This window comes from Saccostrea cucullata, unplaced genomic scaffold (genome assembly GCF_032062105.1).
Source record: "Saccostrea cucullata isolate Sc308-1 unplaced genomic scaffold, CSIRO_AGI_Scuc_v1 ctg1194, whole genome shotgun sequence".
NCBI classification, from domain to species: Eukaryota; Metazoa; Mollusca; class Bivalvia; order Ostreida; family Ostreidae; genus Saccostrea; species Saccostrea cuccullata.
Genome location: NW_026928585.1, coordinates 125,154 through 197,242, shown reverse-complemented (window position 1 = coordinate 197,242; position 72,089 = coordinate 125,154). Strand labels below are relative to the sequence as shown.

Sequence of the window (72,089 nt, the reverse complement as noted above, 5' to 3'; positions counted from 1 at the left end):
TTCTCATCTAAGCTGATCTATAGCTATGTCAGAAATGGTGAAAATTGATTAATTTATGTTTTCTCCCAAAACCAGTGATGGCAAACCTAGAGTGACTGGAACATCTAAAGTTCTACAAAATATTGTCCCAAAGTTGTGTGAATTTTTTGCTGCCACATAAATTAATCAATTGTATCTAAACAAGTTGGTCTGTATTATGGATCCTCTACAAAGTGTAACACATACCTTATGAGATTACTGTCGGAGTCCTTATAGTATCTACATTTATATCACAAGTACTATTTATTGTATCATTAAAATCTTGAAATTTATTTTCTAAGTCATTCTGTATCGAATGTTCATCACTCTGCTTTGATACAATTTACTGTCGCTATAAATTTTTAACTTCAGTATTTCTGTTTAAATTTTTTTTTTATTCTTTTGTGTACATTTTTAAATTCTAGATATAATTATAAATTCGCATTTCACACTGCTCAACGCGTTATCGGCAACTCGGTTGTTATCGGACACTCGGTGCTAAAAAAGCAATGTTTAGAAAATGTGGGTAATTTTAAACTTCATATTTCAACAATAAATATGTAATTCAGCAAACAAAGTTTGTGATCTATGACAGATAATCGATTATACTTTCAGCAGCAGAAAGCACAAACCAAATCACTCTCTTTCAAAAGATCTACAACTCTTTAAAATTATATTTTACAAAAAATTCTGAATATGTCATTACATTTTAACTTCTGTAAAATTCAGAATTAGTTTATTCTATCAAACAAACTGGTCTATTTATTCTATGGACAATCAGATACCTTTAGATCAGCAAACTGAGATTAAAAATCCAAATTAAGGGCTAGTAATCAGTCTTTTAAAATGTCTCGTAAGTTGAAGACATGTTATCGTCAACACGGTTGATGTTGCCGGATACTTCGGTTTTAGATGGGTGTATGTTATCGGAAACTCAGGTTAAAAAGTTTCCTTTAGCTTCAGAAATATATTGGGAAAAGTCCATTATAATTTGCCAATCCTTGAAAATAGCAAACGTAAAAGTTTGTTTTGATATGAATGTATATAAATAAATTTAATAATTATAAATTTATAATAGAACTACTTATCTGTTCAATCATTTTTCTTATTTTTCATTCAAGATAACCTCTTGGAACCGCTTCAGGGGGTTTCAGACGTAAACATATTATGTTTAATTAATCATAACAATTTTGCTTTAGACTTCCGATATACATGTATTACGTTATCTTTAAAAAAAAAAACAAAAAAACAAAACAAAAAAAAAACAAGTTCGATTTCCCCCATGATCCCCGGGGTACTAATTTTTTGTCCAGTAAGGTCAATTTATTATCACGTCACAGTTACATATATATAGCAGGTGTGGCTTAAGTAGGGGTACCCCGTATATGAAACAAGTGCCTGTGATGTGAGGTCAGGACTTATGTTGCTCCACAGAAGAACGGTAACATATTTTAGAAGCTTCAAATAGAATCACCCAGTTTATATGACTTTTTTAAATACTTGATCATGTGATCTTGTGTCAATCAGACAGCTGTCAACATTTAAGAAAAATAATTCTTAATTCTTTTTTAATACAATGTAATTTGGATATGTAATAAATTAAAGTCACTTATATCCTTTAACAAAAAGCATGGTCTAGAAAAAATATTTAAACTAGATGTACTGTGACCAATGAGCTCACTAAATGATACCCCCGCCTCCTATATGAATAAAATGGCAGTGTCCATGTTTTGCTCTGGAAAAACCAAAATGTATGTCAGATCAAGAAGTATAATAGGAGGTGCACAATGGCAATATGTAATAAAGATTCTGTGAAAGTTTCATTAAATTTCCTTCAGTGGTATGAGAGGAGTTGCGGATAAGAGATGGGTACCCCAAACCGTAACAGACGGACGGACGGAAATACTGATAACTATATACCTTCCCGCTTTTCAAGCGGGGGGTATAAAAATATTAATAAAATTAAGGGAGCCTACTGGAATATTATTGTGTTAGAAACACTTTAATTCAAAAATATATATAACCCATTTTCCAACCGTTAAAATATTTATTAGTATTTGTGTGGAAGGGGTGCTGGTTGATTCACTTTAGTTCCTGGTATGTTTAACTTTTTCTACAAACAGTTATTTACGTTTTCAATTACAATTGGGGGAGGGTTGGTGCCAGAAATTTTCAATAGCTATGCAAAATCCATGTCAGCCCCCCCCCCTTCATCCAAGCATTAGCGCTATCTACACATTGAATTTGAGCACACTGCGGGATGTGACCGTTCATCAGGGGGTTCTTATTCCTTCTTGGTACGTTAAACAACCTCCGATATTTTAGTGATGTTTTAGATTTTGTAATATTTTAAAGTCAACCTCTTTTCTTCTCAAAATTTTGAATTCTATGTCATATATTTTGGTCTAACTACCTATTTGGAAATTCATCTAACCACCCTTGAGTTTAAATTCTTTAATTGCTTTACATGTATATACCAAACATAAATGTATTCGTGTTCGAAAGGTTGTGAGTTTGAATCTCAGCGGCGACTGACCTAAGTCGATAAAAAAGCACCTTGATTGTATGTTGTTTAACGCCCTCTTGAGAATATTCCAGTCATATGGAGATGCCATCACTTGCCGGCGGAGAGCTTCAAAATTTGTCATATACTCAGCACTCAGGGCCATTGAGCAGTGGGGGATCTTTTTCTAGCACCAACTTCGACGTCCCACTGTGGGATACGAACCCGCGACGTAAGGATCGACTCCTTGGCGACTCTAGAGCAGACACTCTAACCACTGCGCTGACGCGGGCGACCTCGGTGCCTTGAAATGAATTTAAAACTTATACCATATTTTCGAACAAGTCAAGATCATGCAGATTTCAATGAGAAATGCCAAAAAAGCACTCATTTTTTAAAAGTTACATATTCTTAAAAGAGGCAAATGATAGCCAAAAGTTAGAATTTCGTGCCAGTCACTTTAAATATTTAGGTTTCATACGGATTTCTGTCGTTTCTTTGTGTTTTCCCCAAATCTAGGACAACCTTTGTTTCCGATAACCAAAACCGAGTTATCCGATAACAAAGTGCATTATTCAACCGTATTTTCGATAACATACTGAAAGTTAAAATTGGGCAATTTTTGCTCTTTAATTACATATTCGCAAGATTCTGTGGAAGTCTTCTTGTGGACAATCATTAACACAAGGTAAATATAAGAATTTTGAAGAAAAAGGCTATTTACATTAATGCCAATCGGAGAAAAACTCGCAAAATATAACAATCTTGACTTTTAAAGCCAAAGGCTAAAAAATGCTATAGTAATACGTAGCGGGGCTTTATTTTGTATCCGTATTCGTTTCTGTTTACAAAAATCACAATAAATATTCTCTGTTTCTATTTCAAAAGAGTTTATTTAAAATAATTTACTAACCTGTCAAAAATTGTTATCAACCGAGTGTCCGATGACAACTGAGTAGCCGATAACGCATTGAACAGTGTGCATTTGCAGAACTTCAAACCATTTTCATTTATGTAAATCAATTTTGTACATTGAACTATGAGATTCATTCATAATTTTTGACTTGCAAAAAAGTAAAAAAAAAAAAGGTGTTCAAATAATTGAAGGGAAAAGTGTTTTGACTTTTCTAATGTAATTGTGTAATGTGTAATTATGTGTAATTATAAATATTTCTCTTTCAAATTGTTAATGCTCCATGGTAAAAGCATGTTGCAAATGACATTATGAACTTGAACGTTTATTTTTACAAAAAGACCATTTTGTAATTTTTTTTAATAACACTCTTACCAGTATGTTTTGTTATTTTATATTCTTTAATTTTATATAAAGATAACAATATAAAAGTAACTTTTTGTCATTATTATGGAATAAACTTCTTAGATACCAATTTATGTGATTTTCCTTAGATTTTAGTTTTCATCAAGAGTTATCTTCCTTAAATGAGTTGTTGCCTGTGATGACCCAATTTTTTAATTTGTCATGACCCATACTTTGATTTTAGAACATTAAATCATAGGGTTTCCAGGCATAAATTTTTACCCATTTGTACGAGGGTCATTCAAAAAATACGTAGACAATGCTTCTCATCGTCATATAATTATTACAAGAATATTAATCAACACATTGTCGTAAATATAAACATTTATTTTGTCGAAGTGTGAAGTTTCATTTCATTTGATTAAATAGAACTCATGTTAGCCAAAATTTAAACCAATATGTTTTGTTACCACGGAGCACGGTTAACCAATATCGTAACGTCAAAGACAACGTTGAGAAAGTTTGTCAAAATTATACTTATTTTCTTAATTTCAAACACGGTTTGTAGCGTCTTCTCCGTTCAAAAAAACATATCCATAACACTTAACACATAGTTTGCGAACAAATGTACAAATATAGCTCGAATAAGAATGTCATTGTTTTCAAATTCTTTAATTTACCATGTAACTCTATTAATTCTGCATCAGTGAAACACTCATCACGTTCAATGACGTTCCTAACTCTTTCGACAATATTTTTAACTTTAGCCTGTTTCTTTGCACGCAATCCATCGTCCGATTCAAACTCGCTACCACTAAAGAACTGTATTTTCCATTTATTACAAATACACAGATTATTTTTCATACAGATCATGGTTTATACGGAATTTTTAAGCTTGTTAAAGAAGTTTCTCGAATGTAAAGTACAATTTTATCGCTACTTGCTGCTCCGTGACGTCACCAACGTCATGGTTTTTTGCTTTTTTTAATCAAGTCCATATTTATTTAGAAACTGATATCTTTTAAATGGAGCGACATATTACATAACCTGATTTCATTTTGATTAATACAGCAATACTTTATTAAACATGTAAATTTTATTTTGTTTCAGCTCCATTTATTAAAGGTATGGCTGTAAATACTATAATGTAAAAAATAGTAATTTACTCAATTTTGACGGTGCTCCGTGACCCCATCTTTGCTGTTCTAAATCCTTAGTAATTTTATTAAATATGAAGATACATTCCAATTTTTTTACTCAAATTATTTGATTCTGTTGTTAAAATATTTGTACCAAATTTGAACAATATGACGTTAAATAAAAAATTTGCCCCCCAAAATCAAACTTTGATGGGGTAATATTTAATTAAGTCCTTAAACAAGTTGTTAGTTATATGCTGACTTCAAAGCACTGAATAATTTCATAAGTAATGACGTTATGTAGGTTTTTAAAAGATATGACAAATTTCAGTTTTTTATGAATTTTGCAAAAAAAAATGATATACATGTATATTTTAAATAAAAGTCACACAAGCCTGTGTGTTCAGGATAAATATTTTGATATAATGTGTAGAATGATAATATCAATGAAATATGTCAATATTGTTCCTGAACACACATTTTGAAACTGAAAAAAAAAAGCTTCAATTGTTGAATATGTTAATTACCATTTTGTCCTCTATGGGTTATATATGATATAAAATAGCCTGGATTTGAAAATAACAAAACTATATGCCAATCGGAGATTCAATTTAACAATTTTGCTATGAAAGTACTATCGGTCAAAGTAGAAAGATCACTGTAGGAAATGCGAACGAACCTAGAAATTAATATCCAATAAACTTAACAAATTTTTTTTTATTGAATTTCGGTTAAAAGAAAACATGCATTTGGTCCACGTATTGTAGTCCTTTTTTTAAAGGACAGCAACTTGTGTTATTCAATTGAAAGGGTACAAAGGAACAAAAGTACCTTGTTTTCAATTAATTGATGTTTTACAATTAATCGGTGTTTTCCACATTAATTCCTTTTCATTGGACGTTGAAGGCGGGGAAATGGCGGTGCTAAAAACATGAGAGAGCACTTAATCTCTAGACAAATAATAGTTGATGTATGGACCATTGAGTATCGAGCTTGGGCGGGGCCAAGGTTTGATTGGGCTAATGGAAAGAAAAATTAAGCAAATTATCGTGCCTTTTTTAAAGAGAAAAAAAATTCAATAGGAGGATATGTTAATTACTCACAATTGGCATATATGACACGGATTTGAAAATAACAAAACTTATATGCTGGATGTTGTTTTTGTTTACATAGAAACATGGTGTAAAGGTCATAGTTCACATCCAGACGACAAAACAAAGTGTTGATCATTACCTCATTAAAAGATATTACAATATAGTCAGTATTTTTCTTCTATTTAAAAAATCCCGTTTTTTACAACAATTTCAAACGTGGTCCAACGTTTTCACTAAATTTGGTACTATAGTAAACTATAGTTAAGTACAGTAAACTTTAGTTAACTATAGTTTACTATAGAAAATATGATAAACTATTTTTGAGTGTGACATGAAAATAAAGCGGATCAGGAAAACGCTAAAAAATTGACGCGATCGGTGGGTGAATGTACATTAAATCTATGCATTTCTTTACCTAAACTGCCTTCTAACCCATCGCGAGTACTTTTTATCGCGTACTGGCTCTTGAACTTTAAATTGGGAGAATAATAATCTGCAAATGGACAGTTGGTTTTTTATTTAAAATTACAATGGATTTATATGATTTAAAATTAAAGCGAATAAAATCATTTTGCGAGTAATGCTTCTTGCGAAATTACGTGGAAATTAATTCCATATAATTAGGAATCTACAGATCTCAGGGAAATGAGCAAATCAATATTTTTTTTCCTACTGATTGGTGTAATCGAATTCACAATTATAATTGAAAATACAGCAATTCCGTAAAAAAAAAGCTTGAATATGAACACCATGTAAAAATGATCTATAATTTATCAAAATTAACTCACCAACTAAACATTAGCTAAAATTTGAAAGTGTGGATACCCGTTGATTGGGTAATATTGTTTCATGTCCAAACTCTTCTTTGTAGATTGCTTTTTATCCATTACTTCAAAGAGATAGTGTTAGGCATGTCACAAAGTAACTCGAATTTCAAAGAATAATATTTCGACAAATTTTATCACATAATTATCACAGAATTGTATAAGGAAAATGGTTGAAATCCACCCGAGATTGGCGTGCCAGACTCAAGCCACTCAAGGAGATTCAATTCTTTGTTATAAGAATTTTCACAAACACATGCTTGTGCGAAGGCATCGAAGCAGATTTCTTACAAAGTTTTAAAAGAAAAAAAACTTTTTTTCTTCCATACCCTTTGCACGTAGAAGTACTATTTAATTATTTATTTAGAATTACAATGGATGTATGTGATTTAATTGGGTAAAGTTTTACAAAAGAATTATCTTGAAAATAATGTCTGCTAAAAGAATTACAATGTCATCATTAGACATATTGATATAGAAACAACAGGCAAAAAGATTCATATTTAATCAAATCAAAGGTCGGTAAGGTTGTTCAACAATAAACTATCAGAGCTGTACATAAGAATACGTAGGGAAAAAGATCGGCATCGTCATCATTTCGTTTTGCAATGGGAACCTCACTGGGTAGTAAAAATTCAAGCCAGTAACATCTTTTCAACATTGAGTTGATTTCTGCCATTTTCCAAGCCAATGTGCTCAGGTCAATGATGTGGCCAGGAAGCCCATTGTTTTGCTATGTGAAAGTTAATAATATAAGTGCTGCACAACAGCAAAATGTAATAACCATTACGTGAACGTATCGATTTTTATTGAATGGTATAGGGTGCATTGCAAATTCTCATGACAAGGAACACACGGCGGGCGTGACCGGACGGTAGTGGATGCTCACTCCTCCATGGCACCTGATCCCACCTCTTATTTTTTGGAAGTCCGTGTTTGCTCTAATTCTGATCTGTATTGTTTAATGGAATCTTGACTTTAAATATTGTTTGTTATCTTCATATGTTTCATTCTTGGTTTCCCTTTGCATCCATCTTTCTTTTTACGGAGTACCTAACAGTTCGTTTTAGAAATTATGAATTTTGTCGAAATTACTTCAATCAAACATAGATGCATTTTGAAGCATATCTGGATAAAGATCTTCTCTTTGAATTTTATAACATAGAATTTCCGTGTCTGTGACTAGCTTTTTCTCAGTAGAAAGATATGACAAAGTCCTTGTAAAACTCAAACATCGTTAGATTAGCGAGTTGAGGGTGGAGAGTGTTAGCGTTTTAAATAGCTGCAAGTTTAAACTGAAGCATACTACCGATTTACCGTTGATTTCTTTTCGTTGAATCTACGTTTACCATTGCTTAATATACATGCACTGGGTAGAAGGCATGTTGCTGTGATCATTTTTTTTTACTAAATAAATATACCTATACATATACAGTATCTAAATCGGAAACAGTGTCATTTCCAAAAATTTTTCTGATTTATTTATAGCATTCAAATGATTTCATCTCATAAAATAATAGTACAACAAACGGATGTTGGTCAAATGAATCGTACATATATAATGATTACATTTGATTTTTATAACAAAGCATATGAAATAATAATAAGATACAATTACACATTACTAATGAACATTAGTCCTTTACGGCTTACTGCATTGATACACATCTTGTAAATAATCTAAATCAAACATGTATTTTAAATATACCTTAAATAGAAAACATGGGTCTATTCTGACTTTCATTTACGAAAATTACGGAATTTTACATATTAGTTAGTTTTAATATTCAAATTGTTCCATCATTAAACATTGAATAAATATCATTATTTAAATGAAATTAGACGGTTTTCAAGTATTGGATTTAGGATTTGTGATAAACAATTGATCTGTCTCAAAACGACGTCTGTCAAAAACCATTAACATCATACTAATATCTGCCCCCTACATGAAAGCTACATTATGTTAACATGCAAAACAATTATGTCCAAGTGCAAGATAATTATGTAAACATACAAGTTACAAATCTTTTAAGAGAATCTGATTTCAATATGCATATAGTCACTTACGTTAGCCAAAATCTGACATCATAGATGCAAGATGCAACATATGTATGACAACAATCGATTTATTCATGTTGACATGCGAGAAAATTATGTACACATGCAAGATAGTTATGTTAACATGCTACTTATTTTTGTCAATATGCAACATGTTTATGTCAGCCTGCGAGTTATATTTTTAGATGCAAGATATTTATGTCAACATGCAAGATATTTTGAAGTTGCATATCAATTTACATATCTTGCATGTTAATATAATTACCTTGCATGATGACATAATTATCATGCATGTCAACATTAATTATTAGCATGTATACATAATTAGCTTGCATGTTGACATTAATAAGTCGCATGTCTACTTAATTATATTGCATCTTGCATCTAAGATGTAAGATAAAGGCGTTAGTACATGTAAGTAAATTTACCCATATGAAATTATATTTTCGTATAAGATTGATAACTTGCATGTCAACAGAATTACAGTAACCATTTACACAACCTTTAACAGAAAGCAAAAAGTGCACCCCTTTTTTTTTTACGTTGACATATACTTCTTTTTATTTATGTCTCTCATCTTAAATAATATGGCAACCGATACATTTTTGCAAAAATTGTTTAATTTAAACTATATTAAACCCCAAATTAAGTAGCGGTTTTTGAGAGCGATAAAAATTTCGGTATTTCATTACAGAGCTGTCAATCAGGATTATAGATTAACCAATCAGAGCGTCAACCAATCATAATGGCATATTGATCTGTGGGTTGGGATAAAAGATTGAACATGTTGATTTAATTCGTTTTAATCCAATCATTGTACATACAAGCAAAACGTGTAAATGTACAGTGTAAATCTATTATGATAATTAAAAAAAATATTATTTTTATTTATTTCTTTCAATTCTCTGGGTTGTATTTTATATTCATTTTACATGAATATACATCTGTCAATGTGTAATTAACGAAATCAATTACTTGATCGGTATTACAAGTTTTACTGACAAAAAAATCAAAGATTTAAGAAAAATAGTTGGTCTTTGACAATTATTGTGAAATTTCATCATCTCAAGATATTAACAGTACGAGAATGTTTACATGCCCTTTATTTAATTATTTTAATTCTATTTTCTCAGTCTGCGTATTCCTTTTAATCGTTCAAAATTCACATATTATTTTAGATCTTCTTAAATTGGGCAAGAAAAAAATTACATGTATATTCACCAGGCTCCTGTTCCTGGTATATTCACCAGGCTTTATTAGTAAATTTCCAGTCTAATGAGATTTTACAGTTACGATCTCTCTCTCTCTTTCTCTCTCTTTCTTCTTGATATTCTCTCTCTCTCTCTCTCTCTCTCTCTCTCTCTCTCTCTCTCTCTCTCTCTCTATATATATATATATATATATATATATATATATATATATATAGACAGGAAATATCAAGAAGAGAGAGAGAGATATTATACTGTAAAATCTCATTAGATTTGATATATATATATACATATTTTGCGGACCCCGAGCGAACCCGGGAGGCGAACCCGGGGTCCGCTTCGGGTTCGCTGCGGTGTTAGGTTGTGTCCGGTCGGTATTGTAAGAGCCTTTCTCTGTAACCACGAACCTGAACAGATTAAGTTCTTAAAGGAAATAAAACTTTCGTGTTATTGATCTATTCATTTCCGATTTTGACTTCCTGAACTTGTTATCTTGTAATGATACACTTCCGTAAACTATCGTATTTGCATAAAATTTGTTGGAACCTGAAATTAACTCGAAAAGACCCTCACTATACTATTAACGTTAATATGAATAAAGATTGTTTTGGGAGGCAATGCATTTGAAGGCATGTAATAAATTTACAGTGTATTTAATACCATATAAATAGCACTCGTAACATGTACTATTTACATACTGACCCTACGACCTGAAGTGGTAAAGAAATAATATTAAATAGCTATTTCTATTGTCTTCTTTAAAGTTGTCAAGTGGACGATTTATTAGCTTTTTTACCAGTCCCGAGATCATTTCCATGTACACGTTTAGGGATTTTCTTGGTTACCTTCTGGACATCGATCTACAAAGGAAATTTGCAAAAGTCATCTGCAATGAAAATGTCTAACTTCAGTATTCTTGAAATTAGGGTGTTTTTTTTTACTAAGACTAAGACTAAGCATAAATATTGAGTGAAATGTATAACCAGCAACATTTTATGTTGTTACAAACAGAGGCAATTGGTATATCGAACCCCTTGCCCCCTTCCATTTTTCTGGAGTCGAACAATCTTTTTCCTGTTTTGTAATTCTAATATGTACTATATGTTATTTAAAGTGTAACCCCTTTATCTCTTTACGCTGATTTAAATATATATATATTATTATAACAGTAACTTGATCCGAAGGGTCGTACCACGTCGAGTTGACAGGTGCAGATCATCAGATCTAACGAGACGCGAAGCGTCGAGTTTGATCTGATGATCCGCGCCTGTCAACGAGACGTGATACGGCTCTTCGGATCAAGTTACTGTTATAATGATAAATTTATTATATACCCCCTTGTAACTGGCTCAATATATTAAAATAATCCTTTGGAGACCAATGGTATAATATTAATCCAATAAACACAGCATTAAAGCAAAGGACTTTTTAACGCGCAAGAAAAATAACGTCATGTTTCTGCGTACTACGTCATCAGTTTCAGAGAGTGGTGATATGGATTCAGAAAACTACAGTGTGGTGATCCGGAAAGTCGGATCACGGCGTCACGTGATTGCATGAATTCAACAGTAAAATTGAGTGATACACGTTAGGTATATAATAAATTGTTTTCGAGGACGCAAGTGAGTTAAGGCTACATATGGAGGTTTCTATGCAAAATATTTAATTTAATTCCGTAATTGCTCTACCTACCGCATGAAAAATGTTAAGACTTGTTTTCTAATACATTCGTGGTACCCGCGACATGCGATATCCAGTACACATTTTGACGTCATATAATGACGTCATCGACCTCTACTATATAAGAAACATCAACAAAATAACTTCGGTGCAAGGGCATACCTTACTTTGTTTTGCAGAAACAATGTATAAAAAAAACGCAGGATTTTCCAAGGATTTCAGATATTGCTGCACAAAGTTTAAACAGGGTAAAAATTCACAGTCTAGTGTAAGTTTCTTTAAATTTTTATCGATTGAGAATGTGCATAAGATTTGTGCAGCAATTTTATTAATTTTAAGAATATTCTCTTTAATATTATACATTGTTTATTTCAAATAAAATAGGATATGTCCTTACGCTGACGTGATTTTGTTGATGTGATTTATTACCTTGAAGTATAGCTAATACTGTTAAAACAGTCATACAATATTAATGTATATTTTTCCTGGATCCTCGCCTATATTAATCTTGGCATCGAACGCACATTAGTAGATAATTACAACACAAACAGTGATGAAAGCATTTCGTCCTCTTAATTGTCCATTGAAATTGATCTACATATATATTAAATATATATTTTGAGGGATCATAATGTAATCAGAGCTTCAAAACTCTGATACTTTTATCCAGGTCTTCTGTTTGTACGTATAATTTTTTTTCTATATATCAAATAATTAGTTCAAAATGTTACATAAACTCAAGTTCAAGTACAATTTATTCACTCAAACTAATTAAGGGTGCATAAGATTCTATGAACAGTATATACAAATAACAATGTTCAAGATAAATAGAATTGGAGGAAAATCTTTCAAATTAGGGAGTAACAAAAATAATTATAGAGGGAAAACCTTGTTCATATGATCCATTTATGTAATTGCAAACTTTAATTTATGCTTTGGAGACAGCAGTTGACAACAAATCTAGGGATTTGAAATACAATAGTGTTTTACAATATTTGATATTTTACTGTATTTTATACTTTGAAATGTTTAACAACACTATAAACCAGGTCACATGATCTGTAATGGATGGCTGTTAATAATTTAAGTCACATGGGAACATCACCCGGATAATAAATTTTATATAAATAGATATTTACATGAATCTTTAACTCACTTCCTGATAAGCCGGAGAAACTGAAAAGGTAAAGATAATACGTGTAGTTAATTTTTAATCAGCATTTATGTCTAGTGTTATGTACCTTCAAAAACTCAATTAACTTTTGTTTTTCAAGAAGAGATGTGTTAGTCTTAAGGACCTTCTCTACACATGTGCAATTTGTTTTGGACATTGAGGAAAATATATTGTAGAAAGAGGATAATATTGAGATTGAGCTTATGTATTTGATTTTAACTGTTTGGTGCATTTACCCACGGAAAAAATGTTCAAAGGCAATTGAATAGAAATCTCTGTTAATTACTCTAGTAAAGAAAATATATACATGCAAATAACACGTTCAGTTAATTTATCTTGACCTTTTAAAATGTAAAGAATTGAAAAATAAGTTAAAATTGAATAAAATATCTTTAAATTTCCATTTTTTAGAACATGGATTTAAGGCAGATTACTCTAACTGCAGAAGAATACCTAAGAATCAAAACTCTTTAGTGTGCAGTGTAGAGAAGTTTCTTATATGTATTGAAAAAGAAAAATGTGAAAAAAAAATCAATGATTTAATAAACTTTCTCTGTATCAGTACACTGTAGCATTTTTTCATATTTGTGTTATACTTGAGTATGTTGAACTCTTCTTTCAATGTTTGTCTGTCTGTCTTTGTTCACATGATAAGGTAATAGATATATGCTCTTGATCTATAAAGCAAAGAGATATGAGAATCTCAACATCTATTTATAAATTTCTTTTGTTATATAAATCCTCTGTGTCCGTAATATGTCGAAGGTCAAAGATTGTGTCTCTTACATTAAACATCCAGACGATAGATTTTCCACGAACTTTGCAACTACAATAAAATCAATTTATGCAATATACATGATATAAAAATAGAGTTTTTCTATTATAATATTTACACTTTTACAAAAAAAAAAAACATTTGGCTTCCATAAGTCTGCTCTCAGTTTATGGTCGGGGGAGGGAGGGGTGGGGGTGTGGGTGAGGGGTCTTTCCTTAACGTTTATATGTTTTTAAATGTAGTTACATTTTGTTTAAAATTTTTCAGGATTTCTGAGAATCAATAGAAGATGAACAGTTTGTGGTTCGTGTGTTTACTGGCCGCGGTTTTGCGAGGGGCATCCGTGCAAAAAGAGAATGTCCAGTCTTTCGACATTAAGGAGACCCAGAAACACACGGAACAGTTACACATCCTTAAAACAAACGCAGGGATCAACTATCAACCCTACGAACAGGCCTGGAAGGAATTCAAAATCCTTCATGGTAAGGCCATGTAATTCTAATTCTACGATGTACACGTGTAGGGATGGTTAAACATTTACTTGAGCGCAGAAAAAATTTGGTTTTTCTCATAACTAATATAAATCTTCCAATTTCATATTTCTTCATAAGACATATTGTGAACCAATGACAAGGAAAATCTGTTCTTGTAAAAGTTTATTTCGGTTTAATCAAAGTTATAATGAAAACAATTGGTGATCATACGAGGGGTGATCAAAAAATTCGCGAACTAATTGAATAACTTCCATAAAAGAAACAATATTTGGTTTTGATGTTGATTATCATTTAAATTAATCCTCCCCGATTTTAATGCACATCAACCACCGTTCTGCGCATGCGTGAATCACGTGATATTGGCGGTCACGTGACCTCCTCCGTAGAGTTCTGTTACAAAAGTTGAAAGATTTTTTCTGAGTTTTATATTTCTTTCCATTTGAGTAAATTTTCATGACAAGAACAGTTCATTTGTCAGAAATGGTCACATCTCGGCAACAAAATGGGTGGATAAGAATATCCTTTCCAAAAATAAGTATGGCAACCATTCAAACACAAATCTTCTGTCTCGGTAGAGACCTTTATTCAAGGTGGATAGAGAATCGGTGCCTCCTTTTTATCATATCTAATATGTTTAAAATCTAAAGTAAACGATATCTTAGGTATTTAATACTTAAATTGTTGTTCAAATATTCAACTATTTTTCAAAGTGTTAATTGGACGTCTTTGATAGCAAATTGCTGAATTAAAAATACATATCTTTTCAAACTTGCTTTCACTGGGCAAGATGACAAGTTTCATTTTTAACCATCTGCCATCCTTCACTTAAACGATCAATCCAATCATTAATTGAATTTATAGGAACTTATTTATCTCAATAAACTGTGTACAAATTATTATATGATACTACAGAGGGGTTTCTAAGATATACAATAAATTGTACAGTCGTTTGTTGAACGAGTTCGACTGAGACAAACATTTTTCGTCACAAGTGACCTACATAGTGACGTCATTTTCACATTGTGACGTCACAAACAAGAAGAAAAACTTTATTCAGCATATGCTATTTAAAGACCTTGTATATGGCTATATGTGTACCGAATTTCATTCTGATCTGAATTGTGGTTTTGTAGATATAGAGATAGTGCGCGAACTTTTTGATCACCCCTCGTACAGTGGTTGAAGACAATAATCGTAAAGTGGCTCGTGATCGTATAGTGTCTCTCTCTCCTAAAGCGTTGCTCCTGCTCCGAAGAGCACCGCTCCGCGATGTGCGGCCCAGATGAGAGCAAGAGCTAGAGCGCTTGGTAAAGTTAGACTGTCATTTTATAATGTACAATGCATAATATTCATTTACATATGAAACAAACAAATCAGATTCAGGTAAACAAGTTATACAATAAATTTGGACTAAATCCTGGAACTTTATAAAATAAATAATAATTTAAACTTGAGCTTTAGTTCAGTGTCCTGGTATTGTGCAGAAGTTAATAAAATGTTAAAGTAAGATTTAGCAATGTTCCGTTACTGTTCCTGTAATGGGATTGATGTCCCAAGATAGATAAACACCCTGGTAGGTTATACTGTCTTTAATCCGATTAAATCGTTTGTTTGCTTTTACGGAAACATTTTACACTTTCATATCCCTTTTGGATTATAGGTCAGTGCACTCTATCATAAGTACATTTTAATTAGCTTATTTATTTGATTAAAATGATTGTCTCAAACCCTATAAGTTTACAATATTCTTTAAAAAGCTTATATAAAGTAACAAAAAATCTTTATGTTTCTAAATGTGTTCAAGTTGGCTCTGTAACCATGATAAACAAGGATTAAATGTTTATACTTATAAACACTGTTTCTGATTATCGAGGTAAACAATAAATGTATTGTCTTCAAGAAACTTAATAATAATTTTCTCAGCATTTTATCTTAATTTTATTTTTTTCTGGAGGACAAAAGTCCTGCATAGTATTTTATCTTTCTTTTCAACACTGTTGACTTTTTATGTTTATGTTTGATATTAATAAAGAGAATCAGGGGTTGTAGCCATTTTCAGACTTTTTTGATCTCCTTTAGAAAAAGAGCTCCATATAAATATAAACAAAAATTATCAAATTTTAAATATAAAATGTATAATTATCTGTTGGTTAAATTTTTGACTCCAGTCTTCTTACTGTGACTTTTAATGACCCTTAATGATAATGAATGTGTTGGTATAAGACAGCGAATGTAAGCCTTTATGCACGTCACATGACGTAACATTTTATACTGCAGGTAAAACTTATAAGACTGGTAAAGAGGAAATCCATCGCTTTGAGATTTTCAGAAGAAATGTCCAGAAAATTGAGGAACACAACCGATTATACCATCAGGGGAAAACATCTTATTATATGGGTGTCAACCAGTTCACAGACCTGGTATGTCGTATGTATATTTACATGCACAATTACATGTATATTACTTCCTAAACCAAACAAAATAATGTAGTTAACAATACTTTACTATATTTAACAATAGTTAACTATAGATAGCTAAATTGAACACCTTGACACAATGAAAACCTTGATCTACTATACTGACAACTTTGATTTACTATAGTAAACACATTTACACTTAGATTTACTATAGTGATGACTTTGTCATTTTGTTTGACATGTACTTTAGTTTAATATAGTAATTTTGTTATGGTTGTGCCATTTGTTCATCTTTAACATATATTTCATTTGATTTATATATATTTTTTTTTTTGGAAAACAGGTATGTTTTAACAAGTTGAAAAATTGCGAATAATTGTACAGAGATTATGATATAAGGGGCATTTAAATGTGTAGATATTATTCATATCACAGGGGGAAGACCGCAATTAGTACAAGAATTCCACATTTTATATAGTGTATATGAAACATATATTCAAATCTCGTTATATCTACGGGATCAAGAAAACACTTTTGAATATCGGAGGGTTCGAGATATTGAAATTATAATGCTTAAAGGAAAAGTGTTTGAGATTTTTAAATTACTTTGAAAATATCCATGGTATTCGGGATATCCTTTTTTGAGATACGGAAACTCATCTGTACTTCATCTAGAATCACTGTAACTAGCAGTTGGATCCTATTTCCTTGTGAAGTAATTCTTAAGTGGTTCCCTAACAACTGACCACATTATAGGATATTAATTACGATAGGTTATCAAAAAGTCCGTGAACTATCTAAGAAACCACAAGTCAAATCACAATGAAAATTTGCAATTCTTCATATCCATGTTATATAAAAACATGGGTAATGAAATGTTTGCTCCATGTTTGTGACTTTACAATGTGAAATGAAGTCCATATTTAGATCACTTGTGACAAAACATGGTTGACTCAGTCGTACTTTAGCAAGAAAAAGTTGTTAAGTTAAACGTATATTTTTAAAATTCCTTTGCACCAGTTTATGTAACAGTAATTGATGATGTCAGCCGTTGATTTCAATTGCGAAAACAAATATTGTCATTGACTAAATATAACATCACACCATACAATGTGCAGGCGTAAATATTCAAGATTTCGGCAATCTATGAGATCAAGCATGGACACGTATAAGATACCTATGAACCGACCCGTTGCTTGAGATGATGATATTTACTTTGGATACTATTTAAAAGTCTCTGTAAGCATAATTTGGTTAACTTATCGTAAACCCAATTAAAATGATATCAGGGAACTTATTTTGATAATATTTTATAAGCAGCAAACTTGTTCGTAGTTAATGCAACAGACTGAAAATAAATCATCAAAAGTTTTGTTTTCCCTGGTACAGTGAAAACTGTCTAATCCGACACCTATGTGATCCGACACACTTTGAATTCTGACATTTTCTTTTATTCCCATTTTACTGTTTTCCATGTTTATTTGCATTGTGGAATCCGGCGCCCTCTCTATTCCGACACAAAATTTCTTCTCCCAGTGCATGTCGGATTAGACATTTATCCCTGGTACATTTTTTTCGTATGTACAAAAGATTAAGTTGCTAAAGATTTTGTACTCTACAAAATAGAATATTACATGCATTATTCCTAATATCTCATTATTTTGTACCATGGAAATGTGTGTCTTTCGGCCCCCGGCATAGTGAACTTGTCATTTGAGGAGAGGGTAAAATTTGGTGTGCATTTTTTTTTTTAGAAACTTGAAGAATTTGTGAAACGCAATGGTTTGAACAGAACCTCAGTGAAGTATAAAGGGTGCTCCGCACACCTTTCAGCCAATGATCTTGTGGCTCCAGAGTCTGTTGACTGGAGAAAAGAGGGTTACGTCACTGCTGTCAAAAATCAGGTAGGTGTTTTGCAAGTACTTTTTATCGCGAACTGACTCTTTAACATCAAATCACTAAAATAATATTTCGCGAGTAGGTGGCTGGTCGACAGAATTTACATGAATTTCAACTCATTAAAAATTAGAGTGATTAATATTATTTCGCTACTGATGATTCTCGCGAGATCACGCGTAATAGTAGGAATCTACAGTACTCAGTTCTACATGTTTTTGTCAAAAAGAAGCCTGTTTACAAAAGGGTTTATGATTCTTTGATTATATCACTTTCTCTTTTTTAGGGTAATTGCCTTTCCAGTTATAGTTTTAGCACAGTGAGTTTGAATTTAAGAACGTCATTTAAAGGATGCGCTTCTTTACTCAAGCAAATTTCAAAACATAACATCAGGCTTTACTAACTTCATTTAATAATTTAAAAAACATATTTTTCATAACAAATTATATTAAAAATATTATGTATTTCCTATCATCCTTTATGATCTCTTCAGATGATTATATCTATGTACATGTGACTTTATAGACAGGTGCCGTAGAAGGGCAGACCTTTCGTAAGACAGGTAAACTTGTTTCCCTCAGTGAACAACAGCTTGTGGATTGCTCTGGGCCATTTGGAAATAACGGCTGTCATGGTGGGCTGATGGACAATGCATTCAGATATATCAAATCTGTAGGGGGTATCCAAACTGAAAAGGATTATCCATACAAAGCAATGGTATTTAAACTTAACATATTCACTTACCAAACAGATAACGTCATGGGTCTTAAAATAAATGAGCTTTATCATTACCTTCATCAGCTGCATACAAAGTTTACATCTGTCAGTTGACGTTTTTACAATTTCTAAAACATGGTAAATTATTGCCAATCAAGTTGATGAAACAAGAATGTTACCAGCCTCGTTTAAAATCATAATGTTTTACTTCTTTGGACGATACAATGATCTGTAAGCAAAAATAATTTATCATTGAGTCGAATGCTGACTGACATTTTTCCTACCAATTGTTTGTCAGTTTTTTACACACTGCATTGACGACGGATTTCTCCATTATTTTCCGATCATAACAAAGGGTACACGAAGGGTGTGATTGCAGGGGTTGCCCACTTTTGAATGGCACCTGATCCCACCTTTGATGTTTTTGGAGGGCCGTGTTTGATTTGCTCCCATTTTGTATTTCTTCTAATTTACCCTTTCTCGTGTCGTTTATAGGAAACGGGATGTAAATTTGAACACGAAAATGTAGCTGCAACAGTCAGCGGATGTGTTGATCTAGAGAGTGAAAGTGAGGAAGACCTGAAGAAGGCTGTAGCCGAGGTTGGTCCTGTCTCAGTGGGAATAGACACCAGTCACTTTTCATTTCAGTTTTATGCAGGAGGTGAGATATACATGTACTTGTATTTTTACGTTTTATATGAGTTTTTTAAGAATGACGAGGCTAAGCATTTGAATTTTTATGAAAAAGGAAATTTATTCAATTTTTTCCATCTTTCTCTCAATGACATAAATTTTTGGTAAATTGATTATCAGTTTTTTATGTGATGTAAAAGAATAAAAAAAGTATGTGAGAAAGTATCATATATTTTTATTTGCCTTGTCTTCGTTTGCTGTAGGGGTGTATGATGAGCCAAACTGTAGCTCTGTTTGGATTGATCATGCAGTCTTAGCTGTAGGATACGGAAATCAGAAAGGAAAAGACTACTGGATTGTTAAAAACAGGTGAAAAGATTTGCCTTATGTTTGAAAGAGCTCTTTATTTTTCACATTTCATGCCTTTTTGGGAATTCATCAAATTCCTGAGAGAAATAAAGAAAGGATAACTCATGCTCATTTCCTGCTGCTGCCTGTTTTTACTATAAACCTGTACTTATTGTAGTTGGGGTACAGGATGGGGTATGGCTGGGTATGTCTTAATGTCAAGAAACAAAGACAACCAGTGTGGAATAGCTACAATGGCCAGCTATCCTCTTGTTTAGAAAACATGGTGAGTTGTTTCAGCCTAGTTTCTTGCGTAAGAAATTCTTATAGAATATTGACTTGGCCAATAATGGTGCATGTAAGAAAAGCAAATCAAGTTTTTTCCGTTTTAATTAGAAAAAAAATCTTATCGTTAAAGCATCTAGAAATTTGCTTTTACACAATATTTGAATATTTTCCCATCACATGCTCATGACTGTGCTTTCTATTTACAGGTATACAGATAACAGCATTCTAAACGACGAGAAATCCCACACGATAAATAAAAACCAACAAACAAAACACAAACATTTCTGAATGATACTATAATAAATCAAAGCCAAACAAAAATGGCAGATGTATTTCTCTATAATATTATGATAAATCAAATCCCAAAAAGGAGATACAGTTCTGTATTTTTAGTTTTTGTCATCTCCCTCGGGAGATGACACATTAAGATTGTATGCCGGAAGTGAAGTCCTAGTGTAAGCCTCCATTAATCTTTCGGGAGTCCTCGATGTTTTACAGAGTTCCAAGTAGCCTGTAAACTGGTTTTCTTTTAGAAGAACTAGCTTAGGAGTGTGTGATCTAATTTCGGTTTAGGCCTATTTGAAAGCCTAGGAAAATTTAGAAAAGAAGTACGATGCTTATAAATATCTATAGTTTCGGTGTGTCGTATATATACATGTATTGATCCTCAGTACTATGCCTTATTAAATGGGTAAGCCACACAAGGAGAATTGACAATGACGTGATTCCTATATATAGATTTGTTGACGGGAAGGGAAAACTGGTTCTCGCACAAAAAAACAAGCTTACAAGTAGATTCTGCAAAAAATGAATGGAGAGTGGTCAACGCTAATTTTATGTTAATTTTTTGGTCTGTAATTGGATTTATTAAATTAATTCCTGTCAAACTTTAATGATTAGCTGCTTTTAAATGAATGATAATTATTGCTGATAATTCCGTATTCTGTTAAGAAAATATAGTTCAAGGAAAGTATTTGAATTTAAGTAAATTGTAAACACCCAGAACCACAAAGACCGCTAGAATGAAATTTTACGAAAAATCGCCAAGGGTGCTCTCGCAGACGTCCATGCTTTCCATATATATACTGCGGCCAAAAGAAACTGCGTACTTTACTGAGGAGTTTGCTGAATAAGTCATTTGGGAACTTCAGGTGTAATAATCCATATATTCATTGCATTAAAATATCTCCCTTTCTGTTTTATTTCTTTGACATTATTGATACCAAAGAGATGACATTTCAGGCTTTCTGGAAAGCCAAACTTGTTTTAATATTGAGAACATTTACACATGTTATATATCTTTCAATAATAATACGTATACACGACTTAAACTGAAACTTTTTTATGTACTATCTATCTATATATGTACCATTGTTAATGACCGACGATGAGATTTTCTGAAAATTTCGTCTTGGGTGTGTACTAAGTATTTAGCGTAAAATGTATGACTTGATCTGGCAATGAGTCCAAGACGATCTATATGGAACTGTGATGAATGTAATTAATAAAATGCTTTCTTTGTTTGTTACTACAGGAAATTATATCTCTGTTGTTGAAGAAAAAATTACCCGCGGAAACATATTATGTAATTTTTTTTCTGCAATATTTGCGACGTTCTAAGAGAAATATTGATATTAAGCATAAGTGATTGTAATTATATACATGTATGCCTTTTAATAAAAGACATTATTAATAAAATTCATAGTTTTTTTTTTTTTAATTTTTTTTCAGAAACTTGCTTCTAATGAAAGTTGAGGATAGGAAAAAGTTTAACTCTCAATTTTTAACATGTACATATATATTGAATTTATCTGAAAATATGCGTGATCTGATTAATTTTTTTCTGACTTCAAATTCATTGAAACAGAAGTATGCATATTTTAAGAATAGGATTTTACTTGCATATTACAGCGAAACCTGTTTAATTCGACACCTGTATAATCTGTACACTGCTAAATCTAAGTTCAATATCGTTCCCATTTCCGTGTCTTTGTATACTGTCGTATCCGACATCATGTCTATTCCGATATAAAATGCATCTCCAAGTGCGTATCGGATAAAATATGCTTCACAGAAATATAATTTAGTGTGATTTTTAGAAAGAAAGATTTGCGAAGATTTTTTCCTCATTTTTTTTTTTTTTTTATAAAAGCCTATATCGCATATTGTGGCTCCTTCTACGCTTGTAGACATAATTAATCCAAAACAAACATGTAAATCTTTCAGGTACTTTATCTTAATTGTTTCTGGACAATTAGTTATACGAGTATGTATCAGTGAAATTTAAAGAGTTTATATTTAGGGGTCAAAAAATCAAAGTACTGGAAGTACTGGGAAGCGCTAAGCATACTTCAATTTGAAATTCATAAGATTTTATTTAATTTAAATTGTCTTTCGCATTAAATTTAAGCAATATCTTCAAAGTGCGGCTGCTTAATTCTAGCTCTTGAAAAAAAACAGGGGTAGACGATATTTCCCATTGAAATTGGACTCTCAAGCATCATTTTATTTTGAGAAAGCCTTAAATAGGATCATATGTTCCTATATAAGGATATGGAGATAACGAACAGTATTCAATCTTAAAGTCCATTAAACAATATACACTTATTTAATGACTATGAGGTAAATAGTCAAACAGTTGTCCCGAGGTAGTTGGTAAGACCTGAGGAACTGTTGCCCGAGGCCTTCGGCCGAGGGCAATAGTTTCTCAGGTCTTCCCCACTACCAATGGACAACAGTTTGAGTGTTTCACCGAGTAGTCATTGAATAAGTGTTTTGTTACCTAACCAACTATATAATTAATTAAATTGGAATAAAAACACACAAAAAATCAAATCGGAGTTTTAACAACTTTTTATTCACATGCTTGTTTATTAATTAGCTGAACATAATATAAGTATTAAATAATATTAATTATAATAATTTAAAGTAATACTTGATAAATTGATTGATTGATTGATTCTTTGTGTGTTTTATTTCAATTTCATTAATTATATTGCAGGAAAATAGTGGTGTCGTGATCACTAAAACTCTTGAATATCACGATGACGCTTTAAATAGGCAACAGTTCATTCTATGACCCGGTCAACAGTTCGACTGTCTCATGATCAGGCAAAAACATAAAATAAACCATGAAACAGTTCAAAATGCCTAATTACAATTTATATAGTAGGTTAGGTAAAAATACAAAAAAGGAGCAGAGCAAACACGGACCTCCAAAACATCAGAGGTGGGATCAGGTGCCATGGAGGAGTAAGCATCCCCTGCCGACCGGTCACACCCGCCGTGTGCTCCTTGTCATGATCAGAAAATAACGGAAAAAATTCTGAAACATTTTCTTATGTGTAACAGAAAAAACGCAATGTATACAGCTCAACAACCTTTTTAAGCTCACATCGTTTTTCGCACAAATTAAGGTCACATTGTTATAATATAAAATTTTGTATTGAGACATCAAAATACATTTTAAAAACATTTGTTTACATTATTTCAGTTTTATTTCATTTACCAAAACATAATTCATACAAATCAATTGCTAGAAGTTTGATATATTCTTGGCTGAAAAATAACAAGTATTTCCATTTGATTTTTTGTGGTTTTTTGCCAATTGCAGCTGTCTTTTTGTCCGTTATTTTGAAAGCAGTAGCTCTTTGCAGAAACATAGATACGGACACAGTACAACTACTGCATGTAACTTGTATTTTCTGTACATTCTGACTCTTTAGCACAGGGTGATAATAGTATTTTTCATCTGTTTTACTGCTTTGTATGTTAATAAGGTGGCATTTTTCAGAGTCACCTTCTAAAATCTAGAATCATGAACGATTCACCCCACACCAAAATTTTAACGTTTCAAACTGTAAATGCATAAGAATTTTCCTTTAAATAGAAAAAAATTACTATTTAAAAAAATAAACAATACTTCATAATCCTTTCCTGTAGTATGGTTTCTTTCTGCAATGTTATCTCTTTTCGGTGCTACTTTTCAACAAAACCCAGATGAGTATGGTAAATGAGCAAAAAATTTTTAAAAATACTCACTTTTAAGAAGAAATTTTAAAATTTTCAACTATATTGTATCAAAGAAAGCACGTTTTATATTATTTGTAAATAACCTATAATAGAGGCCTATAGTAGAAACATCGTACCATTTATCGATAAATTCCCCTCTGAAACATCCACTTTGGAAACTTAAGATAATATTTTCAAAGGACATTTATACTTGACATTATATATGTAATATAATGTAGGGCCATGTCATCGTTCTGAGGTTCGAAAATTGTAATTTTTATTATAAAAATGTGACCTTAATTTGTGCACAAAACGATGTGAGCTTAAAAAGTTTGTTGAGCTGTATTTAATAAAATACAATGTTTTACTTGTAAACTGCCTTGAAATTGGTGAAAAGATAACTATTTTTGTAGTTTTCTGTCTATAAACATATATTCCCCCCCGCGACATATAAATAGCTTTTGTATGAATTTGTGAAATGAAAGTACATATTGCCTGTAAAAAGGAATTTTTGTGTCATGGTGGGATGTTTTTAAAATATTTTCCGTTTTCTGTTGATTTCTATAGTAAAACTAGAGGTACTGTGAGCAATGAGCTCACTAAATGATACCCCCCGCCTCCCATAATGTCCATGTTTTGCTATATATTGTTTTACGGTAATGCGTAAAAAGGAATAACTCGTCCTATCAAATGCCATCCAGAAGCTTCTATATATGTGATGTCATAGGTGAACATATAATGGCAATGTCCATGTTTTGGTATGGGAAACCTAAAATACGTGTCGAATAAAAAAGTAAAATAGGAGTTGCGGATAAGAGATAAAGCCTAACAGACGGACGGACGGACGGAAATTCCGAATATGCAGCACTGTTAAGGCCTACTATGAGAAATCAACAGAAAATAGACGTGCAAAAAGGGGGATTTTCTAAAAATTGAATTTATTTTATTTAAGATGTTTTATTATCACAGAACTTTAATACTTAAGGAAATAGCATAGTATAACCCACTCTGTACTGTATGAAGTTTAGTCCCATCGATGGACAGTTACGTGATGAATGCATATTACGTGTACTGAATGTAGGTCATTAACAAATTTCAATATCGCAAGGGCATACCCTAGCTGAAATAAAAAAAATCAAGCGATAAATTGTTTCTGCATACTTTGTAGTTTCTGAAAAGTGCTGCTGCTTTGAATAGAATTCGCGTTGTAATAGTTGAATTTTCAAGTAAATAGGCCAATGTCGAAATATGTTTGATTTTTACCATAAATTTTTGTACTTATAAAATCACGCCCTCGATTTAAAGAAAGCAGCAGCACTTTTCAAGTTAAGGAAAATATCCTTTATAGACTATATTCAAAAAATGGTTGTGATCTATGCAGTGTATGCCCTTGCAAAAGTACAATTTTATGAGGCATCTCGATGTAAAATATACGTAATTTGTACATAAAAACACGACATAATTAATAAAATACATTCTCTTGGTAGTTAATTAATAATCGCACTAAACAAAGGATATACATTTGTATTGATCGACTATTTAAAACCTGTAAATAATATTCCGTTTAATAATAAAACGCATTTTTCATTGTTAAAAAATTCCTTAATCTGCCTCTCACAGCACATGAAATACGTCATTTTTACCAATATGACGTCTTGTTTACAAGTTCATCGCGATCAGTGCTTTCTTTATTACCAGCTACATGGGATGTAACTAGCAACTTTTTTTAAATGCATTGATAAGTTATATTGTTGTTTATTATGCTAATACAGTTAAAAATTGCAAATTATTTCATTTTGAGGCATTATGAGAAATACATAAAAGTCATATTTTTGTGTAAACTTTTCCCGTATAAATTAGGCCCGCCCCCTTTTTCAAGCCTTAACAATGCTGCGCACTATATACCCTCCCACTTTTCAAGCGGGGGTCATAAAAACACAAGTTTTACAATTTTTTTACAGTTATCTCTCTTTGTTTTCCCAAACAAGTAACGTTTCATGAAAATTCATATGAATATCTATGAAATACTAAAAATCATTCAAATATGTTAACTTTTGAAAATTGGGTTAAGGTACATGTAGGCGGGAGAACAATGCTATCGTTCGCACTTATTTACAATTTTATAGAAAATGTTTTACAAGAAATACATCAATTTGATTTAAACACATGTTATTGAACACAATCAATGGGATTGGACACAAGTTATACCAACTTATAAACTGTCCTCTCCAGCACAAACAAAATACATCAATGGGGTGTGTAAGATATTATTAGCTACACAGTCAGTTAGTGACCTAATACGGATTCATACAGGGTGTGAAATTGAAATCCGTATTGGACGAGGCAAAGCCGAGGCCCAATAAGGATTTACAATTCACACCCTGTATGAATCCGTATTAGGTCACTTATTTACCCGCTGAAGACCTTTTTTGATATAAAGAAATATTTGTGCATTATGAAAATATTAGGTTTTAATCCAATAACAATCAACATAAAATATCGTTACGGTAACAAGAAATTTAACTAAACTACCTACGTAAACCGTTTCTTAGCCGCCATTTTTATTTACAATAACAACGCTTCGAACGGAATCGCGTGCGCGATTTTCATATTACGCCTCGACGGAGACGTAATATGGAAACGGAGACGTAATACGGAAAATTTCAGGGCGTCATGTGATTAGCTTTTATCCAATCAGTAATCGACAAATTTGTCTGAAGCGGGATAATTCAACAATCGCTACGTCCATTTCTAACACTTCACATTCATCGCACTTTGCAGCAAACATATCGGCATCATGTTTGTAACGACGTCATGAGAATAAACCCTATGCTAAAGAAATGAGCATCCTCAGAGTCCTTTTTTTAGTATAAGGATATTATATTTGTCTTTTTCTGTTTGGGGATAAAACATTCGGTGCCATCCTTTTATGTATGATTTTTATATACATGATTTTATTATATTCTAATATTGCATTTGCAACAAAAAATTGTTTTTTCTGCTGCTCTCACATTATGTGTGTATCTGATTCGTAGATATTACTTTTTATACCCCCGCTTGAAAAGTGGGAGGGTATCAGTATAGTAATAGGTATGTCCGTCCGTCCCTCTAGCTATCCGTCCGTCTGTCTGTTACGCTTTCAGGTACCCATCTCTTATCTGCAACTCCTCTTATACCACTAAGTTAAATTTAATGAAACTTTCAGAGAATCTTTATTACATGTTGCCATTGTGCACCTCCTATTTAACTTTTTGATCCGATACGTATTTGAGGTTTCCTACTGCAAAACATTGACATTGCCATTATATTCTTGCCTATGACATGAGATATGGCGGCTTCTGAATAACATTAGATATCACGAGTTATTCCTCTTTACACGTTACCGTAAAACAATATAGCAAAATATGGACATTATGGGAGGCGGGGGGTATAATTTAGTGAGCTCATTGCTCACAGTATCTCTAGTTTAAAATAAAAATTTTCTTCTTTGGATTAAAAATGATGTTAAACCCCCAAAAGTATTCTTGGACTATTGTTGAAATACTTTACAATGCTTCAGAACGTTTGATGCTTTACACAATTCTTTACTTGTTTATGCAAGCTTTCAACTACGACACATTTACGTGTTTAGCGGAAAAAATATTCACAACTCTGTTGTGGAAATTAAAAAGGAATATGAAAATAATAGGCCGTAAAATTTTAGCTTTCCATGATATTTTAAATAATTCATCAGCCCAAGAATTTTCAATGATATTTTAAATGATTCATCAGCCAAAGAAAGAAATTGTGATATAATAATCTCAGGTATTAATACATCTTCATGAAGGTATACAGACTTGTTTTATTCTATTTTATGTAGTCCTAATTAATTTGCCTAGCAGTCAAATCGACAACACGCGGACATCTTTGCATAAACTATTTCTTTCTAGTTTCCTAACACAAGTATTATCGGGAACACTATTTGCTCACAATTTCATCGGCGCTATTCCTGTCCATTGCTAAGAAAGTTTAAGATTTCTGTATTTTCTCCATATCTTGCGCACTGCACACACAATTTTAAAGCACAATGTTCTGAGAATTTGGTTTTCTTATTTGAGGGAATTTGTTGAAAACACAGCCACCACTTGCCCTATATGTACCCACATCCCCAAACTGCCTTTCATTTGAAATTATTCACATCATATTCTTTACCCACATTACAAGTGAAGAGTACAACACAAAGTGTAGACAGTCCTTGAATGCATTCCGGTCTGTTATTAATTGATACTGAGATGCGAAAATTAAATTCATTGATAGCTCTCTGTATGGTGCAAGGGTGATAACAGAAAAATTTGAATTTAGTTACATTGCCTGAAATTAGGGCCTAGGGGTAGAAGAAGAAATGATAGTTTATATGGATATACGTTATATAGAACGTACATATGTAAGCATATATTAAATCAATTTAAGGACAGAACGAGACGTTCCTAAATAATATATAATTTTTTCCAAGATTTTGTTATTGAAGAATTAATACTTTCCCATGTTTACTCACAAAAAATTGAGGTACCTTACCAGGCATTTGTGCAAGATACCACAGGGTGGCATTTTTTATATAATCCTTTAAGGAAAAAAACCCAGTTTGTTAAAATCACATTTTTAGTGCTTCAAATTTTTAAAATCATTAAGAAATTAGTTTAGAAATCAGAAAGTAATGAAAAATTTGTAAATTTTTATATATTATGATGATATACAAAACAGTTGAGGAACGTATCATCTGAACTTAATACGAAATTTTCTACTACTCAATTCTAGATTGAGTTTACAATGCTTATCAAAATCTTATCTGAAGTTTATATATATTTACTTATTTGATCACTACATTAAATGTGCATGACATATAAAACACCGTTTTTAATTAAGATTGTGCGCTATAGATGAAGCAATAGTTATAAAGCTAAGTGGTACACATGTGATTTCAAATGAACTACAACGCTTAGAGATAAGTATTACAAGAACCGCCCTTATCTACCAACAACAGATTTTCGTACAATGCATATCTTTGCCTACTAATTGACTCCTATTATTAGAACTGCGCGTAACTCACTATTACACTAAAATAACTGAAAGAGAGTCGGGTATTTCCAGTTGAAAAAAAAAAAAAGTGGAGCTATGTAACTTGCTTGGTGCAGCTGGACTTAAGGTGACAGAATGCGCTTTGCGCCACGCTTACCGCTTAAAAATGACTGGATACAGAATTATGAACCTGCAATAAAAAAAGAAGGCAAGGCCATCTTAAAAAAATATTTGCTACCCTGTCCAGACCGACTGGAAAAAAATTGCCCGATTCAAAACGTTTTTAGGTCATGATTACAACATTGTGTAGCTGCCATCTCCCGACCGACTAATTAAAATGACCTAACTCAAAAGTTGGTTTTTAACCCCAAACAAACATTTTTTTCGTATATTTTCTCGAAAAAAGATTTTGAAAATTGACCATTGATTTTGAAATTTTCCTTGAAAAGATTTTTTTCCACCTACCTACTGACCCCGAAACGAAAGAGTACAATCAAGCATTATCTAAAAGTAGGTCTCGGTATGTGTTTTCTGATACTGATGAATGCCTGTTAAATACTTCAATGATATCTTGGATAAAATATGTAACATGTAATGGAGTTTAACAATTTTCGGAGTTCAACATTGTGACATTTTGAAAGTTTCCGATACTAAACTATACAGGGTTCGAAATTAACTTTTTTAGCACTAGTCCGCACGGACTAGTGACTTCTAGCTTCCACTAGTCCGCAAACTATTCCACTAGTCCGCCCTGTAGTATGTAAAAAGAATAATACAGATCTTAAAATTTTATCAATTATTTCCATGAAATATGTGTCCACACATCAGTTGGAAGCATGTGGTGAAAGATAGAGGGTTTTCAATTTTCTGAAATCTCCTCAAGGTCACGTCTTTGTCTATTGATCACAATGTAAAAAAACGCTTTATCGCGGTTGCGTTTCTTGTTTATTTTCAAACATCTAAGAGACTCGGAAATAAAATTAATAAAATGTGAACCAATTCAAGACTTATATCCGGATTTGCACTAGTCCGTGCGGACTAGTACCTTACAAAGTCTGCTAGTTCGACACAATTTTTACTAGTCTCGGACTTATGGACATGAGTTAATTTCGAACCCTGCAATAGTACCAAAGGAGAAACGTTAGCACTTTTATTAACTGTAGTGAAAACTTCGAAACTTTGACTAACCATAATAAAAAAAATTACAAAGAACTATATGCGGTATTAACCAACATTTGCCCCCCAAAATCAAACTTTGATGGAGGAATATTTAATTAAGTCCTTAAACAAGGGAGTATATGCTGACTTCAAAGCACTGAATAATTTCATAAGTAATGACGTCATATGTACGTAATGACGTCACAAATATGACGTAAATTTCAGTTTTTTATGAATTTTGCAGAAAAATGTACATATTTCGTCGATATTTTAAATAAAAGTCACCGAGCGCATGTGTGTTCAGGATAAATATTTTGATATAATGTGTAGAATGATAATATCAATGAAATATGTCAATATTGTTCCTGAACACACATGCGCTCTATAAATTTTAAAGCTTAAATTGTTGAAATTTTGTCCATTTTGTCCTCTTTCTGAAAAAGAATATAAAATCGGACTAGTTTGTGACGTCATAAAAACAGAAATTGTGAATACACTGCTCTGGAACTATAATATTTTCTATTAACTTATATTTCTCGTACAATTTATTGAATTCAGCACATTTCAGGAAGTTTTCAAAATTTGACTTTTGTGGGGGCAAACATATGCAATATACCGCATATAGTTCTTTTTCTGCAAATTGTTACGATTCAGCTAAAAGAAATAACAAATGCGAGCTCAAAGATAGAAATTAGCATTGATTTTGGCCACTAGGATTTGACCTTTTAACATGAACCCTTCTTTAGAATGCGGTTGTCTACTTGTTTATCAAGAAATGTAACAAATAGGATTTGAGTGACCAGAGTTTGATCCGTAATATTAATAAGCTACAACTCATAATATTTAAAGATAGTGCAAAGAGATTGTTTTGCAAATAAAAGGCAATTAAAAAATAAAAGAGGGTTCTAGTAAGAATAATGTCAAATTAATATCAGAATAAAATTGCAAGTCTCCTCGAAAAAGGTGTTTTATTATAATCATTTTATTTTGTTTCTTATTAGAATAATTTTACTTAGTATTACCCAATGTGCACTGCATTAAGTTTGGACCCATCGATGAACAAACAATTTTCAAAACCGCAAAGACTTACCCTAGTTTAAATAAAAAAAATAAGTTATTAATTATTTTGGTATTTTTTGTACTTTCTGGAAAGTGCAGCTGCTTTAATTAGCATATTATCATAAGTTAAAATTTCAAGTAAATGAGCTCATGTCGAAATATTCTTACCTTCACCAAGTAGTTTATGTCTTTATTAAGTCAAACGTTTAATTTAAAGAAGGCAGCAACACTTTTTAGGTTAAAGAGCATATCCTTTATTTACATTAAAAAAATATTCGATCCCGGACCTTAAGACATGAATTCTACCCGTTTGCTTGTTACACTTTGCAACAGTAATTTCAGTTGATTTGAGAGAATTAATCAAGTATCTGAATTTCACACTGTCACGGGCGTCAATACGTGCAAATCTGTTCGTCTGTGACAGAATTTGTGCGTTTCAAGCGCTTGGGCGCACGGTTATTTGAAAAACTAGACTGCATATTTCCTAGCATGAACAAAACGAAGTTGATATCAAATAAAAAAGGAGAAAATACATTGTAGTCCACGTTTCTAGGTGATGGTAAGTGTACATCTAGTATATTCTCAAAGTAACTTCCTGAACGGTGCATAAGCACAGATTTGAAGTTAATATTTTCTTTGGTTTTCTGTATAATATTAGGACCTATATATTGCAATAGAATTTCACAAGAAAATATCTTAAAAAACTTAGTTTGTGAAACGATGACTTGCTGCTCCTTTTTTTTCACACGTCCTGCACTTTCGCTAACTTTATTTTTTAATGCTAAAAAAAGTGCTAATTTTGTTGTGCTTTAATGAGAAATATTAAAGCTATAATACAGAAAAATACAAATAAAAATATGAAAAAAATACAGAATTAGGTCACTCATCCACTAACAAACACACACTATTGTGGTACTTTATCCCGTAGAATTGCATTTGTGGGGTATGATAAAGACGACAGTAAGACCTTTAACGTAATTACCAACATTTATGCTTTTTTACACCATAAAATTGCTTAGTTCCGCCTGTTGGGAATTTCACAAGTGACGTATGGTCACAAAATATCTAGAGTTCTTGAATCATTCTAGAGTATCACTAATACTGTTAAACCAGTCAAATGTGATTCCCTGGATAAACGACTATATTAAGCGTGGTATTGAATGCACATGGGAGGACAATATCATCACAAACATTGAGGAAAAAAATTCTATTTTCTAAACTGTGCAGTGAAATGCATCTACATAATAAAAATTTAAAAGGAACATCACGCAAGTAAAACTTCATAACTTTGATACTGATTTCCAGTTCCCTTGTAAGTGTTTCTTAATTTCAAATAATTAGTAAGAAATGTAATATAAAATAACTGAATTTCAGGTTCAACTGATTCAATAAACCAATTGTTTTAACATGAAACTCTATGTGCATTATATACAAAACAAAATATAGGTATTACATTTTAAATGGCCAAAATTCATTCAAATTAAGGTGAAACAAAAATAATTATGGAAGACAGACTTTTCCATATGCTCCATTTATTTAACTGCATAGTTTAATTACTTTGGAGTCAGCAGTTGACAACAAATCTAAGAATTCGAAAAAAAAATGGGCTTTAAAAATACGAAAACCGTTGAAACTTTGATTTACTATAGTGAAATACGATATTATCATAACAAAAATTGAATAAATAAGATAATAAAATACTTCTGCAAATTTTTACAATTCAGCTAACAGAAATAACAAATGTGAGCTCCAAGATAGAAATTAGCAATGATTTTGGCCAGTAGGATTCGACCTTTTAACCTGAATGGTTCTTTAGAATGCGGTTGTTTACTTGTTTATCAAGAGATGTAACAAATAGGATCTAAGTGACCAGAGTTTGATCCTTGGTATCAATTTCCTACAACTCATAATATTTAAAGATAGTGCAAACAGATTATTTTTTAAAAAAGTGATATTAAAATTTAAAGGAGCACAGAAAATGTTAAATTAAATTCAGGGCAAAATTAGAAGGCCCTACGCAGAAGATGTTTTATTATAATTACATTACTTTATTTCTTATTAGAATAGCTTAGTATTACCCACTGTGCACTGAATTAAGTTTGGACCCATCGATGGACAAACAAATTTCTAAACCGCAAAGACTTACCCTACTTTAAATAAAAATATGTTATTAATTATTTTGGTATTCTTTGTACTTTCTGGAAAGTGCTGCTGCTTTAATAAGCATATTATCATCAGTTAAAATTTCAAGTAAATGAGCTCATGTTGAAATATTTTTACCTTCACCAAGTCGTATATATCCATATTAAGTCCAACTTTCGATTTAAAAAAGGCAGCAGCACTTTTTAGGTTAAAGAGCATATTATTTATTTACATTAAAAAATATTCGATACCGGACCTTTAGACTTATGAATTCTACCCGTTTGCTTGTTACACTTTGCAACAGTAACATCAGTTGATTTGAGATAATTAATCAAGTATCTGAATTTCACACTGTCACGGGCGTCAATACGTGCAAATCTGTTCGCCTGTGACAGAATTTGTGTGTTTCAGGTGCTTGGGCGCACGGTTATTTGAAAAACTAGACTGCATATTTCCTTGCAGGAACAAAACGAAGTTGATATGAAATAAAAAAGGAAGAAATCCGTTGTAGGCCACGTTTCTAGGGAATGGTAAGCGTATATTTAGTATATTCTCAAAGTTACTTCCTGATAGGTGCATAGACATAGATTTGAAGTTAATGTTTTCTAAAATTTTCTGTATAATATTAGGACCTTTCTGTTGCAATAGAGTTTCACAAGTAAACATCAAAAAAAGAAATTGTTTTACACGTCCTGTACTTGCACAAACTAATTTTGTTTTCAATACTTAAAAAGTGTTAATTTTGTTGTGTTTTAAAGGAAAATATTAAAGCTATAATACAGAAAAATATGAATAAAAAACATCGTTAAAAATCCACAAAAAGCTTACTCACCCACAAACAAACACACATTATTGCTGTACTTTATTGAATAGAGTTCCCTTTGAAGGGTAAAATTCAGATGACAGTAAAGACTTTAACGTAATTACCATATATGCTTTTTTTAATTATAAAATTGGTTAATTACGCCTAAGAGAATTTTTTAGGTTATGTATGGTCACAAAAAATCAAGAGTTCTTGGATCATTCTATAGTATTAGTAATACTGTTAAACCGGTCAAATATGATTCTCTGGATAGACGACTATATTAAGCGTAGTATTGAATGCACAAGGGTAGACAATAACAACACAAACATTGAGGGAATTTTTTTTATCTACATATTAAAAATTTTAAAAAGGTACTTCACGCAATTAAAGCTTCATACTTTTGATACTAATTTCCAGTTCATTTGTTTGTAAGTCTTTCTAAACTTTAAATTATTACTAAAAATGTTATATAAACTGAATTTCAAGTTCAATTTATTCACTAAAATCAATTGTTCTTACATGAAATTCTATGTGCATTATATACAAAAAATATATCGAAATTAAACGTTTAATGGCGGACATTCATTCAAATTAAGGTGAAACAAAAATAATTATGGAGGACAGACTTTTCCATATACTCCATTTATTTAACTGCATATTTTAATCATTACTTTGGAGTAAGCAGTTGACAACAAATCTAAGAATTTAAAAAAAATGGGCTTTTACAATGCAAAACTTTGAAACTTTGATTTACCATAGTTAATTACGATATTATCATAACAAAAATTGCATTAAATACGATTGTAAAATAATTCTGCAAATTTTTACGATTCAGCTATGAGAAATATCAGACAGGAGCTCCAAGATAGAAATTAACATTGATTATGGCCACTAGGATTTGACCTTTTAACCTCAACGGTTCTTTAGAATGCAGTTGTTTACTTGTTTATCAAGAGATGTAACAAATAGGAATAAAATGACCAGAGTTCGATCCTTGATATAAATCAATTACAACTCATAACATTTAAAGATATTGCAAACAGATATTTTTTTAACGTGAAATTAAAACTTAAAGGAGGGTTTCGAGCACAAATAATGTAAAATTAGATTCAGAGCAAAATTAGAAGTCTCTACTCAAAAGGAGTTTTATTATAATCATATTAGTTTATTTCTTATAAGAATAACCTAGTATTACCCACTGTGCGCTATATTAAGTTTGGACCCATCGATGAACAAACAATTTTCAAAACCGCAAAGACTTACCCTAGTTTAAATTTAAAAAAAATAAGTTATTAGTTATTTCGGTTTTCTTTGTAATTTCTGGAAAGTGCTGCAGCTTTAATTAGGTGATTATCATAAGTTAAAATTTCAAGTAAATGAGCCCATTTCGAAATACTTTTACCTTCACCAAGTCGTATATGTCCTTCTTAAGTCCAACTTTCAATTTAAAAAAGGCAGCAGCACCTTTTAGGTTAAAGAGCATATTATTTATTTACATTAAAAAATATTCGATACCGGACCTTCAGACTAATGAATTCTACCCGTTTGCTCGTTACATTTTGCAATAGAGATATTAGTTGATTTGAGATAATTAAACAAGTATTTGAATTTCACACTGTCACGGGCGTCAATACGTGCAAATCTGTTCGCCTGTGACAGAATTTGTGCGTTTCAGGTGCTTGAGGACACGGCTATTTGAAAAACTAGACTGCATATTTCCTTGCATGAACAAAACAAAGTTGATATCAAATAAAAAAAGGAAGAAATCCATTGTAGGTCACATTTCTGGGGGATGGTAAATGTATATCTAGTATATTCTCAAAGTTACTTCCTTAAAGGTGCATAGACACAGATTTGAAGTTAATATTTTCTAAAATTTTCTGTATGATATTAGGACCTGCATATTGCAATAGAATTTCACAAGAAAATACCCTAAAAATTTAAGTTTTTGAAACTTTGACTTGCTGCTCCGTTTTTTCACATCCTTGCACTTTCACTAACTATTCTTTTAATACTAAAAGAAGTGCTAATTTTGTTGTGCTTTAATGAGAAATATTAAAGCTATAATATAGAAAAATACAAATAAAAAATATGAAAAAATACAGAATTAGCTCACTCATCCACAAACAAACACATACTATTGCTGTACTTTATCCTGTAATATTGCCTTTGTGGGGTATAATAAAGACGACAGTAAGATCTTTAACGTATTTACCAACATTTATGCTTTTTACACCATAAAATTGCTTAGTTCCGCCTTAGGGAATTTCACAAGTGACGTATGGTCACAAAAAATCAAGAGTTCTTGGATCATTCTAGAGTATTACTTATACTGTTAAAACAGTCAAATATGATTCCCTGGATAAACGACTATATTACGAGTGATATTGAACGCACATGGGTAGACAATAACAATACAAACATGAAAAAAAAATCTCTTTTTTTCTAAACTGTGCAATGAAATGCATCTACTTACTTACTTAAAATCTAAAGAGAACATCAGGCAATTACGGCTTCATTACTTAAACACTAATTTCCGTTTCCTTTGTTTGTCTAGATGTTTTCTTAAGTTTTTCTAAATTTCAAATAAATAATCAAAAGTGTTACATAAGCTGAATTTCAAGTTCAATTTATTCAGTAAAACCAATTGATTTTACCTAAAATTCTATGAGCATTATACACAAAACAAAATATAGAAATACACGTTAAATACAATTTTGGAGAACAGATTATTCCATATGCTCCATTTATGTAACTGCATAGTTTAATTGATACTTTGGAGTCAGCGGTTGAAAACAAATCTAGGAATTTTACAATATTTTTTCACAGTATTTTCTAATCTGAAGTGTTTGTGAGCATTGTAAACCTATTACCCAAGAGTAGGTCACATGATCAGTGATGCATGGTATTTCATAATTGTAGTTTAATTCTATATAAGTAGACATTTACAGGAAGGTGCTACTCACTTCTGCATAATCCGGAGGGCAGACAAGGTAATCATATTATATATAGTGATAGTTTAATTAGTAATTACGTTTAGTGTTATGTATCTTCAATTCGATGTTTTTAGATCGAATATTTTTTTTCAAAATGATATTATTCAGGCTTAAATGTATTGAGAGTTAAAAATGTTAAAATAAATCAATGACATCATCATCCTTCTCTTTTAAGAAGCATTTTATACTAATTTTCTACTTCAGTGTTTAGCTCAACTCTTCTTTTCGATGTCTGTTTGTATATTTATCTTTGTTGACATGAAAAAGTAATCCTTTTAGATATATACTTTTGATATTCAAAGCATATAAATTTAAGAACAACTCTTCTTTTGTAATTTTCACACAATAAAACCCTAGTCTGCTCCCTTAAGTCTGTTCTTAATTTTTAGTCTACGGGCTGTTAATTTTCTTACATTTAAATGTTTTTAAATGAATTGCATTTTGTTTAAAATTTTGCAGCTTCAGCTTTTCTGAGAATCAATAGAAGATGAACAGTTTGTGGTTCTTGTGTTTACTGGCCGCGGTGGTGAGAGGGGCATCCGTGCAAAAAGAGAATGTCCAGTCTTTCGACATTAAGGAGGCCCAGAAACACCCAGGAAAGTTACACATCCTTAACACAAAAGCAGGGATCAACTATCAACCCTACGAACAAGCCTGGAAGGAATTCAAAATCCTTCATGGTAAGGCCATGTAATTCTAATTCTACAATGTACAAGTGTGGGGATGGTTGAACATTTACTTCAGCGCAGAAAAAAAAATCAATTTTCATCATAACCAATATAAATCTTCCAATTTTTTTTTTATTTTTTAAAACAATTCTTTAAAAAGAAAACTTACATAAAGTAAATAAATCTTTATGTAACTAGATTTGTTCACTTTGGCTATTTAACCATGATAAAGAAAGATTTAATATTGATATTTTAAAAAAAAAATGTTTCTGATAATCGAGGTAAACAATAAATGTATTGTCTTCAAAGAATTTGATAATAATTTTTCAAAGACTTAATCCTTATAAGTTTTTCTGCTGTACAAAAGTTCTGCATATTATTTTATCTTTATTTCAATTAACTTTCGAACATGTTTATGATTGATTGTATTGAAGGGGTTGGGGGTTGTGGCCATTTCAAGACTATTTGGATCCCTTTACCAGAAGAGCTCCATATAAATATATACAAAAGTTATCAAATCTTAGATTTGAAATGTAGGAAATTTCTCTTTCCCAGATGTTAATCAAGAGCGTAAGATATCATATTTAAGAAAATACCTTTTATCCAATGATTTATTTGTTCAAGCCCCTCCCCCCTAATGTAAAATTGGTGTTAGACAGTGAATCACAACCTTTATGTACTTCACATGACGCAATATTTGTAACTGCAGGTAAAACTTACAAGGCTTCTAAAGAGGAAATTCATCGCTTTGAGATTTTTAGAGAAAATGTCCTGAAAATTGAGGAACACAACCGATTATACCATCTTGGGAAAACTTCTTACTATATGGGGGTCAACCAGTTTACAGACCTGGTATGTCATGCACGATTACGTGTACATCACTTTCTTTAAAAATACTATAGTTAACAATACTTTACTACATATAACTATTTTTTACAATAGTGCGCACTTTGACACAATGAAAACTTTGATTTACTATATTGACAGCTTTGATTTACTATAGTGAACACTTTCACACTTTGACTATAGTAAACTATAGTTAATTTACTATAGTATTTTTTTTTACCTGTGGTGTGCCATTTGCTCATCTTCAATATATGTAAAAGTTAGATATATATTTATTTTTTTTTTGAAACAGGTATATTTTAAAATGTTAGTAGAATTGCCAAGAAAATCAGATCATAATTATATCATGATATCAGGGGTATTTTAATGTGTAGATATTCATTTCACAGGGGCAGGACCCCGATTAGTATAAAAATTCTACATATTATATAATGTATATGAAACCGACATTCAAACCTCGGTATCTCTAAGTCAATGAGAATGAAAAAACACTTATAAGATATATGAGGATTCGAGATATTGAAAGTATAATTCTTAAAGAAAAAATGTTTGACATTTCCAAAACACGTGGAAATATCAACAGTATTCGGGATATCCTTGCTTGAGATACGGACGCTCATCTGTGTATGTAAGATACACTATAACTACCGGGTTGTAATCTTTAAGTGGTTCCTTAACAACTGACTACATTAAGGATATTATTTACGATAGGTTATCAAAAAGTTCGTGAACTTTCTCTATATTTTCAAAACCAACCACAAGTCAAATCACAATGACACTTTGCATACTTTAGAGGCTTACCCATGTTTGATTAAAAGCATATGTAATAAAATGTTTTGCTCCATGGTTGTGACGTCACAATGTGAAAATGTAGTCAATATTCAGATCACTTGTGACAAAACATGGTTGACTTAGTTGTACTCTAGCAACGAAAAGCTTTACGGTTAAACGTATATCTTTGAATTTCCTCTGCACCAGTTTATGCAACAGTAAATGATGATGCCAATTGATGATTTAAATTGCAATGGAAACAAATATTGCCTTTGGCTTAACATGAAATCACAGTATACAGGCGTAAATATTCAAGATTTCGACAATCTATATGAGCAAGCAGTCTCGAGTAGGAGATAACTATGAAGCTACCCGTTGCTTGAGAAGATAATATTTACTTAAGAACTATTTAAAAATCTATGTGAGCATGATTTGCTTAACTTATCGAAAACCCCATTAAATCGTATGTCAGGGGAGTTATTTTAATAATATTTTATGAGCAGCAAACTTGTTCCTAGTTGATTCAACAGACGGAAGATAAATTATCAAAAGGTTTGAATGTTGTTTTCCCTGGTACATTTTTTAATGTTAAGATTAATGTTGTTAAAATATGGTGCCACAGATTTTGTGCAATACGACATAACTGATTGTATAATATTATATGTCGTCAATATCGCATTATTTTGTACATTTGATCTGTATGTTTTTCGATAACTGCCATAGCCGATTTGTCATTTGAGGAAAGGTAAAATTTGTTTTGCATTTTTTCATTTGTAGAAACTTGAAGAATTTGTAAAACGCAATGGTTTGAACAGAACCTCATTGAAGTATGGCAGATGCTCTGCACACCTTTCAGCCAAAGATCTTGTGTCTCCAGAATCCATTGACTGGAGAAAAGAGGGTTACGTCACAAATGTCAAAAATCAGGTAGGTATTTAACCTAATCTTTAAGGAAAATGACCTGTTCGAGACAGGATTTTATTTATCAGTTTTGCATGCTTTGTCATGAAGATGCCTGTTCACAAAAGGATTTATGATTTTTTTTTTATTATAAAACTTTCTCTTATTTAGCATCATTGCGGTTCCTGCTATACTTTTAGCACAGTAAGTTTGAATTTTAGAACATCATTTTAAAGGATGCTCCTCTTTACTCAAGGAGATTCAAAACATAACATCAGTGTTATAATAATTTCATTTTATATTTGAAAAAAAATATTTCTCGAACAAATTATATTAAAATTATGTATTTCCTATCCTCCATTATAATTTTCTCGTCCGTTGATTAGCTCTATTTAAGGTTTTTCCACCCTTGCAATTCTAATGGTTCGAAGTACAAAAACTGCATTTATTTTCAAATTTACAAACCATTGCAAAAGATTTGTAGGTCACCATATTATTCAGGATAGGAGACACAAATAACAAGAAATATATGTCAACATAAAGAAATTGTACACTTCTGTAAACAATATGATAAAAATTATTGAAAAATTGTTCAAATGCATAATTCTGATGATTATAGTTCCGAAATTCTTGCTACTTCTAAGACACTTTTGAATACAATAAAGAAAATGCTTGAATGAAGATACCTGAGGAGTTATTGCCCCTGTCAACATTTTTGAATCTTGAATAATTAATCAAAAAAAATTAATTCTTTTTTCAATTCTTTTACTCAACAATATTTATTATTACACCTATTGAAAAGCATTCTTATCGAAATACCGTTTGACTTGTGATGAATTAAAATAAATAACAGTTTTTGCAAGAGCCTATGACATCATTGGAGGTTGGAAATACCTTAAATCAATCGCATTTTCTCGGGTCTTTTCGTCAGAGGTCGGAAAGTTGTGTTTCTACTAGTCAGAAAGACTCGAGAAGTTGCGATTGCTATGTACATTTGACTTTATAGACTGGTGCCGTTGAAGGACAGCACTTCCGTAAAACAGGTGATTTGGTTTCCCTCAGTGAACAGCAGATTTTGGATTGCTCTGAGTCATTTGGAAATAACGGCTGTCATGGTGGATTGATGGACGATTCATTCAGATATATCAAGTCAGTAGGGGGGATCCAAACTGAAAAGGATTATCCATACACAGCAAAGGTACTTTAAAATTAACATACTCACTAACCAAACAGGTAATGAACAGATCTAAAAATGAGTCTTAAAAACCTTTTCTTTATCGTCACCTTCATCACCTGTATACATGGTTTATGTCTCTTAGTTGGTTCGATATGCAAGAGCATGCTCTACCTTTTTAACAATTTCGAAAAATATATAAATTATTGACAATCAAGTTAATGAAACAAGATTGTCACCAGTCTCGTTTAAAGTCTTCATTTCGTAAGTTCTATGGTCGATAGAATCAGAAAGTCAAAGTCAAAAGCTGACTAACATTTTCCCTACCTATTGTTTGTCCATTCATTATTTACACACTGTATTGACGACAGATTTTTCCGTTATTTTTCGATCATGACAAGAAGTACACTGCGGTTGTAATTGTTTGGCAGGGGTTGCTTACTCCTACATGGCACCTGATCCCATCCCTCATGTTTTTGAGGTCCGTGTTTGATAAATTTTTATTTTGTTTTGTTTTAAGGACTTTTGATCTTGAATACTTTTCGTTATCTCTATGTAAAATCCACCTCTGACGTCACTCTTTAGTTTAAGCACTTCATTATTTTTCAGGAATGGAGAGTTGCATATTACATTGAAAACAGAATTTGTCATGTTCGTATTCTCCTTCCCGTGCCTCTACCGAGGAAGAAACTTAATGAAATTTCATCAAGTTCATTTTCACTTAAATAAAATCTAAAAAAAATAATGGTACCCATGGTTGGAATTGAACCCGGTAGCTTTAGCTTCGATGTAGAGGAATCATTCCACAGAACTCTCGAAGCTGTTGACATGAAGTTGTTTAGATTAAATTCAGTACACTTTTCTGGCCTTACCTTCTATAGTATATATTAAATGAATACTGCTAATATGTATCGTATATTTACAGTGTATAATATAAATATCATTTATTATTTATTAATAAACAATAGATATAAGCATTACTTCTTAGGAATGGAGTGCTACTCCTACATTAACCCTTACATATTTCATTAGAAGTGGTTCCTATATAGATTCTTCTACTTTACCCTTTCTTGTTTCATTTATAGAAAATGGAATGTAAATTTGAACACGAAAATGTTGCCGCAACAGTCAGCGGATGTGTTGATATCGAGAGAGGAAGTGAAGTAGACCTGAAGCACGCTTTGGCCGAGGTGGGTCCTGTCTCAGTAGGAATAGATGCTAGTCACTCATCATTACAGTTTTATGATGGAGGTGAGATATACGTACTAGTCACGCATCATTACAGTTATATGTAGGAAATGAGATATACATACGTTTAGATTTTTTATATGAGTAGAGTAAGAATGATGAGGCTATGTATTTTAATGTCTTTGAAAAAAGTAAAACGTGTGTGTTAATTTTAAATCTGTTCCTCAATGACACAAAGTGCTGGTAAATTGATTGTCAGTTTCTTATGCTTTGCTTAAGAGTTGAGATGTATGCAAGAAAGCATCAGATATTTTCATTTACCTTGTCACTGTTTGGTGTAGGAGTCTATGTTGAGCCACACTGCAGCTCTGTTTGGTTGAATCATGGAGTTTTAGCTGTCGGATATGGTACTCAGGAAGGGAAAGACTACTGGATTGTTAAAAACAGGTACAGAGATTTGCCTTATGTTTGAAAGAGCTCACTATTTTTTCACATTTCATGCCTTTTGGATAGACAAATAAAGGATAATTCCTGCCCATTTCCTATGATTACATGTACATGTATTTCATCTAAACCTGTTCTTGTTGTAGTTGGGGTCCAGAATGGGGTATGGAAGGGTACGTCTTAATGTCAAGAAACAAAGACAACATGTGTGGAATAGCTACCGAAGCCAGCTATCCTCTTGTTTAGAAAACACGGTGAGTTGATGCAGTCTCAAATAACGAAATCGGTTTCTTGCGATAGAAATTCTTAAAGAATATAGACTTGGGTAATAATGGTACGTGTAAGAAAAGCTAATCAAGATTTTTTCTTTCTTTTTAGTTTTTTTTTTTTGAAAACGTTCTTATCGTCAAAGCTTGTTTTCACACAATATTTGAATATTTTTCCATCATATGCCCATGAATGTGCTTTCTGTTCACAGGTATACAGATAACTGCATCCCCAAGGACGAGCAATCCCAGACGATTAATCAAAGCCACAAAAGCAGATATAATTCTGTATAATAATATGATAAACCAAAAACCCAAAAAGCTGACACTTCACCGTATTTTTTTTAATTTTGAGAACATTTACACATGTTATATATCTTAAAATTGTTTTTGGCGCAATTTCATTGCATGACGTTGCCTCTCAATTTTATGTTCATTGTAACGTCATAATACGTTGTTCGTTGTTGAGTTGCTCCGCATTCAAATAAACACGACTGATGAAGGCCGGTTACACGGTCGAAATATTTCAAAAAGTGTTTGAAAGTTTTTCATTTTATTGATAAAAAGAGACTTTGGATCTTTAATTTATATATATACACGATTTAAACTGAAACCTTGTGATGTATTATCCATATTTCTATATAACATTGCTAATGACAGACTGAAGTTGAGAAAACTCAAAATTTCGTCTTGAGTATGTACTAAGTATTTAGCGTGAAACGTATGCCTTGATCTGGTGTAGCAGTGGGTCCAAGCCCTTCTTGATACATGTATCATATGTATGGACCTGTGATAAATGTAAATAATGAAATGCTTACTTTGTTTGTTAGTACGGGAAATTATATCTCAGTTGTTGCAGAAAAAATATGTAAACATATAACGTAATTTTTTCTGCAATATTTGCGACCTTCTGAAATATCAATATTAAGCATTTTTAAATGAAATGCATGTATGTATTTGAATAAAATATTTATTTTCAATCAAATCTTTAGTTTTTAATCTTCCGCAAAGTCGACTTAAGGACGTTCAATCCTGAGATTTTGAGCGTAATATGGTCAGGTCTTTTTTTCAGAAAATTCTGCATCATTTTTAAGTTCTAACATTAAATCTGAATTCTACAGTGCAAAGTCCATTCAAGTAGAATTAAGATAGGGACAATATTTTGTGGCGGAAGGTTTTTTAGACGAAAATGATCAGTTTTTCCATTTTGAACTATAACAGTACTGTTAATCTTGGATTCCTATTTTTCCATCCTGGTTGCACAAAAAGCTGTTTTTTGCAATTAAATGTGTTATGCTGGTTCTGAAATATCTATTAAATTATTTCTTATGAATTCTATTAACAAAGTTTGACAAATATAGTAAATATATTCTGAAAATCCGGGAAAAATTGAGCCAATTTTAACGTAAAATTAACACTTTTTTAGTAATGCCTGAAAATTTACATCATATACCCCCGCTTTTGATGTTCTTTTTTAAATATTCGAGATAAATTTGGCCTATTTGCTTAAAATCAGAAAAAATTTAAGACTTTAAAATAATTTTCTTGCTTATTAAATTTTCAATGCCAGAAAAATCACTTTTTATTAGTGCAGAAAGGTCAAATTATTGATTATGCGAAGCAATTTAAACTTTTCTTAGTCACAATTTTTAAGGAGGCAGGAGAGTCAAGAAATAAACCACAAATTAACCACCAGATTTAACTTATTTTTTTTAGATACGGTATCTTAAGCTGTCAACTATCATTTGGCAATGAAAAAATTCATACATTTTAGTTTTAAAATTTTATCATTTTTGTATATCTTTATATGGAGCTCTTCTTTTAAAGGAGATCAAAATAGTCTGAAAATGGCTGCCACCCCCAGCCTCTTTATGTGTCTTTTTTTAAACAAACTTAGAGTTCATTTTGTTTCATGCTTTAATTGGATAAAAATATTGGAGGGAAAACTTCAAAAATATAATTTTTAATTAAAACACAAATTTCAGTGCAAAAAGGTCATATTAAATGTACTGTAGCGCCAAAAGAAGCGTATTGACCCCCATTTTTTCATTTGAATTTTAATTAAGCTATGTATGTAGAAACTAAAGATATACTTGGCGAAAAAGTTTAAGACTTTAAATATCAGGATTGAACGTCGTTAAATGAAATTGAACAATGAGGAAAGAAAAAAGTTAAACTTCCAATTTTAAACAGATGTTTTTAATTTTTCTGAATATATAAGTGATCTGAATTTTAATGACTTCAGATTAATTGAAACAGAAGTATACATATTTTACTGTAGGAGTTTACTTGCATATTACAATGAAAACTGTTTCAATCGGCACAGGTGGAATCGGTCACACATTAAAAGTCGAAGTAAAATATCGTTCCCATTTTCCGTGTCTTTATATACTCTCTAATCCGACATCCTGAATATTCCGATATAAAATGCATCTCTAACTGCATTTTAGAAAAGCAATGTTTCACTGAAATATATAATTTAGTGTGATTTTTAGAATAAAGATTTGCGAAGATTTTTTTCTTATAATTATTCATAAAAGCCTTCATCTCATAGTGTGGATCTTTCTAAGCTGTAGACATGATTAATTTAGAATGCAAATGTAAATCTTTCACGCACTTTATTTTGATTGTTTCTGGACAATTAATTAACCAAGTATGTATCGGTGAAATTCAAAAAATTTATATTTAGGGGTCAATTTAAACAAAAATGACTACATGAATAATTATCAGTCTGTTAAAGAAAAGAAGGCTTAGCCATCTTTAAAAAACAAAAAAACATTAAGTTGCCCTCTCCAGGCGCAGTGGCTAAAAATGGCCCGATTCAAAACTTTCTTGTTTTCAGGTCATCATTATAATATTCTTTGGCTTCCCTCTCCCGACCAACCAACTAAAATTGTCCCAACTCAAAACTTTCTTTTTTCAGGCCATCTTTACCATATTGTTTGGCTTCCTTTTCCCGACCAACTAACTAAAAACGTCCCAACTCAAAAACCTTTCTTTTTAACGCCAAACAATCAATAATTTTGCATGATTTCTGGAAAATAGATTTTAAAATCTGATCATAGACTTTGAAATTTTCCTGGAATTTTTTTTCACTGGTACATGTACCTACCGACTCAGTTTTTTCATCCTGATGCTAAAGACGACAATCAAGCATTATTATAACATTGGTTTCAGTAGGTTTTTCTTATACAGGATAAATGACTTTTAAAAATCTCAATAACATCTTGGGAACAATATGTTACGTGTAATGGATATTAAACGTTTTTGGAGTTCAACACGTCTTTGTTACATTTTGAAAGTTTACACTAGTAAATAATAGTACGAATGTAAAAAAAAATTATTTACTATAGTGAAAACTTTGGAACTTTGATTTATTATGGTAAAAAATTTGAAACGTTGATTTACTCTAGTGACCAATGATATTATCATAACAAAAATTGCATTAAAGAAATTGTAAAATATTTCTGCAAATTTGCACAATTCACCTAAGACAGATAACATATGCGAGTTTCACGTTAGAAATTAACATTCATGTTGGCCACTAGGATTTGACCCTAAGGAACTTTAATCCACTATCTTTGTTTGTAAGTCAATCTAAGTTTCAAATAATTAGTCAAAAATGTTACATAAACTGAATTTCAAGTTTAATTTATTCACTAAAACAAATTGGTCTTACATGAAGTTCGATGTGCATTTTATATAAAACAAAAAATAGAAAATATACGTAAAATGGCGGAAATTCATTCAAATTAAGGTGTAACAAAAATAATTGTGGATGACAGACTTCTTCATATATATACTCCATTTATGTAACTGCATAGTTTAATTAATACTTTGGAGTCAGCAGTTGACAACAAATCTAAGAATTTGAAAAAAATGGTCTTTTACAATATTTTTTTTTTACTGTTTTTCCTAATCTGAAGTGTTTGTAACCACTGTGAACCCATCACCCCAGGGCAGGTCACATGATCAGTGATGCATGGTTATTTATAATTGTAGATAAATTCTATATAAATAGACATTTACAGTAAGATGTTACTCACTTCTACATTACCCAGAGAACAGAAAAGGTAAACGTAATATATATAAAGTAAACGTTTGATCAGCAATTATGTCTAGTGTTACGTATCTTCAATATATTTTTTTTTTAAATTGAGGATATTTACAAAGAGAGATATCTAGGATTAAGGACATACGCAACGTACCTTACCTACTGATAGATTTCAAAGATATTCCAAATTTAAACTTATAATATAATTACATGTTCATAGACAAAAAATCAGCACGCCTTACCAATATATATTTTTTTTGCATTAAAATAAAAATATACAAAAATTATAAAAGACAGGAGATTTTATTTACAAAAATTGTTTTAGAGAGATGTACAAATCTATATATAGACATTTAAAATATTGCACACAGGTCCTTCAAATGCAAAAAAGTTTAAATCAATTGCGTATGACCTTAAATGTATTAAGAAAAAAAAAAAGTAAAAGATAATCAATGACTTAAAAATCCTTCTCTTTAATGAAGCATTTTGATTCTAATTTTCTACTTGAGTATGTTTAATTCAACTCTTCTTTTTCAATGTTTGTTTATATACCTGCCTGTGTTGACATAAAAAGGTAAAATGTAAAATGCTCTTGACATTAAAAATATAGAAATTTGAGAACCTCTCCATCATTTTTAAACGTTTTGGTAGATTTTTCATGCACAATAAATTCAATTTAAGGTAGATATGGAATAAAACAGTTTTTCTGCTGTAGTTTTTACAGAATAAAAACCCAGTTTGCTCCCTTTAGTCTGTTCTCAGTTTATGGTCTAGGGGGCTGATATTTTCCTTATCTTCAAATGTTTTAAAATGTATTAATATTTTATTTAATTTTTCAGGATTTCTGAGAATCAATAGAAGATTAACAGTTTGTGGTTAGTGTGTTTACTGGCTTCGGCGGTGAGAGGGGCATCCGTGCAAAACGGGAATGTCCAGTCTTTCGATATTAAGGAGACCCAGAAACACCCGGAACAATTATTCACCCTTAAGACAAAAGCAGGGATCAACTATCAACCCTACGAACAGGCCTGGAAGGAATTTAAAATCCTGCATGGTAAGGCAATGTAATTCTAATCGACCGTTTTCCTATGACGTACTGAGTATTTTGCCTTAGATTTAATTTCCTTGGCCACAATCTTATAAGGAAATGTAGTGAATTTTCATCTTTGATCATGAGCAACCAAATTTAAACATGCATGCAAGAGATATCTGGGAGAAAAAGTTAACATTCTTAAAGTCACGAATTGATAGAGGCTTTACCAAACGTATTTTCGTATGGAAAGTAGTATTTTCTTTACATCAGTTATCAGTAAATCAAATTTTACTTGGTTGAATAATGACGGGACCCGGGTATGTTGATCTACAATATGGCGGCCATTAGGAATAACTCTTGCTTTAGTCACTTCACCGGTAAACAATCTATTCTGCCATGTACAAGAGTCGGGGATGCTTGAATATTTACTTGAATGCAGATATATCATTTTCTATGATATATTAATAAAAAAAAAACTTGATTAAAGTGATTGAAACTTTATGTGTTTAAACTTGTTCACTTTCGAGGAGAACAATAAATATATTGTCTTGATCGAACTTGAACGATAATAAACAATATTTGGTGTTAAAGAGTAAAGAAAGGCCTTTTTGTACGTCACATGACGTAACGTTTTATACTTCAGATAAAACTTACAAGACTCGTAAAGAGGAAATCCATCGCTTTGACATTTTCAGAGAAAACGTCCAGCAAATTTAGGAACACAACAGATTATATCATCTTGGCAAAACATCTTACTATATGGGGGTCAACCAGTTCTCAGACCTGGTATGTGATATTATCACTTTCAGTTGAGTGTGCTATTTTGCATTACACTTCTAACCGCAAGCTTTAGGACTCGACGTTACTTCTAATTACCGATTTGTTGTTCGTGCAACAGACAATTTCCGTTTTAATGTTGATAATATGACTTCACCAATCACACAGTGGCGGCGTGAATTTTTAAAACATCTTTCGAAAAAGATCGTGACGTAATGCAAAACGGCACACTTAACTGAAATTACAAATACATGAATACATGTACATCACTCGTGCCATTTGTACATTTTTATCATATGTTAAGTTTGATTTATATGTTTATTTTGAAAACGAGTTTCTTTTAAACTATGAGTAACATTGCTCAAAAACTACATACAATATGATATCAGAGGCATTTGAATGTGTAGAAATTATTCATTTCACAGGGTCAGGACCCCGATTAATACAAGAATTCCGCATATCATATAAAGTATACATACAGTCTAACCTTGTTATCTCTAATTCGATGAAATCGAGAAAACACTTTTAGATATCAGAGGGTTCGAGATATTGAAGGTAAAATACCTAAAGAAAAAGTGCTTCGGACTTCCAAATTACTTCGAAAGATTCATGATATTCGGGATATCCTTGTTCGAGATACGGAAGTTCATCTGTACTTTTCAGATAACTACCGGGTTGTTTGATCCTGTTGTGTTTTGTAATAATTTTCAAGTGGTTCCCTAAAAGCTGACCACAGAAGGGGATATTTACAAGCGGTGATCAAAATGTTGGCGAACTATTTCTATATTTTCAAAACCACAATTCAGATCAGAATGAAATTTTGCACACTTTAGAGGCATACACATTTTCAATAAATAGCATATTTAATGAAATGATTTGCTCCATGTTTGTGATGTCATAATGTGAATATGACGTCAATATTTAGATCACTTGTGACAAAAAAATGGTTGACTCAGTTGTATTCTTGTAAAGAAAAGCTGCGAAGGTAAACGTATATCTTTGAAATTTCGGCAATTCAACTTGTCACGTGGGCATATTTCATGAAGCGCCCTAGTGCTTCATGAAAAATATGGCTACTTGAAAGTCTGTATGATTTTCACACCGATAGTTTACACCAAACTAAAAACAGTCCTTAAAATAACATTTTACATGTTTGAAAGCACCTAAAATATACTCAATATTTGAATTTCTTGCCGCCTCATCTCGCTTCATTTTCACTAACGTCGCTGTAGCCTTCTGTCGTCACGTTATTTCGAGTTTCTCCTAGTACATTTCTACGCGTAGGTATACACGAAAATGGTATTTAAATTTGCAGCTTGCTTTGTAGAAAAAAACACAGCGAATGTTAATAGTTGATATTAAACAGTATTTGCTTTTTATTCCTTAATATTATGTTTTCTCATTAGAACTATATACCTACTCAAAACTATGTACTTTATGCTGTTGAACTTCATAGTTTTAATTCGTTTTCTTTGAAGATTTTTCTTATGCTCATCGATTTAAATGGTACATTAAAATTGTTTGGTTAATTTCAAGAAAGAAACAATGAAATGTACATTCCTGAGTTGGAAGTAAATGACAGATGTAGATTTCTAAAGTACTTAAAGTCATTCGTGTTTTTTTTTTGTTACTTTGGAACTACCAAAAAATCTCTGTAACCATGATTTAGTTAACTAACTGTAAACGCCATTACAACTTATGTCAGGTTACGTATTCTAATCAGACGATAAGCAGCAAACTTGTTCTTAGTTAAAGCAACAGACAGAAAGTCAATCATCAAATGTTTTGAATTTTGTTTTCGATGATATGTACCAAAGACTAGTGTTGTTAAAATAAGGTGTCACCGATTTTGTGTTCTACAATATATAAATATTGCATGTAGTTGAGTGTAACAATGAAAATTTTCACCCCAAGAAAACCATTGTCAACCAAGGCGCAGCCGAGGTTGACAATGGTTTTCGAGGGGTGAAAATTTTCAATGTAACACTCAACTACATGCAATATTCATGATATTATACTGAATGTAAAAATACATATTACAGTGAACCGTGCGTGCATAAATTCCGCGCAGTCGCTATTTTTTGGAATACCACCCGTCGTCAAGCAATGTTGACTGTTGCTACGCAGGAGGGCGTGGCTTCATTATTCAGCGGGTAGTAGTGTTTTTTATCAAATGTTTCTCGACGAATCAGATTCAAGTAATTTACATGAAAGTATAATATCATAGGATTATAACATGCGATATCCTCCATATCTCATTATTTTGTACATTAGAATGTCATGCATTTCTTTCGGTGACTGCCATAATTAATTTGTCATCTGAGGAATAAGGTAAAATTTGTTGTGCATTCTCCTTTTTGTAGAAAGATGAAGAATTTTTTAAACTCAATGGTTTGAACAGAACCTCAGTGAAGTATGGCGGATGCTCATCACACCTTCCAGCCAAAAATCTTGTGACTCCAGAGTCCGTTGACTGGAGAAAAGAGGGTTACGTCACAGGTGTCAAGCATCAGGTATGTGTTGAACTTAATGTTAAAGGAAAAATGACCTGTTCGAGACAGGATTTTATTAATCAGTTTTACATGCTTTGACACAATGAAGCATGTTCACAAAAAAGTTTTTGATTATTTAAGAAACAAGGAATCATTTTTAAAAATCTTTCGGGATATAAATACGGTTGGTCACGAGATTAAATTCCATAATGCCCGAAGGGCTTTATGATGAATTTAATCTCGTACCAACCCGTATTTATAGCCCGATAGATGCTTTAAAATGATACCTTATTACTTATATTTACATTTGTGACTTATTCATACTTTTTATTTGCCTGATTGTGACTTTTAACGTGTAAAATGCGTAATTTTTCAAACTCAACGGCATGTATGTAATCCACTAAACACGCGTCGACCCTTTATGACGTCACAGAGAAATTACGTCAAACGTTTATCCATACGCTCATCGATGACCTCTTGACCCCATACCCAGGTAGCACAAAACATTTTCAAAACATTTTATTGGTGTTGTAAAAAGATTTTTTCGAAACATTTCAGACTAAACATTTTTAAAACATTTCTAAAACGTTTCCTCTTCTCTTTATAACATTTTAAAAACATTTTTAAAATGTTTTCAAGAAGCTTATGATTAAATCATTTTGGAACATTTTTCTAAAATATTTTTGAAACGTTTTAAAAATGTTTCAAAGGGTATGTTTAGCTTTCAAATATCAAAGATTTTTATATTACGTTTTAAAAACGTTCTAAAAACATGAAATGAAACGTTCCTTTTCCATAAATCTGAAACATTGCATGAATACGTTTCTGAAACATTTGGAAGGAACGTTGTCAAAATGTTTTTGAAACATTCTTAATTCATTTAAGGAACATTTTTCTTAAAATTATTCTAAGGGTTTATATAGCTTCCAAATATTAAAGATCTTATAAAAGGTTTTGAAAACGTTCTTAATACATGAAATGAAACATTCTTTTTCTGTAAAACGGAAACATTGCCTATACGTTTCTGAAAAAATTGTAAGGAACATTTTTTAAACATTTTTAAAACATTCTTAATATCGCTGTTAGTTATAAACATTAAATTCCGGATATTTTTCAGCCTAGGCAGTGAAAATGTTTATTTAAAACATTAACTAAAATAATTATTTTCACTACAATTGAAACATTTTAATTATAGTTTTTGTAACATTTTTTGGAAACATTTTCAAAATGTTTCTGAAACATTTATGTAACTGCGGCACAATTTAATTCATTTATTAACTTTAAGAGTATGTTGTGAGAATAATTTTAGAACATTCAATTTAATGTGTTTTCCTTTTGTAAAGACTTCATTTTTCATTGCTGCAACATTTTTTAATGTTATTTTCAAAATGTTCTTAAAACATTCATATAATTTATGATTGCGATTTTCCTAAAATTTAGTTTATAAAGAAAAAAAAGAATATATAGAAAGAATAGTGTTGAAATGAGGAATTGTTGTGATTTTTTAATTGAAATATTTTTTCCGGTATTTTATAATGATTTCTAGTTTTGGCTTATTGATTAAACAGACATATATAAAGTCCTTTGATTAAAACAAATCAAAAAAATCAATAAATGAAAGGATAGGCAAACACAAAATTTAAAATATAAATAAATGTAAAAAATCATAAGCATTTGATAAAACTCTTAATGTTTTTTTTTTAAAATGTTCTTCATCAAATCTGTGATCCACTCCCAGGATTTTACTCTGAGGTATTAGATAGGGATTGGCACACTGGTCAGTTTCAGTGTCATGATAACCTATTATGCAATTTCCCTGCTGGGCAGCGCGTTACAGAGTATAGTGGTTTGCAGCTTATCTAGGCCAAATTTTGAATTCTGGTAAACAAGATGTGCGCGCTTACTCCGTGCCGATTTGAATGAGAAGACTTTGCACCATAAAACCACAATATTAACCTCGGGATTTATTAACTTTGAATGGTAAGAATTATTCCTTTATCATAGACTTTAAAAGATCATTTAAAAATGACTTTTATACTACCAGTGCATGATCAATAACTTTGTACAATGACAAAGCGTTAAGGTAATACACATGTATTTGATTTGAATATTTCATTCTTAAGTCAACACAATTATATCCTTGATTAAAGTATTCGTTGTCTTTGTGAAATGTTTTAAAATCATCAAACAATATGTTGATTTAAAAATGAAATTTCTTTACAGCATGGTGTTGATTGCATCATCCGTATTTTCAAATTCCCACATTCAAAAGACCCGCCTTTGGTGAAGGCAAAGGTGTACGTCAATACTATTACTCTTCAATAATATTGTCATAGTAATTATTTTTCTGCTTTTTTCAATGCAAATGAGGAAAGAACTTAAAATTGATATAATTATTTAAAATATTTTTTGTATATTTTCATTGATCATCTTAAGATACATTAGATGTAGGACGCTGATACAAACACAATTTTCCTTATCTTTACAGATTGTGCTATTCTTTCTGAGGGGCAGATTCCTTATCAGCCTTTTCAGTGTATGTGATTCTAACTAAGTCTTATAGATCCGCCGCTCTGTTCGACCTATACTGTGAACATAGGATTTCTGTGCTTCTGTTCTTTTAAAATTCAGTGAATGGATTAGACGCCGTTTTCACCTGTTAAAAACCCGGTGACTTGAAAGAACTTGTACCGAGAATGGAATTTAAATGTGATTAACATATTGAATATGGGTTTGTATTAAAGGTTCAAAAATTAAATATAATATGTGTTTATTTCTTTTAAAATATAAATATATCATTATTTAATGAGAAAAGTAAAATTTCAGTAAAAATACTTTTGTTACCTCGACGTGAATGTTTTGAAAACGTTTTAAAAACCAAACAAATTAAACGTGAAAAAAACATTTTTGAAAATGTTTTTGTCATTTTATAACGATGTTATGATAACATTTGTTGAAATATTTTGTAAAATGTTTTAAAAACATTTAAAAAATCATACAAAATCACGTGATTACAACATTGTTCAAAAATGTTTTCGTAACATTTTAAGAAAATGTTCCAGAAACATTTGCTGAAATATTTCACTAAAATGTTTTAAAAACGTTTAAAAAACCATACAAATTCACGTGATTAAAACATTATTGAAAATGTTTTTGCAACATTTTAAAAAAATGTTCTGACAACATTTTGCTGAAATATTTCACTAAAATGTTTTAAAAACGTTTAAAAAACCATACAAAATCACGTGATTAAAACATTTTTAAAAATGTTTTCGCAACATTATGAAAATGTTTTAAAAACATTTTAAAAATGTTTTTGTGTTAGCTGGGTACCTGTATTTATACATTTATAGATACGCATTGCTTTCAGTAGTTTTATATAAAGGAAAACGATTGCAAATGTAAATATTTGATTATAAAACTAGAGAAAAAGGGATACGTCACACACGTCAAAGATCAGGTTGGTGTTTCACCTAGTATGTTTAGGGAAAAATAGCCTGTTCGAGACAGGATGTGATTACTATGTTTTGCATGCTTTGTCATAAAGATGCCTGTTCCTATGCAGGGTTTAAGATACTTTTATTTAATTTTTCTTTTCTTATTTAGGGTTATTTTTGCGGTTCCTGCTTTTCTTTTAGCGCAGTAAGTTTTAAATGTAGAACAACATGTAAAGGAATCCCTTCTTTACACAAATAGTTTTTTAACATAATATCAGTGTTTTACTTGCTTCATTTAATACTTTTTTCAAATAATTTTTCATTACCAATTATTTAAAAAATATATATTTCCCAATCTCCCTAGATAATTCTATCTTCAGTTGATTAGCCCTACTTACATCAATCGCATCTTTTCGGGTCTTTTCGTCAGAGATCGGAAAGTTGTATTTCCTCTAGTCGGAAAGGCTCGAGAAGTTGCGATTGCTAATGTACATTTCCCTTTATAGACTGGTGCCATTGAAGGACAGCACTTCCGTAAAAAAGGTAAACTGGTTTCCCTCAGTGAACAGCAGATTTTGGATTGCTCCAGGTCATTTGGAAATGATGGGTGTGAAGGTGGATTTATGGACGATTCATTCAAATATATCAAGTCAGTAGGGGGGATCCAAACTGAAAAGGATTATCCATACGAAGAAGTGGTACTTTAAACTTATCATGTGAATATAAGCAATAAACTGAAAAAAAGACACAAGATGGGTCTTTAAAAAATACATCTGCTTTATTATCAGTTTCATGAAAAGCAGACAGAATTTATATATCTCAGTTGATTCCATACGCAAGAGCATGTTCTACCATTTTGTAATTTCTTCAATGAGGTAATTTATTCAAAATCAAGTTAATGAAACAAGAAAATCAGCAGTCTTTTTTTAAGGTAATCATTTTGTACGTTTTATGGCCGATACGATGACATTGTCTGCAAATACAATTGATCATTGAGTCAAAGCTGACTGCCAATTTCCATACCAATTGTTAGTCCATTCTTTACACACTGAATTGACGACGGATTTTACGTTATTCCCCCATCATGACAAAAAGCACACCACCGGTGTTATCGGTCGATAGGGGTTGCTCACTTCTCCTTGGCACCTGATCCCACCTCTGATGTTTTCGAGGTCTGTGTTTGCTCTGCACCTATTTTGTATTGTTATATGGACTTTTGGTCTTCAATACTATTTGTTCTGCAGACAAGCATAATTTTCCTTTTTGCTTATATCAGCAAACACATCATTTTGAAATAAACAGATAATTGTAAAAATGCAATGAAGCAATTAAGCATAACTTAAAAATTAAATGAAAATAAATAGAACTAGTTTTTACGTTGTCTGTCCAAATCAGCCAACCACTCTACTCGACTAGTTTACCATGCGTATTTTGTCTCTTCAAGTCTAAAAGTGTTTTTATAAGTTTCATACAACGATATTGGTTGGATCCTTTCTCATCATCGATTATTTGTCCGCATCTTTTGCCAACCCCCCCAACCCCCGATATAGCTTTGGAGCAAACAAATATTGTGTGAGAAAAATGGATAAGAAGGGTCGAATAGCACATCAAAAAGTCGAAAATATGCTAGCTTTAGGGGGTTAAACCCTCTTGGCGTCAACCCGATTAGTCGCCCTGGACTAATCGGGGAGCATAAGGCAGCCCCAAAACTCCCTGCACGGGCACCCACAGCAAAAGAACCCTAGCTACGACCCTACAAGTTATTGCTATAGATTTGGATATCGTCTTGTCTTATTTGTAGGAAATGACATGTAAATTTGACCAAAACAAGGTTGCCGCAAACGTCAGCGGATGTGTTGATGTCAAGAGTGAAAGTGAGGTGGACCTGAAGAAGGCTGTAGCTGAGATAGGCCCTATTTCGGTAGGAATAGACTCCACTCACGCATTGTAGCAACCTCTAATGATAAAACGCCGCTTAATGATACAAATAGCATTAAGCGTTGCAATTGCAACGCCTAATGCCATAAATTATTGCATTAATAACTGACATCCTCAGCCGCTAATGCTAAATCGCCGCTTAATGATAGAATTATATCATTAAGCGTCACAAATGCAGAGCAACACTGACGCTTAATGAAACAAGCAAATATCGACATATTCGACGCTTAATGATACACACTTTTGTATCATTAAGCGTTTCAGTTGCAACCTTTAATGATAAAAAATCACCCCAACACTCAAATCCAGGATCTTGTCATGCATTGTTTTTGTGTGATTGTGTGTTTTTTTTAATAAGTATTATATTTTTCCTATGTTTTTCATTTCTAACAGATCTTTATTGGTGAGATAATTTATCAGTTCCCCCCCCCTTCTGATGAAACTGGATACTTTGGAACTAATACATGTCAATTCTAGTGAATTTTCTTGTAATTTTTTCCGTTCTTTGGCATATCTAATGATTTCGAAATAAATTTTACAGTTTAAATACTTCGATGATGATTTGAATGTATAGTTTTGTAAAGTATAATTATTATAATTTACTGCTTCGAATTGAGGTTGAATTTAGATATAAACAAGTACTCTCAAAACAAGATCGTCAAATGAAAATTATTCCAGTGAATCAATACTCTGCATCAAGATCTATAGAATATGTATGTTTAAAGTGCTAAGAAGAATGAACATTGGGATATATCCTATCAGTGGTGACAGGTCACGGTGCAGTGCTCAGGCGAACAAAAATACATGCAAAATACTTTTTTCTATTTTAAAGAACATAAGCAATGCACATGGACATATACTTTACAATATGCCTTTTCCACTGAGAATTTTTCCCAAGATAAATGAATTAATTAAAATGCTTAGAATAAGTACCATCAGCAAAAAAATAAATGAGTATGAAAACAATAATTTAATACTACATGTATGTACTTTTTAAATCTGTGTAAAAAGAGTTAAAGAAACATAAAAAGAAATAGTTTACAATCATATTTTATAAAGATGTCATGTTCTTAATCTTGAACATAATACGTGACTGAGAGTAGATACAACATGACAACAGGTATCGTGTTCTATATTTTATATTTACATGTACTCCCAAATTTCTCGGGCCTTTCCGACTAGCAGAAAAGGCAATCTATTATCAAGTAGACATCATTACAACCCCCACCCCCAATTTTCACAAACTTTGAAATAAATGTTGGAAGACTTCTTATCTGTGGAGTTTAACTTTATTGAATGTAAAGATATTACCTAAAATATACCACAGAATAAACAGGAAGATGTATAAATTTTTAACTTATGGTGATGTCAATAAATCCGACCTCTGACGGAAAGACCCGATAAGATTCGACTGAAAGAAATCGCTATATTTGAGCTTAACCCGATGTAAATTAAATGATCCCGGCTAGAAATACATTCAACATTTTCAATTTCACAATAAAAAAATTATTTGGTTGCAATATGTTTACAAACAATTTTAACTTATTGAGCAAGTTAATTTCTCCTTGTAAACTGCATTAGAATGACAAACTTACTGTTTTAATTTTAAGCTGATTTTATTGTGTTAATTTCATTCGACATTAGTGCAAACTTGAACTTTAGAATTTTTCTTAAGTTTCGCAATACAAACATTTGTTTTGTATCTGTAAAAAAACCTTCATAAAATGTCTTCTTTTGTATTATTAAAGAAGGTACAGTTTGGGCTTTATTGGGCCCTAAAAATTTAATGTTCTTCAAAAGTTATGAAATTGGCTTTTACCAATTGAGTAGATAAACATGATAAATCATTAAAGAATATGGCATGAAGGAGGACCGTTCTGGAAATATGACGTCGTTAATGTTCTTCAAAAGTTATAAAATTGGGTTTTATTAATTGAGTAGATAAACATGATAAATTATTAAAGAATAAGGCATGAAGGAGGACCGTTCTGGAAATATGACGTCATTAATTTGGTGCATATTTGAGTTTAATGCAGAAAAGCCTCAGAATGACTCATTTCTGTGCTTATTTTCCTTTAGGAAATAGTTTCTGCCACCCTCGCCCGCTTCAGTTTTTGGATATATTATGTAAAATGCTTTGAAAATCACAGACCTATATCAAACTCTTTGTTGGCGACGGTGGCAGAGTATGTTTTCTGAAAGTAAATATCAATGAAAATTGATGTCTTCTGCAACTTTTTAAGAAAATACGGTATAATGCACAAAGTTAATGACGTCACAATAAGCATGTAGGAGGTCATATGAGAAAAACGATTTGTGCATTCTTACTGCATGGAATTCATATGAATCAGAAAGAATGAATTTTATTTCTTATTTCACTTTCATATTTTAGAAAAATACAGAGCTTAATTTGTATTGTAACTGAACCTTGTATTAGGAGGGGAAATAACTTAACCCCTTTAGAAAACTACCGAACAGTCATACTCTTTTCGAATGAAGCATGCTTAGATTTGCAAGATATACTAGAACAGTGTATATCTTTTTTTCGGATGATAGTTAAGATCAAAACGAGCGAGTTTGTGGGTCTGTAGAGACGACTATAAAGGTTAAGGAGGTGGATTAAACCAGATTGGTTAAAATATGTCTAGAATCAGGCATGCAGTGTAAGGTTTTGCTTGACCAATGCTGGAAAGTGGAGAAATTCTCCACAACCGTGCGCAGAAAATCTAGATCCGAGTCTGTTTCACTCAAATTTTTACAAGCTAGTAATCTAGTAATCATTTAAAGCAGCATTAAGATTTGTCTTTAGAATAACAGTATTATCCTATAGTTAAATTTATATTTAAAACGAAGATAGTGTACAGCTTTAAAACGAAAACAGGCGATTGAAAGGGGGTAAAATTGGAGCTCGAGATGATAGAACTAGACCTCTGTTAATAATTTAATGATATCATCGAGTAAAGTCTAAGTGATTCATCTTGAAAAAATCAATTATTTGAAAGAGCACCAACTAAAATAATTACAGTCTTTATGACGTCACAATTGACGTATATGTATTACTTTTAACGTCATGTTCAAAGACTGACGAAGAGAAATGTAAAAATGTAACTGGTATGTTTTTTGAGTTTTGAATTCAGATAATATAAATCGAAGATCATGCCTCTCCACAAATATCGTTTCAAACGAACTACTGACTATTTTTTGAAATATATTGTGTGTAATTTTTATACCACTATTGTTACATGTATATAAACTAAATATTATTGAATATTTAATAAACTGGTGAATCTTTGCGACATCAAAATTTAAATATGTAAAGTCATATTTTATATTGGCCACACGTATGAACAAAGATTATATTAAACGTGTAGATTCGTATCAGCAATATTTATACATATGGCAAGTATGAAAGTTGTTCTTGACTGTGGCCACACTTAATTTTGGGAAAATCTGTCGAAAAATTGGCATTTTTGAACGTTTTTATGAAACCGTCGCATCTTCAAACCATCGCACGTGCCTAACAGCGCATTATTTGACAAAATCAGTTACGTAAGGAAAAGAAGTATGTTGTCCTCTAATAATTAACGTATAATACCGGCCATGAATAGAAACTCAATTTTTGTGAAAAACACAGGTCCAAATATGATGGTTCGTGGCTTTACCTCTTTCGCATAATTTTCATAAAAGGATCTGTAGCGTCATGGTCAAAGACTTCAATATAAAAGCATAACGCTACAGTTGTGTAGATACCATAAATACTGAAATTTAAATACATGTGCTAAGATGATGCCATAATTTATTATACACGCCTATACGTAGGCTTTTTGGGATTTGAATTTTGAACAAAAGCTTAGGTCAGACTTAAGGCTAGTCCTTGGAATGAATTTTTTTTCTAAAGATACTCCGATCCTCAACCAGGAGTATAAGTCTTTAATTTGTAATTCAATTCAAAAAGTCTCAAAAGGAAGATTGAAAATTAAATCTTTTCATGCAATAATTTTCGTTTTATACCTTTTAATGTTCTTCAAGGTTCTTTGAACTTCTCAAAAGGTCGTATAAAAAGTCAAATCTCAAATTAATTATTTAAAGAAATTGAGGTTCAGTTTAATCTTACTATAGATACCAATGTTTATTAAAATGATATGAAATTAGAAGTTATTAATGGTGTTTTGCAATAAGAGGAAAATATTTATACACTGTGCATTGTAAATTGATCGAAGTAAATAAAAGAAATCAAGAACATTATATGTATAGAATATATGTATCGAATTTGTGCAATTTCTTCAGAAGCCTTGATACCGAAAACTTTGATTAAATTTGAATTGGAAAATGTATTAAGTGTTTTATTCGCATTTCCTGAAAATTTATTTGCGATTTTTTGATTGTTCTTATATAATATGATTAACTTTAAAGATGAAGTTTGATTGATTGTATACTGTTTAACGTCCCTCTCCAGAATATTTCACTGATATGGAGACGTCACCATTGCCGGTGAAGGGCTGCAAATTTAGGCCTATGCTCGGCACTTATGGCCTTTGAGCAGGGAGGGATCTTTATCGTGCCACACTTGCTGTGACACGGGGCCTCGGTTTATACGGTCTCATCCGAATGACCGCCCCCATTTACTCGCCTTTTACGACAAGCAAGGGGTTACCTGAGGATCTATTCTAACCCGGATCCCCACGGGGCAAGATGAAGTTTGAAACAATTATCGTAGGTAAAAACACGTTACTTTAAGAATTCAGAGACATTTTTATGCGCACTTTCAATGATAGTCAATGCCTGATTCCCAAAACCGGAGGATCGGAGTACCTTAAAGAAGAAATTTATTAGTATTGTAACAACTCTATTATAAAGGCTGAAACTTAATCTGATGCAGGAAATGAAGATTTAAGGTTACCACTTTTACAATTAAAACACTAGTAGCTAATTAAATGACCCTGTACCTGTTAAGATGCCCCCAAATAGACTTTGAAACGCTCATAGATACAATAGATTGTTTATCTGAAATTGAATACAGATTCTAGCAGAATACCACCGGGTCAATGACAATTTTGGGGGGGGGGGATATACCTGAAAACAAACAACGGGCTATAATGAAACATATGGAGATAACGAACAGTATTTAGGATCAAAAGTCAAAATATGAGCAGAGCAAACACGGATCTCCAAACATCGGAGGTGGTATCATGTGTATGGCACGCCAAATTCACAAAAATGAGCTAAACATAGTTTCACAGTTGATAAACTAGGTTTATCGACTGTAAACTATAGTTTACAAACCGTGAACTATAGTTAACAATTCGTTAACTATAGTTTTCATCTGTAAAACTATATTTACCGGTTGTTAACTATAGTTTACGAATGCTATTCTAAGTTTATCCGTCTGTAATAAAGCGTTAAAAATAGATTTTTTTGATAAACATTGATTCACGTTTGTAAACTATAATTTACAATCGTAAACTATAGTTAAGAGTTGTTAATCATAGTTTCACAAAATCGAAACTATATTTATCAGTTAACAGTTAACTATAGTTAAGAGTTGTAAACTATAGTTAACAAATCGTGAAACTGTATTTATCAGATAATCTATGTTTTGCAATCGCAAATAATTGTTTTCGGTGTTAAGTATAGTTTACGGTTGTGAAACATAGATTATCGCGTTAACAATGGTTTACAGATGTAAAATATAGATTAACGTTGTTAACTATAGTTTACAATACGTAAACTATAGTTTACAACCGATAAACCTAGTTTACCGATTGTAAAACTATGATTAGCTCATTTTTGTGAATTTGGCGTGCCATATATCTGCCTGGAGTAGTAAGCATCACCTGCCGACCGGTCACACCCGCCTTCGTCAATTCAGTGTATAAATAATGGACTAAAAATAAGTATGAAAAACGGCAATCAGCATTTGACTAAATGATTAATTGTATTTGCGGACAAAGAGTAACATGTAACAGTTAGCATAAGGATGGATTGGTATGACACACAATAAAGATTACAATGTGTACACTGTACCACACAAACAGAGTATGAAGTGACTAAGAATACATTTATTTCATATGATTAGAATTATTAATTTCGCTTCGGGTCCATTATTTCAGTCCCAGAAAAAGTGTAATTTAAACACTGTTTTCTTTAATATTTGCATTGTTTCGCAAAAAATTCTCTTGCACAACATTATCTCATTGTTATGTTTAAACCCTGTATAAAAACAGGTTTCCCACGTTAAATTATAAATGATCAACGTGATTCACAATGATGTCATAAGTAGTTCAACAACAAGCTCAACAAATTCCCAAATAAACCAAAAATCAATAATAGTTTCATTGGCTAAAAACTATACTTTGCAAATATTTGTTGAAAATCAGTCACAAGTATTCCTATAAGTACCGTTTGTACTCAGGTTTAAATCGTCTATTGGGTTTACATATTTGTCCAAAACTCTGTATCCGATCAGTAATAAGGCACATGTATTATTTTTAAACATCAAAAGGATTGATTTGATTTGATTGTATGTTGTTTTACGTCCCTCTCGAGAATTTTTCACTCATATGGAGACGCCACCACTTGCCGGTGGAGGGCTACAAATTTTGTCCTATGCTCGGCACTTAGGGCCTTTGAGCAGGGAGGGATCTTTTTCGTGCCAGCACCTACTGCGACACGGGGCCTCGGTTTATACGGTCTCATCCGAAGAACCGGTCTCCACGTCCCACAGTGGGATTCAAACCCGCGACGTAAGGATTGACTCCTTACCTCGCGACTCTACAGCAGACGCTCTAACCACTGCGGCACGCGGGCGACAACATCAAAAGGGAAAAAAAATACGATTGGAGCATATTTTATTTCAACAAGAAGCTCCTCGGCCCAGGCTTTATGAGATTTGATAACATAAAAAACCCATATTCTCACTCATATATTTATATACTAAAATAATCATGCAACAGTATAATGTATTCAAGTAACACTGATCACGAATAAAAGATAAATGATCCCTTTTCTCAAAACAATAAATGTTATTCAATGTTTTACATTTTATTTTTTATATTTTTTATATTATATCCTTAAACATAAGTTGTTAATATTGATTTCTTTCTTTTTCGAAATTTGAAGAAATGTAGCAGATTAAAATAAAATACTGAAAATAATCAATTTATTTGTAGATATGTTTATCTGAAACATTAACAGTAACATGTGTTAAGCCGTATCAATTCTAAAATACCTTGTCTCGATAAAAAAATATATTAAATATTTTTTAGGTTGACCCTTCAAATCATTGTTTCAAATTAAAAGGAATTTGCTTGTTTCTATATTTTTCAGAAAGAAATGGGTTCTGTGAAAAGGATTTTGATATCTTTTTATTTATCTCTTTTTCTGTATCTATCTCTCCAAGCTATCTGACTGTCTGTCTTTTAAACTTCCGTAGCTTAAAAAGTTCCCCTCGCTATCTAGAAAACATAGTAAACCTCCAATAATTACCATTTTATAGAGCATAAAGGCATATATAAATGTTTTGGGAAGTGAAATCTCATTGATCAGGAAATGTGGACGTGTGTTTCTCTTAGATATTGCAAGCCATTTATAAAATTTATATCATTAAAGGTTGCAACTGCAACGCTTAATGATACAATAGTGTGTATCATTAAGCGTCGAACATGTCGATATTTGCTTGTTTCATTAAACGTCAGTGTTGCACTGCATTTGTGACGCTTAATGATATAATTCTATCATTAAGCGGCGATTTAGCATTAGCGGTTGAGAATGTCAGCTATAAATGCAATAATTTATGCTATTAGTATCATTAAGCGGCGTTTTATCATTAGAGGTTGCTACAACGCATCAATGAAGTCTTATGCAGGAGGTGAGATACATGCAGGAGGTGAAATTTACTTTTAGGTTTTATATGAGCAGAGTAGGAATGATGAGGCTAAGCAATTCAATGGTTTATGAAAAGGGAACATTTTTTTAATCGTTCTTTTTCATGGATCAAGAAAGTTTTGGTAAAGTGTCATTTTTTATGTGATGTGATGTTTAAATGTTGAGAGTTGTTAAGAAAAAAATGCCTGGGAGTATCAGATACTGAGTAGCTTTTAATTGTCTTGTCCTTTTGCTTTAGGAGTGTACGATGAACCAAACTGTAGCCCTTTATGGCTGTCTCATGCAGTCTTAGTTGTTGGATACGGAACGGATAAGGGAAAAGACTACTGGATTGTTAAAAACAGGTAGAGAGATTTGTCTGATGTAAAAGAGCTCATCATTGTACATAACTCATCTCTTTCACTTAGATAAAGAAAATTTGTCTGATGTAAAGGAGCTCAACATTTTTCATAACTCATCTCTTTCAGTTAGATAAAGAAAGGATAATTCCTACCCATTTCCTATTGTTATATGTCCTTCCTTTAAACTTGTTCTTGTTGTAGTTGGGGTCCAGAATGGGGTATGGATGGGTACGTTCTAATGTCACGAAACAAAAACAACCAGTTTGGCCAGCTATCCTCTTGTTTAGAAAACAAATGGTGAGTATTGATTCAATAATAAGTGATAAAAAGCGGGAGATGCTCACTCCTCCATGGCACTTGATCCCCCCCACCCCGATGTTTCGGAGGTTTGTGTATAATCTGCTTCTATTTCGTCTTGTTTTACGAACTTTTGATCTTGAATACTATTCGATATCTCCGGGTTTTTTTTTCATTTCTTGTGTAAGAAAATCTTTAAGAATAGAGACATGGCTTATAATATGAGAAAAAATATTTTCCCCCTTTTTTAATTAAAAGAAATCTAATTTTCAAAGATTCTGAGACTTTGTTTTCAAACAATAATTGAATATGTTTCCATCACATTTCCATGCAATTGCTTTCTGTTTACAGGTAAACAGATGACAGCCTTTCCAAGAATTAGAAATTCCAAACGATAAATCAGAACCAAAAAGCAGATACTTTTCTGTATAATAATATAATGAATTTATTACAAATAACACGACATTTCTTTGTCAACCTTAAAAGAGACTATACGTATCTCGTCTATACTTGGTGTAAACTGAAATTTAGCACTGTATTATCTATATGCAATTGTAAATGATAGGCTTAAGTTGAGACAGCTCAAAAACAAAAACGTCTCGAGTGTGTAATTATTAAGCGTGAGGTGCATGACTTTTTAGTTTGTTAGTACGGCAATAAATGCCACAGCTGTTGCAGAAAAAATACGTAGCCATGTATACATGCTACATGTATGTAATTTTTTCTACAATAGCTGCGACGTTCCGAGAGAACTGTGAGTTTGTGTTTTTTCTGCTTCTATATATGTTTTGTATTGTTTTATAGACTTTGGATCTTGAATACTGTTCCTTATATCATATGTTTCGTGTTATATTAAGCAATTGTAATTTAGAAACATGAATGTCTTTGAATAAAATGCTTTTTTATTTGTAAACACTACTTCGGTTTTTAATCCTTCATAAATTTGCCTTTAATGTAAGTGAACAATTTGGAAGGAAAAAAATAGTTTTAAATTGAATTGAATTTTTTAATTGAATTTATCTAAAAATAAGATGGGTGATATGTGATCTTTGCATTGAAAGGAACAGAACTAGACATATTTGTACAGTTGGCGTATACTTGCATATCAATATGATTTATTTTAGCTGCAGATCTGTAGCGTTATGGTTTTATATATTTGTCTTTGTTCATAACGCTACAGATACCGTAAAGGAAAAAAGTTGCAATTTAGGGTGCAATATTTTTTGGGCATTTTTGGGGAGAATTTCTTCATTAACGCTGTAACATAACGCTACAGATCTGCAGCTAGATTTACTATATCTCTGTTGATCATACTCGAATTTGACTGACTGGAAAGAAAATTTAAAAAGGCAACAATGACGCGGCCTCGGTCAGGTCAGGTCTTCTCTTGGGCAAGGTCTCGGGTTCTTATTTCACCTTGTTGTCCTTAAAATGGGTAACTGATTGTATTTTAGTGTGTTTCTTAGGAAAACAATTGCGAAGATGTTTTCCTGTGATTATTATATTTCCCGATCATGACATGGCGCACACGGCGGGTGTGACCGGTCAGCAGGGGATGCTCACTTCTCCACTTCTCCTCTTCTCACATTCTCACTGGACAATAGGTTATAAGTAAGCGTGATTTCAAAGAAAAAAAAAAGGTTATACATGTAGTTAGGGTGAATTTACAAATCAAAGTACCTAAAGTACTGAAATGCAGTTAACATCGTAGCACCTGATCCCATGCACCTCTGATGTTGTTGGAGGTCCGTGTCTTCTCTGATCCTATTTTGTATTGTTCTTTGGACTTCTGATCTAGAATACTGTTAGTTTTCTCCATATGTTTCATGTAAGACTTTATCCCATATATGGATCATTCCCAAATTGATGACATAATTAATTCGGAATATCTTTCACTTTATTTTCATGGTTACTGGACCATAGGTTATCAGTCAGTGTGAATTAAAAAAAAAAAGGTTATACATGTAGTTAGGGTGAATTTACAAATCAAAGTACCTAAAGTACTGAAATGCGGTTAACATGCTTGCAACGAATATGTATCAAAATTTACATGATATGATGATATTGAAGTATGTATATCTTTGTCCATTGTCATCATAGAAGATTTTTTTTTAAGTTTTGTAATACTTAACTAAATAGTAAAACCTATAACATACATGATTTATGTCACAGATGCATGTTTCAAAATACTTATGTGAAATTCCTTAAGTTTTATTGACAAGAAATGGATTTTTTTTTTCTTGGTGGTTTCCAAAAGGAAGAAAAAATTATATTGATGTTGCAAAATTCTAAAATAAGGTTATTGTTCGGCTACTTTAGCAAACACCCCAAAAAAGTAACGCAAGAAGGATCTGACGAGACTGTAGCTATACTGATTTATACATATATCAAAAGAAGAGAAAAGTAGCATGATTAGAATTTGAAACTTTACAACAGCAATAAATTAAAAAAATCATTGGTTAAGTCAGGAAGGCAAGATTTATTGCAATCAGAAGGGTAGTTTTTAAAAATATTTCAAATTTTCTATTTTAAATAACCATAGCAGCACATTTATCAAACTCAAAAACCGATACATAGAATTATTTACTGTAGTGTAGTCTACTTGTACCAAGTAATACTGCCAACAGACCAAAACTGTGGGAGGAGAAGCATCTTAAAATATTTAAAAGATATTTCTATTTATAGACAGATAATACAAACAAACTTTTGTCAAAAAAATATGAAAATAACAATCTAAGTTATGTTTTAATGAGTAAAATGAAGAATTTTCACCGCGTAGTTTTTAATTTTTTAGTCAACATTTCACAAAAATGGGTTTGAAGTGAAAATATGTGTATAGAATAATAAGACTGATTTCAAGAGGGTAGAATTTTGAACATCAAAGAAGGTTTACAGTTTCTTATCATTCTTGAGATTTATTATTTGCATCATTTGCAATAAAATCAAATCAAAAATTATATACCAATCCAGGCATACAATTTTTTGTTTGTATCATTTGACTTAGAGAAAATATGGTAACACTGTTCATTGAAATTATCAACCGATATGCAGAATTTTTTCAAAGCGTATTAGTGCCATTTTGACACTTTTAAAATTTGTAAATTGTACACATTAAAGTATAAATTTTACGCGTTAATCTGAAAAAAAAAACATGTACTGTAATCTGTTATAACCAAACGCTCGTTCCATGATGTTATATCTAACAATCGTTTGATTGCAGAACTGTTACAAAAAAAATACTTTTCTTTGAAACAATTTTTAAATGCTTCTCCTTCTACAGTCTTTGTCTGATTTCAAAATTAGTTGGCGCACAAACAGATTACAGTAAGATGCATAACTTATGGAAGCGTATTTCTGTTACTAGGACATTTTTTAAATTTTTTTTTCATTTTCAACACTTTGTTCTGTAAGATTTACACTTTTATCTGTAATATTTACACTTTGATCTGTTTTACACATTAAATTGTGAATTTTACACTTTAATTTGTAAAAATTTAACACTTTAATCTGTAAAAAGTTTCACACATTGATCTATACAATTTACATATTTATCTGTAAAATTTACACGTTCTGTTTGATTCAAAAAATCAAATTGGCAGCTCATACATATATCATACATATTTTTAAAGGCTGAGATTTTTTACAGGGTAGTAAATTCCAGGTGAGGGAGGGGTTTTTAAAGGTATGAACGCCTTAGGGGCTTGCAGCCTACCAGCTGTAGCCATGTAATTTCTTTATAATAATTTTACTTTTTTAAATTTTCCGGGAAAAAGAATATTTTCACCGACCTACCGAATGAGTCGAAAGAGGACAATCAAGCATTAATTTTATGCATATGGAGTTTATATATCTCAGTTGATTCGACATGCAAGAGCATGTTCTACGTATGGACAATTTCTAATCGAGGTAAATTATTAACAAGAAGTTGATGAAATAAGGATTTCAACAGCCTCGTTGAAAGACATCGTAAGTTCTATGGTCGATACAAAACCTTTTCAGCAATAACAGTTAATCATTGATTCAAATGCTGACTGACGTTTTTCATACCAATTGTTACATGTAGTACATTATTTATAAATACTGAATTGACGACGGAATTTTTCCGTTATTTCCCGATCATGTCAAGAAGCACACAGCGGGTGTGACCGGTCGGCAGGGGATGTTCAATTTCCCCACGGAACCTGATCCTACCTCTGATGTATATACGAGGGTTGTCCAATAAGTTCGTGGACAATGACGTTTTTGTCAAAATAATTTATTCAATTATCGGTTCTATATGCATCTATTGTATATCAAAATATTTCTTATGAAAAACCAATTCAGAATGGTTTAATTTTTATTTAGGAAACTTAATACTTTTGTCAAAATCGGGGTCTTTAAAGATCGCAGATTGTGCGCACGGACCAGTCTGACGTTAAGCTAATTTCATTATAACGTTAAACATTTTGATTTTGACTTAACACATGTTCATGGACACACACTTCATTTCTTTTTTTAAGGGGCAACGCATTTTCAAGTGCTAGCAATAATCTTTAAGTATAGGTTATAATTTATTTCATTTTTAAAATTCAAAACAATGCACAAAAAGTTACGAGTGTTATCTATATTAATAGATTGTATACACAAATTGCACAGCCCAGTCCGACGCTGCGCTAGATTTATAACAACGTCATGAATAGAAATCTCCATTTTCAGTAAACTATATGCGTTTTTAAATTCTTGTAGTGTCTTCAAATTTGTACACACAGTTGAAAAACCGTATATACCAATCTGAAATTGATACACTAAATGTATTTCAATAATTTTCAGTTGGTTTAACAAATATTTTGTCTCTTACGTCGTTTCAACCGTATTAAAACTAATTTTTTGATCGGACGCTTCCCCGTGCGGACGGTTGACGTCGCTTTTTTGTCGAGTTTTGACACATATTTGTTAGGGTTTTTATTTAGTATTTCTACTGTCTATACAGTGAGCGATACTCAAGATACCAGAAAATGATTATAACCTCTTTATTTGTGTTTCATAAAAATTTAATTAATTTTTGACTTGTCTTATATAGAAAATAATCATTTTAATCCGAGCACTTTACATCAGAGTTTATGTCATTTTAACCTTGGTCCGTGCGACCTTTAAATACCCCAATTTTTACAAAAATATTAGGTTCCATCAATAAAAATTAAATCATTCTGATTTGTTTTTTCATAAGAAATATTTTGATATAGAAAAGATTTATATAGAACCATTTATTTTCACAAAAACGTCATTGTCCACGAACTTTTTGGACAACTCTCGTACATGTGTCAAAATCTATCACTGTAAAACTACACTTCATGGTAAAGATAAAGTTACAATATATTTTCATAACCTACTTATTAGATAATGTATTAATGAAGCCCTGAATTGATCATTATTCTAAAAAGTAAGCCAGCATATCATAAAACAAAAACATTATACTAATATGTCAAGCAATTGTACTTAAATAAGTTTTCGGAACCAATAGACAAATATTCCCGTACACGACAAAACAATCCTGTTAATAAGTATAACTCATTACCGAAGAAAAACTTCAAAAAGAAATCTGTATTTTCATGGTTAAAGACAATGCAAAACCCACCCGTCAGAAAGAAAAAAAAATGATTCAGAACACAATCACGCATAGAAGTCAATTTTGTGTCCTGTTCAAAGGTTATGTTTAAACAAATGTTTCAGATTGGTGGATTAAATCACAAAAATGTCATTAAAATATAATTCACGAAAAACTGTTGAAAATAAAAATTTGAAATTTTGATTGTATATTGTTTCAACGAATTTTCATTTTGATATTTTTCA

The 72,089-nt window shown here is 31.7% G+C and overlaps 1 protein-coding gene and 1 pseudogene across 1 annotated transcript; both read left to right on the top strand.

Annotated features, from left to right (window-relative positions):
• The first annotated feature begins 14,001 nt into the window (after positions 1-14,001).
• Positions 14,002-44,356, top strand: LOC134278059 (procathepsin L-like). The gene is made up of 9 exons (XM_062760377.1): positions 14,002-14,213; positions 16,503-16,645; positions 18,397-18,546; positions 41,107-41,139; positions 41,942-42,133; positions 43,195-43,360; positions 43,639-43,744; positions 43,888-43,995; positions 44,220-44,356. The coding sequence occupies exons 1-8, from the start codon at positions 14,021-14,023 to the stop codon at positions 43,985-43,987; spliced, it is 1,083 nt and encodes a 360-aa protein (XP_062616361.1). The 5' UTR covers positions 14,002-14,020; the 3' UTR covers positions 43,988-43,995; positions 44,220-44,356.
• On the top strand, positions 44,073-66,615 carry LOC134278064 (procathepsin L-like; annotated as a pseudogene).
• Positions 66,616-72,089: the final 5,474 nt, after the last annotated feature.

Coding starts and splice junctions, on each gene's coding strand:
- LOC134278059 (XM_062760377.1), top strand. CDS start 14,021: ATGAACAGTTTGTGGTTCGTGTGTTTACTGGCCGCGGTTTTGCGAGGG. Junction 14,214..16,502: donor GGAATTCAAAATCCTTCATG/GTAAGGCCATGT, acceptor TTTATACTGCAG/GTAAAACTTATAAGACTGGT. Junction 42,134..43,194: donor ATTATCCATACACAGCAAAG/GTACTTTAAAAT, acceptor TTTCATTTATAG/AAAATGGAATGTAAATTTGA.